The following is a 72,089-nucleotide window of genomic DNA, read 5'->3' on the forward strand; positions in this document are numbered from 1 at the left end:
AGGTTTGGAAATGGTTCCGATATTATTATCTTAATACTCCCTCCATCCTAGTTTAGATGCTAAAATTGATGATTTTTTTTGTCCTAGAATACTTGTTATACTTCATATTTTTCCACCTTTTATCCTGATTTGCCCCTAACTCGGAATCATGCCATAATTTGGAGAATTGTGTATTTCAATTTTCAAGTCACACTCTTAAATACTTCTCTCTATATATTTCTTCTAATTTGATTTTTTCCAACTAAACAACAAAAACCTAGACATCTAAAAAATGGGAATATTAAATACCAACCTAGGGTAATTGTGGGAAAAAAACTTTTCTTTTTGTGTTTCTTAATCTTTGTGCAAAATCCTATTTTGGCATCTAAACTAGGACCGAGAGAGTATCTTTTTTATGCTCTACTTTCTCCTTCCAAGAGTCTTATTCGCTTTAGGATTGGATGTGTACATCTCTTACGAAAATAAAATAAAGTTTGAAAGACTCACCTGCCAGGAACAATGAGGCGAGCATGAAGCAGAAATCCATAATCAATCATAACTGACAAGTCTTGCAAGACTGGCCGGCAAGTATCACGAAACTGCTCATGACAAAAAGCTCAGACTATACCATTTAATTTGCAGAAAGGAAAACAACACAGACATGGTTGGGTGATTTCATCAGCAAAATAGATGAACGAATAAGGAAGCACAGACAGTTCTGAATGAGAATTGATTTCTAAGAACAGAGCTGAATAGGTTTCAATGTGTATTTTCAGAAAAATTATGTATCCGACTTAGACTTACTAACCTACATTCAATGGACTCTGGCATCAATGGACTCTCACAACCCTCTGAAGAACCAGCAATAAACCCTGTGGAAGGAGAACCACAATTAGCATTTGTAAATGACTTTTGTTCCAATGGAACATGACTTCCTTCGCAGCTGCTTACCCTAACGATCTCCTCTTCGATGAATGGATATTCTGTAGTAGCCAGTGAAGATTGTCCATGAATAGATGAACGATCCGACACCACCACCTCCTCCTTTGCTTTCTCGAGAATGGGCTCTGCTGTCTCCTGGATTGAAGTTGTATCTGGCTCTTGTTCTTTCTTAACAAGAACTGCACATGGCTCCATATTCGGGTCGCAAGTTGAAGGTTCCTCTTCCATTATATCCTGAAAAGATGTTGGACCCATCTCCTCTGCCGACTCTGATATTGCCACCTCCAGTTTCTCTTGTTTGGGAGCCAGTACTTGGTCCTCAAGATTCTCCAGATTGAGATTCGGTGTATGTTTCTCAGATTTATCCAGCTTGGGAGTCGGAAGTAGCTCCATCATGTCCTGATCAGAAGCTACACCAGGTTCCAGACTCTCAAAACCGAAAGCTGAACCTGGTTCTTGCATTTCTTCATCAGCCGTACAACTTCCTCTTGGCTGACGTTTCTTTTCTTCGGTAATTGTAACTAGATTAACATTCTCCTCTAGAGAAGCTGAAATTGGCTCTAACATATCATGACCAGTGTTTGGAACCGGCTGGAGTTCCCCATTGTCAATAGTTGGAACAGTCTCGAGTTTCTCCAGCTTCATAAATGGAACAGGTTCAAGTTGTACTTGATCAGTAGTTGAAACCGACTCAGGTACTTTCGCTTCCATGGCCGAAACCAGCTTGAGTTCTTCCTCTTCATTGGTAGGAATATGCTCGAGATTCTCCCCTTCAGCAGTTAGATCTTCCTCCTCATCAGTGGTTGGAATTTGCTCTAGTTTCTCCCTCACATAAGTTGGGTCTTCCAAATCTTTCAATGTGGGGAATGGAGTACATCGCTGTATGACTTTCATCTCATCAGCCTGCTTCCTGTAAAAGCCTATCGCTCTCTGAAAATAAATGATCTCAGTCATCAGCAAGACTACTGTGATTACTTTTGACATCACTGGAATGTGTATAAAACACTACATAAACTTTTACATGGAAAGAATGAGACATGGTAGAAACATTACACGGATGCCGTCTGTAACTCCTTATTTTTCACACCAAGGTTTGCATAAAAAGTTTACTAATCTGTTCTCTAATGAGGAACAAGCCCCTGTTCATTAATTTTCAGAATTTTTGAGTTTGAAATTTGGAATTACATATTTAAGTCTGCCAATCATAGGGGAAACCTGATAAAAAGAATATACCAGCTGAAATGTTTATAAGTAAAATCACTTAACAGCGAATAAGGCTTTATCTGAAGTCCAACTTTGACACGTGAAGCAAAAAAATCAGTCAAAATCCACGTCTTAGATTCAAGTGTCAAGAGACCATAAAATTTCAGCAGTAAAGTTACAGTTAAGCAAACGCTACCTATGTAACCTTTAGGAGTTAAAGACCACTGGCATTGAAAAAAAAAAGATAAAAATAGAATTGTCTATGCAGCTGCCATGAATGCCCTACATTCTAAGAAACACATTAACTAAGAAGTTTATTTAGATTCTGTCCATCAAAGCAAAAAAAACCATCGCAACCTAAACAAAACGATGACTAGCACACATTTTTTATTCTATCAGTAAGTTAAAACTTGAATTGATGTGAATTTAAGCATATTCAAACAAAAATAATTTGGATAAATCATGAATGATAATACCTGAAAGATAGATTCATCGATCTTGGAGAAGAATGAAGCACTCTTAATGGCATTGGAGATCCTCACACCTGATTGAACACGCTCCTGTGACACGAAAAAGAATAAAAGAGAATCAAACTCCCCCCACGTCAATTTCAAAAATAACAGAGGCTAAAGAGAGAATTTTCATATAATATTCTACCTCCATATAATTTCAACAATAAAAGAGGCTAAAGACAGTATAGAGAAAGAGAGAATTTTCATATAATATCCTACCTCCATATAATCATGCCCTTCAGTATCATTACTGACAGAAGCACCTTTGTCCTCCAACAAGCTAATGCAATTATCATACAACTCAGGATGGCAAAGATCTACTGATGTATCAAGCTTACAGAGATAAACACCACAAAACTGAGGAGCACCTTCATCTGCTACATTACGAATTGACCGGGGAACTTCAGGAGAGACATTTTTTGCATGTGCGTTAAATTCATTAACCTCAATGCTTTCCTCCTGAAAAGAACCAGGACGATTACTCTCATTTTGAGGCTGCTGATCTGAAGGTCCGGCAGATGCTTCTGATGAGACTAGTTGTGGATGATCCTCTTTCTGGGATGCTGCTGACGGCAGCTCCATGTTAACGCTGATTTTTTGTCCCTTACCCAGTTCTGCATTTGTCTCCCACCCTCGGCTACCTAATGGGTGCCTATTCTGATCCCAATCTGGCATCCCGTACATCTGAGCCTCATCCCCCAAAACCCTGTTACTTCCATCCCATCCTTGCAGATGAGAAGGGAATGGCCCATCCGGATTCCTCCACACATATGAACGCCCATGGCTGGAAAACCTATCCACATCAGGAATATATGGAAGACCCGAATGGTTTAAATCCATAGCAGGTCTAACCCCAAAGAAATGTGCAGGAAACTGCTGCATCAATGGATGAAACCTTCCAGGAGGTGGGCCATGTGGATATGGAATGAAACCATTTGTTACTGGCGAAGGCCAACTTGGCAACCCTTTCCAAGCGTTTCCCAGTCCCCTCCCAGCATTGGGATCACCATACCTCCTATAGCGGTTATTGAGCTTCCCTCTACTATCTTCCTCCATTACTGAAGGGCTAACAACAACAGTCCTGAGTGAAGGTGGTGGTGGCGGAAGAAGAGAAGATGATGGGTTTCCCAGGAAGTGGCCTGATCTATTAACTGATGATGTATCTCCATCTGGTTGAGAAAAATCATCAACTGATGGTTTCTCTGAAGGCAAATCCCGAATTCTCCTCTCCTCGTTAGCAGAAAGATCCCTAACGTCCTTTGCACCAATACTTCTCCCTCCCGCTTCTTCAACATCCAAGCTCCTCCTCAAAGTAGATTTGTTTGAATATCTACAATCATAACTTGATGATGAGGGAGATTTCTCTATAATAAGCTTGGGCGATGGCAGTGCATCAGATCTTCGAGGCCTCTCATTAGGCATCTGACGCACATAGTTTTCATCCTTCTGAATGGGTTTCTCCAAAGAAATACGCTCAGATGTCCTCTCCAAAGCTCCAGAAGGACCGGTAAGATCTCTTGAAGATGCAACATTTGTACGAAATCTTTCCTCAGATACAGTGTCCCTATACTTTGATTCTGCTTGCTTTGCGTTATATCTAAGGACACAACAATAATAGAAACATTTACAGGGATTGAAACCTTAATAGCCAAATATACCAGAATTACAGTTAATGATGCAGAAAAGAAAACAAAAACTGTACCCGCATAGACGAGTTTCAATACCAGAATTAGAATTAATGATGCAGAAAAGTAAACAAAAACTGTATCCGCATAGACGAGTTTCAAAAAGTACTTTTTTCTGACAACAATAGTAATGTACTGATTTTGAAAACATATGCTACAATAAAGAGAATCAACATTACCTGTATTGATCTTTCACAGCATGAACATTAGAACTGGGGGATGTATTCCATTTACTAGTGCTAACATTAAAATCTACATCAAGATGACGTGATTGAGACCTTCCTCTCTCAGCAACAGATGATAATCTGCTACCACTCGAAGGTTTTTTCTCCATGTCTGCACGACGCTCCACAGAGTTGGGAGATTTGATGCCATGGTGACCCTCGTTTTCCTTCATGATTCTTTTCTTCTCCTTGACATCTTTATATTTGATGCCTACTTCATCGTGATGCGAGCTTCCATCAGGTTCAGGGTCATGTGGCCTAGACCTTTTGATTCGATTTTCTTCAGTCTTACTGTCGTCCCTGAAATGTCTAGTGTCATATCTGTCACTGTGATCCCTTGAGGAGAGGTCATCTCTGTATTTATCATCTCGTCTGTGGTCCCGGTTAACATCTTCTCGATACTTATCTCTATATAGATCATCTTTGGACTTATCCCTGCCAGACCTTTCGTCTTTATCCTGCCCACTCTTAGTGCGATCATCCTTTGAGGAAAAATATTTATTGTTACACTCACTTATATCATCTTGATATTTATCCTTGTCAACAGAGCCATCTCTCCGTCTCCTAACCCGCTTGTCATATTCCTTTTCTAAGTCAGGATTGCGTACATCATCTTGTACTTGCCAGTCTGATTAGAGAACATAACAAAACATATGAACACAATGGCACATATTTAAATAAGAAAACTTAAGGTTCCAAACCATTCCTCAAAAAAAAAATCTATGCTTTTACCACTCTTTTTGACATATAACACGTCAACAAGAGTCAGAGAGACAAAAAGATTTACGAAAACTGGCAAAGAGGTACTATTCCCAACTACCTTTACTACATAACCGCATTTAAAAAAAATGGAGTGCCTACAATTTGTTATGGTCTTTGAGCTAACACATAATGGGCACAACAATAACATTTAAAAGATTGAAGATATCTTAATATAGTATAAGTAAGGTATAATTCACGATCTGCAAAAATGAAATAAAATCAAGAATCTCTTTTCAAAGGCTGCGAGGGGCCAATATACAGACACGCCTCATGTTAAATGATGCACAGAATATAAAAAATCACGAAAAAAGAGCTAGAGTGAAACAAAAACTAGAGTCTATATGAAACCCAATCCATATTTTCAACGGTCCCCACCATGAACTTCATAAGAACTACTAGACCACAAGGGGCTGCCATTAATGTACATAGCTACAATTGCAAACTGATTGATACAGAAATTCTTCTCCAATGAACAGTTCATACTATTGATCTATTGACTGTTCTACAAAAACAGTCCATCTTAATCTTTACTAAAACATTGACTACGGATAAACCAAAATTTGGCCGAAAAAATCTGGGGAATTCTTCTTTCTAAATATTTACACACCCACAAAGCTCAAATAAGATCAACTCATTCAAGTATTTATTGGCTAATCCAACTCTACGCATGATCTGCTTTCCAAACATATACTAAACAAATAAAGCGAGCCATTGTTTTGGGGCGAAAAATTATTCACACACAAGAGACGTACACAATTACTAGTAAAGCGACCAGAAAACTCAAATAAATTTGCATACCTCAAGAACTTCAACAAAATAGTCTCAGATAGACAAAGTGATTTCCAATTCCTAGAGACTAGACTTAACTTCCTTCATTCATGTATGCATTTTCTTATGTGCTGCACAGCTACAGCTCTTAGTCTATCTCAGAGAAGCTGTTTAGTTTGATACATATTACTATAAGTTGAAATGGGTAGATTTTAGATAAATGGTTATGGTCATACTATTTTTATGTATTTAAGGAATGAGCTCTGAGTGTCTTAGCGAATCACTAATTTTTCTGGCTTATTCTAATTACCCATATAGGAGTCCACAATTTTAGGAATATACACATGGCTGTTTAAATCCATGCGAGGGAAAGGAAAGTTCTAAGCAAATTATCCCTCTAATGGTATAGTACATAGCGTAAAAGATGCACTTCACTCTTAATCATGTTATACTAACAAATCCAAATAAAATCAAAGTCCTCTGTAATAAATAATCAGGTTGCATGAAGTAGCCTCAGAAGCAGCACATACCAAATTATCAACTTTAATTAGAATACTTGATTATTTACGGTATGCGCATTCAAGTTACCAGCAACCAATATAATATGTAGCTTTGAATAACCAACGTTGAGAATGTTGCAATCACATCCAAGTCACTTCCTCTTAAGATAGGCATGGAGCTTACAATGAAAAAAGGTTCAGTTATGTACAAAATGACTTAATTTAAGTTCTAGTGTAATTTGTTTTTCTACGTCAAATGATAGTCCATTTACTATGTAACAGCGTACTTACACATGGATGCTAGTAAAAGAAAGCGAGTTACGGCCACTAAAACATACAGGAGTGAGGACATGAATATATTTTAGGTGGGTGCATTGCTACACAAACAATAACAAGGTTCTTGGCAGCTAGAACAAAGACATCTACAGGTGAACGTTTTCAACAGTATATACGAAAAAGTAACAATAATTGGAATGGCACCTAAGCGCATCATAAGTATATATGGTATTGGTATAGTTCACTCGCATAAGGTCAGCTGGGTGGAATCTTTGTGCTTCAGGGAAAATAACAAGTGCACATGTCACAAAAGCAATCAGCTTCAAGCATGCTGTAAACTGGGCTGAGGAGAGGGAAAGCAAGAAGTCCCTATCTCTTGGTGATGGTAAAGGGATCATAGATGCTTTTCATAACAGAAGTAACCGGGTCTCGAGGAGAGCAAAGTCGATTATACAAGACATCTAATCAATTACTTGTTGGTTCCTGGGAACTGATTATTTTTTTTTTTTGTTAATAGATGTAGATATTGCAGATAAGCTTGCAAAATAATTTAGAGAAAATTCTGATCATGATAATCAGAAGAGATACTAAGTTAGTATGTATAGCCAATGTAAACGCTGACTTTTTAATATACTACCAGTTTAATCAAAAAAAAATAAAGAACTATAGGTAATGATTTGCCTAGCCCACCAATTTACCATACAGGATACCTTGGATGTAGATCTCAATGCTGGAAACTTGTATCATCCAACAACTAGAAATTTCCCCTCTATGAATACCCAACTTCAAAATCATTTCAACTCGCACCAGAATTTCTAAATCTCTCTAGAATTTCTTAATCTCTCAATATTCTTCTAATCTAAGACAAACAACCTAACACAATAACAAATGTTACAATGTCCTAACCACTTGAACAACAAATTGGGTATGTGCTAACTGCTAACTTGAGATATAAGTTATGTACAATTCTGTGAGTTTACAACACAATACTCTTACAAAATGGACAATGAACATATCTTCCAAACAAATGCATCTCCATCCGTTCCTACAAGACTGACGGTTTCGTTTTGCTTGCTAAATGATGCATCCTATGTGCGGATCCAATTAACAACAAAAAGTAACCACATAAAGAAAACAACAAGACAATTGAACTTACCATCAGTTTCTACCTCTCGCTTTCTCGATCGTACTTCTTCAACATGCAGTGACTGAGATCCACGTTTCCTTCCCGATTCACCGTCTTCACTGCCTCTTCCTGGTACAGCATCAATTAAAATTTCCTTCTTCGAGTCTCTAACTTTCCTTTCCTTATCTGCCCCTCTTTCTTTTCCTTCTTTATACTCATAAACTTCTTTCCTACGTGAATCCTTTTCCGACTTATACTTGATTTCAGTTTTAATACATCCAATTTTCTGAACTTCATCACTCTCAATTACTGCATTGTTCTCTTTCTTCAAACTCTCATTTCTCCTACTGGACTTGTGACTACTTGAATCTACTAAGGCCTTAATTTTGGTAAATGTTTCTGGATCAATTTTCTCTTTCTTCCGTCTATCTTCTTCAACACCCTTCCACCGATCACTATTATCAGTCAAATCAACCCCTTCCTTTCGTCTCTTTGAAGCAACATAATCTTCAGAAAAATCAACATTACCATCTTGGGAATGTCTTCGTTTTTCTCCTGAGGCCATATCCCTAGAAACCCTAACCATATTATCGTCCCCACCATTCCTACTTTTTAAGTTCACATCTTCTTCAGAATCAGACCTTTCTCTAACATCCTTTGAACTATGTTTCGATTGTTTATGTTGTTTGTGTCGAGAACTTCGCGGCATGATAGCAATTTAACCCAAACCAATTGAAACCCTATACTTAAATACGTTTTTTCAGATTTAATAAAACCCTAGATTGACTTAACTTTGCAATCTGCAAATAAACCGAAGTCAAACAAACAGTACACCGACAATATCACCGGCAAGTTGACGGAATAATGGCCGGAGCAAAAGTACAGACCTCCTTTCTGGATCTTTAATAAAATGGTATTTTGGGTGAATATTTAGATCTGAAATGAACAGGGCTTTTCAAGGAAAACAAGGGAGGAGGGAAAGTGAGATTGAAGATAAAAATACGAAGATTACCGAATTGGTATATAGAAATGAATTAAATAAAAGAATCTGGAAAACTGATTATAGAGAGAGACAGAGAGAGGGGAGGAAAACTACCAAAAAGAAAATAAACTTCCTCGGCTTTTCGAAATCAAAACGAAAAAAAAAAAACAGATAACTTGCTGTTGCATGACCAAAATACCCTCAGACAATATATTTTATTTATTCATGTTCATGTGTACCGGGACTCATGGGCTCAACCGTTGCCTTTGGCGCTGGAAATTCTGGATTTGGCCGCACCGAAGGCTCGTGTGATATTGTCTTATCCAAGGCATATTTCCATGGGCATGTCAAACTCTATAGTTTGCCATTTTAGCACCCAGTATGGATACAACAAAGTGGCAAAAGTATATGTTAAAGTATCAAATATACCACTTAGACATACACGACAATATTTCTTAGACATTCACGATAGAATTCTTATCGAGCGATAGAGAGTCCATCGCTCGATTGTTAGCTAATCGTTCGAAGGTCTGAACAATGCTACCGCCAGTTTTGTTATCGTTCGTCGATTTGATCATCTCTCATCAGTTTCTCATCCAACGACTATAAATTTTATCTCTATAAATACTTGTTGATACATGAAAAATAACGCCCCTTAACGAGCCAGGGGTGCCCCCTAAGAAGGGAGGTAAGCCTAACATGAGGTGTGGGGACTTGGGACTAAACCCAAACCCAAATGAGAAAATACCCATGGGAGAAGAAAGACAAGGAAGGAATTAACGAATAAGGAGAAGGTTATATTAAGGAGTGGCATTAGGAGTAATTAAGAGAGGTTAGGACATGTATCATGATGTCAGAAAAAGAGGGACTTTTTGGAAAGTCTATATAAGGAAGGACAAGGTACAATGGAAAGACAACTCTCTCTCTCTTACTATTCCTAGAAAAATAAGGTCACTTGGTGAGACTAGAGCGGGTAGAACCAAAATTAAAATCACCCCTCAACATTTGGCGACCACACCCGGAGGCTCGTGCCTAGCTCACCATGACACACCTAGGAGGCGTTAGCTCAGGCGCGGTAGAGAACCAACCAAATAACCCGCCACTTAATCCAGAAAGTGAGAGAGTGTGGATAGTGTCGGAACCAATCATACAGGTGAGGAGACCGAACGCTCCACACGAGAAAAGCAAACAGCAGGGAGGCGAGGACACACCACCCATACAGCCCTCTCTGAAAGAGATGCAGAAGGAGTTAGAGGACCACGTCCGCAGAAAGCAAGAACTGAGGAAACTTTTGAGGATAGCCAACGCCAAGCAGAATACCAAAGGAGCAATGGAAGATTCGGGAGAAAAAGAAGAAGAACCTATAACTATGACACAAGAGGAGATGGTCAGGTACTTGGAGGCGAATTACAGAGTCGTAAAGCAAGACAACTATTAGGGGTGTGAAACGGACGGACGGATGCGGATTAGGGGTCACCTGCGTCCAATCCGTCAAAGTTGCGGATTTGGAAAATCAAACCATGTCCGTCCCAATCACCCGCGGATTTAACATCCGCGGATCAGCGGATGATACGGGTCGGATGCGGATTAACCGCGGATTTAGTCGGGTTATTAAAAAAAAGGAAAAAAAATAAGAAAAAACCTAATCTAATCATGATGATTATACGTTACCCTGATGGATGGGCAGTATTATTCCATCTTTAGAATAGATAAAAATTTAATTGTCTAATTGTTAGAAAGTCCGACTCAGTTTCGCGTACCAAATATGTTATTCACTGGACAATGTGATACTAACTGAGAACATTTCCGTGTAAAACTCACAAGTCAGGTATCAGCAAAAAATCAAGAAACTTGCAATTTTATCACTAAGTTATGGTAAACCACCTATTTGTATTAGCATGAATATAGTTATGGATTGAAAATTCCCAAGATAATGTCCTACTGCTATAAAAGTGAAAAATCTATAAGAGTCTCAAATAAAAACGTATTTATCTAGCTAACAGAAGAAAGATGAAGAAAGTTATATAACCCCATAACTACCTTTTAGCATTCAGGGTTTTGGATTTGTTAAGATCAGCAAGCTCTTCGATTAGCCTCCTTTCATTGTTATTCAATTTCTTTGGTATTTCAACTTGTACATGGACCAACTGATCACCCCTCATGTTGTTTTTGCTTAGTAAAGGAACACCTTTCTTTGCCATCACTAGTGTCGTGCCTGGATGCAATCAGTTAATGTAGTTACTGATGCCATTAATGATGTGGTGATTCTCATCCTAAAGGAAATTCCCTTCCATCCATGGACAAAGGAACTCGTTTTGTCGCTGTTACCGGATTATAGCTCTGTATAAGAGGTGGATTTGAGAGATTTAGGCGGTATTCGAAAACTGAATTGCTTTTCAAAGGTTAAATATATCGATTCTTAGTACTAAGATTACATAAGAAGGTCTTCAGTTTTTTCTCCATTCTGCTATGGTCGCAAGTCTCAAACTCACAAGGGTCTGCCTTAGGTATCAGAATAAGAAAGGATACAGGACCTGTCAAAGAAGAATCTTTGATAATCATAATGGTGCGGGTGAATCCGCGGATCTACAAAACCAACCGCAACCAAACCGCTAAACCTTGCGGATTTGAGAACTTACCCGTGTCCGGCCCATAGACTCTTGCAGATTGGTTTTCATCCGCAATTTTACGGACGGTTGCAGATGAAATCCGCGGTTCCGGATTTTATGCACACCCCTGACAACTATGATTTCATGTGTTAGAGCATTGCTCGGTCGAACTCGCAAGCGTTGATACCTCAAGCTTGTTTGTCAAATTTAGTTGTCAAAACTATATGTCTTGATTTCTAGTCTACTTATAGCTAAGTCTCGGACTAGGATAGTTAAGTGTAGTTGAGCTCCAGACTCCACGACGATCATCTTACGAAGACGAAGAACTACTCAAGGAACCAATGGAACTTCATACGCCTAAAAGGTATGTGGATACCTGAACTTGTCTATCACTCAAAAGTCTATATACTCTATCTCCTACTCTTTAGACAAAAGTCATATAAGTATGATAGTTTTCGTACATACACATTTGCTATTTCGAGCCGAGTTTATCTCGCCTATCTATTTATCGAAATATGTGTTGGTAAGCTTTCGCTTTAACCATTTTCATCTTTACCCGTGACGAAAGTCATGATGACGTTTCAATCTCTTGAAAATTGCTTTGATGACGATAGTTGTGAATAACGACTATTATAACATTATAGAAGAATGTTTCAATGATTTAAATGTAGAGTTGAGGTTATGTAACCATCTATGGATATAAGCATATATAGTGTGTTCGCACATTAGTGTATAAATCCATGTACCGGAAACCAAGTGTGTGCATATGTGTGCATACGGAATTGGTAAAGGAGACAGGTTGGGTACGCGTACTGGCGGAACTTTTCCTCTCGGAAAATTCTGCTGAGCTTGTAGTTTACAAACTAGTAAACCAGTCACCTTAGGTACGCGTACCCGTACGCGTACTGGCGGAACTTTTCTACCCGAAAAATTCTGCTGAGTTTGGAAACCTAAACCAACTCAATCTTGTTTCTAAGGTATGCATACCCGTACGCGTACCCAAGCTGGTTATTTTCTCAAATCGGTAGTTCATGAACTTAAACAATAAATTATAAGGAATGGAATCTTTGCAAACCGTGTCTATATTGTTCATGAATTGATTCAAATGAATTAAACCGATTTTGTTTCAATTGTGTCTATGTATAAAGACCTAAGCAATTGAACAAATCTTCAACTAGTTCTTTTGAAGTCATTTGAACTAGTTGTGAAGAAGATAAATATGGTTAATATGAAAGTGCTTTTATGGCTAACCATTGGTTAACTATTTGTGAACCAACTAAGTGTACACTTTTAGGTACGGTTACTCAAACCTAAATGAAATACATTTCATTTGTGTATGACAAGCTAAGTTTCGATACAACAGTTGAAAGATATTAGCTTGTATCTAATCAGGTTTTCATCTAACCGTGAATATTGAATGCTTTGTTACTAAGCTAACATTGATTGCAAACCCTGATTTGAAAACTCACTAGTGGAAAATGAGTTTTTTTAGTCTGCTTGGGCTTTACAAAAACGTCTACCAAGGGTTCTCTTAATGGATTGGGCTTCCATAGGAAGACGTTTCACCTGGAAAAGTGAATCGAGCTGTTGCGGAAGACGTAATATTGGAGGGTATTTTAGTAAAAAATATGGATCTCCTTTTACATGATCATAGAGTTCAATTCGTTCATTTTTATCTCCGCCTCTTCTACCCAAACAATCTTCTGTCTCTCTCAGAGCTCTCTTCTTTAAATTTTATGTTGGAAAAACAAGTTTGGTTTTAAACAATTAAAAATTTAATTTGGTTTAACCCGTAAAACCTTTTGCTCCCTGACTTATGTTTCAAGTGAATGCTTAAAACATTGGTCCTATTTTAACACAAGTTTACAAACACGAAGTACATGTTTTATTGTGTCACACATTCTTTGAGAAAATAATTCTTGATAATAACGAGTCTTCTCGTTTGTGACGACATCTGATTTTTGGAACTTTGCAAAACAAAGTAAAAAATTTGTATTCAATGGAGAAAAAAAAAATACAATAAATCATTCTTCACACATGAATTCTGTTTTGTCAACTGACAAAAACATTGCACACCTTTTCTACTAACTTTATTCGTCTTCTAGTGTTTGAAGCCTCTTTCACATTTTTCTATATCATTGTCTTAAGCATGCATGGACATATGTTCTCGTTTTATGAAACCTCTTGTTTAAAAGAAATAAAACACTAAATAAGTGACTTCTTCTTCAGCTTATTTTTGGTACACAGAGAGAAGTATTGGTAGAAGAGAGAGTAGAGGAGAAAAAGAACTCTTCTTATGTTTTCAGTAGAGAAAGAGAAAAACAAAAAAAAAATGATCTCCTTCAAGTTTTGAGAGAAAAACAGCTCAACATTAACTCTTATGTTTTTGGTGGAAAAAGAGTAGGAGAGGAAAATGAGAAAAACAAGTTTTATTCTTCCATTTTTCTCTATGAGTTTTATTTTGAGTGAAACAAGGTGGTTTCACTGAATCGTTTTTCACTGCCAAGTTCTTAGGGCGTTCTCTTGTATGCTACAAGAAGGAATGTTAACGATAGTTGTATCCTGGAGGCAACTCGCCAATGAAGCTATAGCATCTCTCTGTTAAGATAAGTAGCAGGCGATATTGTCTTTAGGACAGCGTATCACATACGTGCCTCTATCAATTTTTGCTCTGCATGCTACTCGCCATGATGCATACACCAAGTTGCTGCAAATCAAGCTAAGTATCACTTGTGCTTATTCAATTTATTTTCATTATTGTTGTCAATAACCCCAACAATCTAAATACAATATGCTACTCTATATTTTGTAACAACAATAAAGGAAAAATATTGTTGACCAATCAAACTACTAAGTTTAGTGGAAAGAGTAATAAAGAATTTGGCTTCAATAATTTAAATTAATTGGTTTTTTTATAGTTGGTGTTTGACTAACTTTGAAAAACTAAAGATGTTCATCTTTTAGTGAAAAAATAAATAACAATTAAAAGTTTGTTGAGCTAAAGAGTTTTGAGTTTATCTCTTAACTCATAAAGAATTTTGTTAAATCCTTTTACCAAGTTGTAGTATACATTTTGATTGATACCCTCACCAAATTTCGTATTTTTTGGAATTGTAAAAGTATTTTTTAATATTTTACAAAATCTGATAAAGAACAAAAGTTAAAGTTATATTGAGTTGTAGAGTTTTTGGATTTATCTCTTAACTCAAGAAGAGTTTTGTTGAATGATTTTTACAACAATTAGGAGACATATTTATTGTTCACCCCACCAACTCTTATGATTTTTGGAGTTGTAAAAGTATTTTTTACATATTTTACAAGACTGTAAAATGTTTCTGAAATTTCTGACGGGCAGAAAAAACTCCGCTGAAAAATTAATTCTTTCTGGCATAACTATGAGTTTTTGGAAATGTTGATCTAAATAAGATATTTAGTTCTTTATCTTATATTTAAACCTCCTTTTGATTTATCTAATATGGATATGCGATTTGAGAGATAAGATATTTGGAAAATTGTTGTGCATGTCTGTCCAGAAAATGTGAAATGTATGTAATCTCTTGATTATGTCTAGCAACGTTTGATTAGTGATGTGATATCAATTTGAGCATATCATGAGAACCCGTAGTAGTGATTACTTAGAGGATACTTAGTTGAAATTTAATTTTCATGAAAACTTAAGCATGTAGCTAGCAATCGATTCCTATGACATGAGCAATAATCTTTTGTAGAGGTAAATTTGTATTACTTTGTCAAGGAATAATATGATTTTGATAAGTTGTATATCAACTTTTTAATGCTCAAAATTACTTGGATCATATATGTTTTGTGTAACATCAATTTGCATAAATCACATGTTTGCTTAATAATTGTGATGCAAGAAGAAAATTGTGTGTTTAAATTGATTTGCGAATACACAAAGCATTTGGTTTTAATTACCAATATTTTGTGACCTACTAATGATTGCTTGAATCTAATGTTGAGGTACAATAACTTGATCCAACAAGAAGGTTGGTTAATACTGGGAATGCTATAATGCGTACTCCAGAAGAAGCGTGTAAGTCTTGTACCAAAAGTACTAAGGTATGAAAGCATTTATTTGAGAAACTCAACAATCAAAATAGGTAAAAAGATTTCAGGTATGGACATTATCATTCTCCACATGTGTGTTGTGTTTTTAAAAATAATTTCCAATTATTATCTACCTTACTATGCTATGAGATATAATATTTGGAAATAAGTTCATGTAATGCTTTGAACTGTTAGCAGAATATAACATGAGGAATTAATAGATAAAGTGAAACTCGTATGCTACTAATTTTAAAATGAATTCATGAACATGTTAAGTCATAATGTTGGTAGGATACCATAATTTTATTATGCAGCGTATGTTAAATAACACAATATAACAACATGTTGAGAAATCTCGGTAACTGTGGGGGTGTAAAATAAATAAATATTTATTTTAGTGTTCCAAGAAGATTGTGCAAGGTGCATAACCTATATTTGTGTTCTTGACTTGTATGCCTAAAATGTGGGGGGTGTATTGGCTATTTCACTTCCCAAGCAAATCAAAATTTTGACCTAAGATTATGGATTGTGAATTTCTAACCTATCCTAAGCATACTGGTGCATATAGGTTAATGGTCATAAGATTTGACATTGATAACATTGGTATGAACACTGTAGTGCAATATAGATATGCTTTGTTTTTTGAACATATATTTTCTTTGAGAATTGGACCTCGAAAAAGGGTCTATGACAGTCTTTTAAATGTTCCTTCGACTAGTCAACCCCGTCTCAAGATGTTGAGACCGAACTAGTAGAAGTAAGAGAGTTAGAATTGAGACAAAATTTAGCCCCGTCTTTGTGGCTCTTATGGTAGAGTCTGAACACTGAACCTATAAGGAAGATATGTGTTCTCCTAAATAGTCTTCAAAAGTAAACCTTGGTACAGATGAAACTGTAGAGAAACACAAAGCTAGTTATAGCTAAAGGTTATAACCAAAAAGTAAGGAATAAATTTCTTTGACACTAATTCACCTATCACTAGAATCACTTATGTTAGGATGATGATTACTATTGCTTAAATTCATGATTTGAATATATACATCAGATGGATGTTAAGACTGCAATGGTGAATTGAATGTAGAAATTTATATGTACCAACCTAAAGGTTTTTGTTGTGAGAACAAAGTATGCAAATTGATTAAACTTCTATATGGTTTTAAACAAGCACCTAAACATAGGTTTAAGATTAATAAACTTCTATATTTGATCATGTAGTGATATCCAGTGGTTTAAGATTAATAAATTTGATAAATGTGTTTACATTAAATCTGAGCATGATGCTTATGTTACTGTATGCCTGCATGTTGATGATATGCTCATATTAGACAGTAACATTGTTTTTATTAATACCACTAAAAGCATGTTGAATGAGAACCTTGATATAAAAGACTTACCCTATTGATGTAATCTTATGGGTAAAAGTCAGAGACACGTCTGATGAATATAGTCTTAGCCAATCTCATTTTGCTGAAACCATATTAAAGAAATTTAATCACGATGAGGCTAAACCTGCTTCTACTCTTTGTGAACCCACTTTTAACTTGATAAAGAACAAGGGTGACGGTGTTTCTCAAATTTTAAGTACTCTTGAGTAGTTACCAGTCTTATGTAAATTGATTAATTGTATGAGACTTGGTATTGCTTACGTTGTGAGTAGTTTTAGCAGGTACACTTGCAACCCTGAGCAGGATCACATGAATTCTCCCAACAGAGTTTTGCACTACTTGAGAGGCACTTCAGACTTTTTCTTAATTTTTGGGAAGAATCCTGCTGCGACATAAGGGTGATGTGATGCCAACTGGATGTAGAACTCGGATGAGTCAAAATCCACTATGGGGTACATATTCACATTTGGAGGTGCGTCTGTGTCATGAAATATATACAAACAGACAAGTATAGCTCGATCCACTATGGAGTCAGAGTTAGCTTTAGATAAAACACGAGATAGCGAAGCAACTACTTTATACTGGCATTATCTCTCTTGACTTTGTAAGGTCCAAGGATAATATTGCAGTTCCTTTGACGAAAGGTTTATAAAGAAAGGTAGTTATCTCTACATCGAGGGGGATGAGACTTAACCTCATAAAATAAATCACCATGAAGGAAACTCAACCTTGTGAATGGAGCTCCAAAATCAAGGTTCAATGAGACAACTAATTTATGGTGATGTCGAGACAACACTATCTTTGTCCATCCCCATGGTGTAACTGTGTGATAGTGTTACCTGCATGATCTAGGATGATCTGTTCAGATCTTTTATGGGTTCCATGGCTTTGTTTGAAGCGGGGTGTGGCGGGACACTCTTAATGGACTCACCTATGTGGATGTTGGAAGTGGGGCCGCTTCCTATGAGAATTTGAGCTGATTCTCTAGAGACATTCATTAAAATCGGGATTTAGCCCACGGCCAAAACGGGCACAACCGCAAGAGCTTGGCAGCTTTCGGTGGAGACATCAAGTGTGATTCTTATTTCTGAATTGCATTCACTGTTGGCGGTTCAAGACATTGTGTTCACCGTTACAACAAGAAGTTTCGATAACCTCTCACTAAGTTAAGGTTCAATCTTTGGGACACCTTAGCCTAATTTTGATGCCTTCTGTTTTCTCGCGTTTTATCGATATGTTTTATCATTCATGTGGGGGATTGTTGGAAAAACAAGTTTGGTTTTAAAAAATTAAAAATTTAATTTGGTTTGACCCATAAAACCTTTTGCTCCCTGACTTGTTTTCAAGTGAATGCTTAAAACATTGGTCCTATTTTCACACAAGTTTACAAACACGAAGTACATGTTTTATTGTGTCACACATTCTTTGAGAAAAGAATTCTTGATAATAACGAGTCTTCTCGTTTGTGACGACATCTGATTTTTGGAACTTTGCAAAACAAATTGAAAAATTTGTATTCAATGGAGAAAAAAAATACAATAAATCATTCTTCACACATGAATTCTGTTTTGTCAACTGACAAAAACATTGCACACCTTTTCTACTAACTTTATTCTTCTTCTAGTGTTTGAAGCCTCTTTCACATTTTTCTATATCATTGTCTTAAGCATGCATGGACATCTGTTCTCGTTTTATGAAACCTCTTGTTTAAAAGAAATAAAACACTAAATAAGTGACGTCTTCTTCAGCTTATTTTTGGTACACAGAGAGAAGTATTGATAGAAGAGAGAGTAGAGGAGAAAAAGAACTCTTCTTATGTTTTCAGTAGAGAAAAAGAAAAAAAAAACACTCCTTCATGTTTTGGTTTTCATGTTTTGAGAGAAAAACAACTCAACATTAACTCCTCTGTTTTTGGTGGAAAAAGAGTAGGAGAGGAAAATGAGAAAAACAAGTTTTATTCTTCCATTTTTCTCTATGAGTTTTCTTTTGAGTGAAACAAAAGGTGGTTTCACTGAATCATTTTTCACTGCCAAGTTCTTAGGGCGTTCTCTTGTATGCTACAAGAAGGAATGCTAACGATAGTTGTATCCTGGAGGCAACTCGCCAATGAAGCTATAACATCTCTCTGTTAAGAGAAGTAGCAGGTGATATTGTCTTTAGAACAACGTATCACATACGTGCCTCTATCAATTTTTGCTCTGCATGCTACTCGTCATGATGCATACACCAAGTTGCTGCAAATCAAGCTAAGTATCACTTGTGCTTATTCAATTTATTTTCATTATTGTTGTCAATAACCCCAACATTTTATTCATGCTATGAAATCATAAATCATCCAGATGAATCGCGAGCTTATATCAAAATCATCCCAATCAACCCAATCTTTCAGCAGAAATCAAAAATCCGATCTCAAAATCAAAACCTTATTCATGCTATGAAATCATAAATCATCCAGATGAATCGCAAGCTTATTTCAAAATCATCCCAATCAACCCAATCTTTCAGCAGAAATCAAAAATCCGATCTCAAAATCAAAACCCATGTATTAGCAGCAGAAATCAAAAGCAAACATTGTAACTCAAGATATGCTGACTTTGCTCCTGAAATCATCAGGGTAATATCAATATTGTTCTTGTGTCATAAATTTGATAGACTTTTAATATTATTAACAAATTTAATTTCTTCTCTCGTTTATGCGGCAAGGTGTTTCGTTTTCTATTTTCCCGTACAAGAGAAATCCTCAAGTGAAATCAAAACCCCTAAATCTAATTTGAAGATCTCTTCTCCTAGTGTAAGAAACAAAATCCCTAAATCTAAATCTAACTCTGAAAATAACTATAATTATATCTTGATATTTAACTCTATTTTTTGTTTTTTTTTTCTTTCAGGTTGAGGAAATCACCTGCAACTTCATAAAAAAGAGTTTAACTGCATCATAAATTGGTATTAGTTTCATGATTATCATCGTACTTCTCAAATTAATAGTGTTCTCTTGGTGTTTTTTGTGTTTTTTCGATCGATTAGTATGTGTTGGTCTGATCTGGTTTTGTTTTGGTTTTAATGTTGGTTTGATATGCAGGGTTCGGAAGATTGGTTTCTAGAGTCTACCTATAGACATACGATATTGAGATGATACTGAACTTGCTGTTGTTAAACGATACATTCATTACTACTGATTACATGGTATACTTGTGTTTACTCTTGTTTAGTCAATGAATTATATATATGTTTGGTTTACATATTTACATAAGAGACTTTTCAGTCCATATGCTTCGTAGATCTATTTTGTGTTTATGTTTGATTGGAATATAGAAAAAATGGAAAATTTAGATTTTTGTTAATGCGTGTTGCTGATTTGGGGTTCGGTTGCTGATTGAATTTCCTGTGTTATTATTTGAAGATTAATTTATTTTTTCGAATATGTTTGATCTAGAACTTTAGATGTTTTGTGTATCTGAGTTAGCACTTAGTGGTGTTGAAGTTTTTTTTTTATTCAAGTGGAAGCTACCCATACTGGTGAAGGGGTTTATATGTATAGTAATCACGAAGTATGTGATGGTGCTTATTTTTATTACGGTAGTAAATATGACTTGGCTATTTGAGCAGACACCTTTAATGAGAATAACTTTTTATTTTTACATGTTGCAGATGGGTGTAGTTGCAGAGTTGTTAATGGGGATGTGGTTACTTAAGGGTGTCAATTCCTTAAAGGATATCGAGGTGTTGGTTGGTGAAGCTGATCTGGATGCAGTAAGTTTTGATTTTCACATTTCTTAAAACATGTCGATCTAATAATATGGATTAATCTACCTTCTGTATCCAAATGATAGCAAAGAGTTTGAAAAGAGATAATTCTATGGATATAGAGTTGCATCAAAATGTAATGTAATTGTAAATCTTGTCAAAGATAACCACTTGGTAAGTATTGTCTTGCAGACGTTGCTACTATTGTTAGTACTGAGATGCATTAATCTATAAGTTGGTTGAACTAGACACTTTATTAATTGTCTAACTAAACAACATTGTGTGACTTTGGAAGTTAGTTGGAATTCTGCAATGTGAATAAGCACAAATTTGCGAGATTTATTTTGTACGGGTTTTCTTTTATTCTTATGGGGAAGTGTCGTCAGCTGCATGCCTGTATCCCAACCAATGTAATTTCTAATTCCTCATACCTAGTGCAGCTTGAATATAGAACAATACGATGGTTTACAGAATTCCTTTCATATGATTCTTGTTCAGATATTCTACATTGTATAAGTAGAACTACATACAAGAACTTTTAGATGATATTGAACTGGGACCTAATCTCAACAGGGGTGGTTGGGGGTAAAGCAAAGTTGGATCGATTGAAGAGTAAAACCGGCCGAAGAAGTCAGTTGTCCCTGCATGAACAACCAAAACCAGGTTGGTCACTTCTCTTTACGTTTTCACAATGTGAAATGCATACTTATTCGTCCATAATGAATTCATGTTGTTTCTGTTATCTAGATACCTAATGAAGAAATACTTCTTCGATGCAGAAAAGGAAGCTAGCTGAAATGAGGAAATATGGAACTTGAGTGATTTTTCCAACTGGTGGAGAAAGGAAGATATTAGAGGCTCTTATGAAGCATATCGATTGTATGGGAAATCCATTGTTATTGTTTTTTCTTGTATTTGCTTTGTTTTCTTATCTTAATAACAAGAAGATTAAACAAATATGGAACTTGAGTGATTTTTGTTTGTTGAAGTAGTATACACCGAATTGGGTTTCTTAATATAATCAGTATTCAAATTCTTGTTCTTCATTATTATATTTGATTCTAGTTGAAGATTCAGCTGAATCAGCTGAATCTATTTATTTATTTATTTTAATAATTAAATCCAGCAAAACAACTAAGCTTGTCTGTATTTATTGCCAGTCTGTTGAAGGCAGTCATAACTGAAAGGATTAAAGGAATCCCAGGCACAGTCTTTTTGAGAAATAAGACTCCAATATTATAGCACTTGGCAACTTTTTTATTGCATTTTCCACTAGTGACTATATAAAGGAGAACTCTGGCAACTGGAAAAACTAATCCCCACACCTCCTGTGTGATACTAGTTGGTTTAGCTAGAGTAGATTCTCCTTTAACCTTAGGTTTCTTCTCGAGACCCTGTAGGTTAACGACTTAAAGACTTCATTGGGATTGTGAAGCCAGACGAAACTACTTCTCTTGTAGTTGAGCGATCTGATCTTGCCATTTTCTATTGTACGAGTTAAATTGAAAGAATTGACTTGATATTATATCTCCAATAGGGCAAGATAAAAAGAAATCACAAACATCTTCGTCTCATCGTTTGTGATTCCGCAATATCTTGTTTCGCTACCATACGATTAAGATTATTGTGATGTGATTGATAATTCCTGGCTGCTCTTCGGGAATATAAGTCCGGGTTATCGATTAGTTCCTGTTCACCTTGATTTTATCAAAAAACGGAACAAAAATCGTAGGTTTATCTGTGGGAGACAAATTTATCTATTACCGTAGACTTTTCTGTGTGATACAGATTTGTTTATTCAAGTCTTCGACTTTGGGTCGTAGCAACTCTTGGTTGTGGGTGAGATCAGCTAAGGGAATAAAGTGCGTAGCATCCTACTGGGATCAGAGACGTAAGGAGCGCAACTATACCTTGAATCAGTGTGAGATTGATTGGGGTTCAACTACAGTCCAGGCCGATTTTAGTTTGTAGTAGGCTAATGTCTGTAGCGGCTTAATACAGTATGGTGTTCAATCTGGACTAGGTCCCGGGGTTTTTCTGCATATGCGGTTTCTTCGTTAACAAAACTTCTGGTGTTTGTGTTATTTCTATTCCGCATTATATTTTGTTATATAATTGAAATATCACAGGTTGTGCGTTGTATCGATCAATTGTGAAATCCAACCTTTGGTTGTTGATTGGAAATTGATTAATCCTTGGATATTGGTCTTTGGTACCATCCAAGTTTATATCTCTTGTATTTAATAAAGACTCGCAGATTTCTATTTGCTTGAGTATAGATTAAATCAAGAGATCGAGATATTAACTCCTTGATATACTTTTTATTAAGATTGAGTCTGACTGTCTAGTTGATTCTCTTAAAAGTATATTAGAGTTAGTCCATACAGATTGCTAATCGAAATATTGGGTGAGGTTGTTAGACCCCCGCATTTTCAATTGGTATCAAAGCAGGCAAACACGTTCAAGACCTTAAAAGTTTGTGTTTGTAGCGATCTGACTCTATGGACAATAATGATATCTCTAACGTCACAAAACCATATCAGCATCCTTTTGATACAGTTCATAGTATTGATACCTCCAAGAAATCTCTCATGTCTTCCCATCCGTCAGAAATCATTGTCAACTGGGAAAATCGCCTAGATGAACAAATGGATGAACTTCCAGATGAAAGTGACTCAGACGAGGGACCAAGTATTGATGAGGAAGTCTCGCAGTATATCATACTCTTTGACGATATCATAGAAAAAAGGGATCAACTGCCTACCTGGCAGAATATTTGTTTCCTCTCTGTCGTGAAAACAAGAAACTCAAAAAACTCTTTAAAGGATATGATAGTGGTTATAAACTCTTACAATCCATCCTTAAAGATCGTGATGAAGAAGTCCATTCAAAGATTACTGAATGTGAAAAACTTCAGAAGAGTTTCTGTGTGTTGAAAGAAAGACTTGCTGAATCTGAGGCAAAGTATGGCTCTCAATAGAAATACTATAATGACAGAGAATGTTTTTTTCTCGCCAAAGAAAAACAATTGAAGAATGATCTATCTACAGTTGTCGACAAGGTAAAATCACTAGAGGAGAATCTGAAAAGATTCAACACTAGCTCTACAAAATTATCTTCCATGTTAGGAGCGTGTAAAGAACATCGTGATACACGTGGTCTGGGCTATAAAGGAATAGATGCTCCAAGCACTGGAAAGATCAATTTTGCCTGTGCTAATGACAACTCGCTATGTGAAAAATCACCTACTACATCTGATGTTCCTGTAAACAAAGATTGTCATACTTCAAAGACAGGGCGTAGGAGAGCTGTTAAAAATGTTACCTTCAACTGCTACTATTGTGGAAACAAAGGTCACGTTGAACGAAAATGTCGTTTTCGGATAAGGAATGAAAAACTTCATAACATTCTCATATGGATGTCAAAATAAGTAATCAAGCTTGTTTCTCTCCGTGCTAAGAACATCATGGTCCCAAATCCGGAAGAGTATTGTGATAAGTCCTCTCTTAGTTATATGTATGATATTAATTCTATCTACAATCGTAGAGGAAAGAATTGTCATATGGACAACTAAGTCGTTTGATGTCCTAGTAAAGCATAAAAGACGTCAAAGGAAGAAGGACGGTCCAATATCCTCATCTATTGGCAAGAATCACACTGTGTCAAAAGTATCTCCCTATGATTATATACACATCAACAATCATGCTTCAGATCTAAGGACCAGTATAAATAGTCTCAAGCGGAAAATCAAAAACATTAAGGAAGACAACACATCCAGGTACGTCTTGTTCTTCTTATGAAAGTTCTATTGGGACTAATCGTGTGAATTCTATTAATGATTCGTATGAGAAGAAGAAGGAAAACGTTGATGATCTATATGCTCAGAGTACAACATAACCAGCCATTATTGTGTATCCTTTCTTCAATCATGTGAGGATGCACATGTGTCTTAAGAAGCATCCCTTCTTGACAAAAATGGTTGTTGTAGTATACGTTTAGTTAATAAAATAATCTTTCATGTCTAAAACCTTCTCTAGCTTCCTTATCATAATAAAGCATAATTGATCAATAAAAACTCTTGAGAAACTCTCACTCTATAGTATCTCTAAGGTTTTACCTTCAACACTTCTTCCATTGACAGTTAAGTTGTTAAAGACTCTTGTCAATTTACGTCTGTCAAAACCTTTTAATTAAGGTTCCACTGCTTAGATGGTTTGAAACATGTTTCACAACCTGAGCATTTGTATACCCGACCCATTACCTTAAAAGAGTAACCCTACGGTTTCCTTATATGTATATCTCATACATGTACATATATATTCATATCATGAAGTTCTTCTTTGATATATACTCGTTCGTAACGACAATAGTCTCCCTTGAGATAATGGTGCAAACTATGGACGGAAGCAAGAAGGAAGTCAAGAAGGAAGAAATCAACATTGCTGACTTTTACGAGAACCTTGTTCTTATAAACTGATATCATGCAATTGATTATGAAAACAGACAACCAGTCCAGATATCATCAGAACTGGTAGGAAATCTTCTTAAAGATTTTGAAGTCGTACGTAATCAATTTGCAATTGCAATATAAAATCTCAAGTTTATAAAGATCAAAATAAAGGAAGCCAATGAGGAACTTGATTGTGTTCGAGCTCTTATTGCACGTCTTGGGTAGATAGACTTATTTTTTTCTAGGAAACTTCTTAAAAGAATTTTTATTCTTGTTTTCGTTTAAGAAGGATAACTAGGGTTTGGAATAGCCATTATTGTGAGTACACATAGCTATGTCCAACATTTTCATCTTGCAATGTTTTTAGATTTATTTATTTAAATTCTAAAGGTTATTTGGAAGATGATTTTGCAGTATTAATCTTTATGGTTTTATATATTGCAATATATTATGAGATATGTGTATTTGCGTCTGTGAACTATGATTGTCCCATACGATGTCAAAAGTTATCTCCTTCATATGTCGATATGCATGTATTGATAAAAGATCGATAAACTTTTGACAAAACAAAAATTGAACCTATTATGTCGTTATGCAAATAATTGATGGAAGATAGGATGAATTTTTGTCTACAAAGATTATGTCTATTATATGTCGTTATGCAAATAGTGATGAAAATATAATGAATCTTTGTCCATTCCGCAGTATTGATCTTCCCTGATCCATATTTTATGTATATACTGTGCGGCTCCGTAAGTCTTCTTATGTGATCATTTCCAACTAAACTAATCATGAATTTGTTTGTAGTTAACTTGGTTGAGTATTCCGATTAAATTAATCATGGGTTCTCTTGTGATTAATTTAATTGAGAATTTTGGATACAAAATCATTTCCTTTGTGGTTTTTGATGTCCAAAGAAATCCTTCCTTTCCTGTGAAAGTAAGGTCGCTCTTGTTGTTCTTTCGGGAATGACATCGAATGGGGGAGAGTTCTTTTGAACTTGCACTTAATTTCCATATCTTTGTGGGTAGTGCGGCTGTTGTCTTGTATCTTTATAAACTCCTTGATGAATGCATTTAGCTTAGGCTATATGATTGCATCTAAAAAAAGTTGATATGTACGTTTCTTTGGTCTTGAAGCATCTCCGTGGAAATTTCATTAGGATCCCGTTTTCGTACCTTTGCCAATTTTATTGACAAAAAGGGGGAGAATTAATGTGTAGTTCACACTACAAATACATATGGTTTTCGGATCGTTATGTAAGGGGGAGTGGTATTCATGTTGAGATGAAAGTATTGACTAAGGGGGAGTGATACATATCAGCATAGTATTTGAAAAAGCGGGGGTCTAACAACCACACCCAATATTTCGATTGGCAATCTGTATGGACTAACTCCAATATACTTTTAAGAGAATCAACTAGACAGTCAGACTCAATCTTTATGAAAGTATATCAAAGAGTTATATCTCTCTTTCTCGATTCAATACTTACTCAAGCAAATAGAAATCTGCGAGTCTAATTGAATACGAGAGAAATCACTTGAACGGTACCAAAGACCAATGTTCAAGTATCAATCAATTTCAATCAACAACCAAAGGTTGGATTTCCCAATTGATTGATTCAAACCCACAACCTGTGATATTTCAATTATATAACAAAATAAATGCGGAAAAAAAATAACACAGACACCAGAAGTTTTGTTAACGAGGAAACCGCAAATGCAGAAAAACCCCGGGACGTAGTCCAAATTGAACACACACTGCATTAATCCGCTACAGACACTTGCCTACTACAAATTAACTTCGGTCTGGACTGTAGTTGAACCCCAATCAATCTCACACTGATCCAAGATACAGTTACGCTCCTACGTCTTTGATCCCAGCAGGATACTACGCACTTGATTCCCTTAGCTGATCTCACCCACAAATAAGAGTTGTTACGACCCAAAGTCGAAGACTTTAATAAACAAATCTGTATCACACAGAAAAGTCTACGGTAATAGATAAATATGTCTCCCACAGAAATACCTACGAGTTTTTGTTCCGTCATTTGATAAATCAAGGTGAACAAGAACCAATTGATAAACCGGACTTATATTCCCGAAGAACAACCTAGTATTATCAATCACCTCACAATAATCTAAATCGTATGATGGATATTGATGGTGGATTTTAGTTCAAGGCTAAAATTATGAAACCAGTATTTAATGCGCTGACATCCTGCAAAGGGTACAGTTGTTTGATAAGTGATGAGTGCCTCTTCACTTTATTTATTCGAAGCAATTCAATAAATACACAAAATTCATCCAGAATGGTGCATGTAGCAACAATCCCAAATATTCTGTGAGTTTTAACATTATTAATTAATGCATGGTTAGCCTAGTGTTTCCTGTGATGTTCCTAGCCGAGCTCTCATTATTAGCATGACATGACGACTGAGTGTTTACTCTCAGCAGAGTAACATGAATCTCCAAGTGCGAATTTTGAGACATGCACGAAATACCCGTACAATCTACTCTCTGACAAAGAGAATTTCGAGTCGATCCACTTTCAGCTCGATCGAACACATTTAATTTCCTTAAGGAAAATCTGGACTGTCCATATCAGTCTCAAAAACGATTACGGCCACACAAGTTGGCCGCGCAATTTAACAAGCCTAGCCAAACCCTGGCAAGAGTAGGCGATCATCGTGATGACCACCGGCGGGCCCGTTTATGCCCTAGCCGGTCGAACATCACACGAACTCCTCCCAGCACGTTAAACGCCATCCCTAAAATAGGGTGGTTGCGCTGCTTTGGAAGCTCGACGAGCTTAGACTGTTCAAGGCAGTCTTAAAATCATCACGACCGTCTAACTTCACCAGCCTGGTTGGACGGCTTAGATCATCCCGCGAATGATCATTGAAGCGCCAATGCACACATTGGCGGGCCCACTCTGTCCCTACCTGATCGGCTTGCTCACGACATGGCCATAGAGCCATGAAAGTTTGCCCAAAACATGATAGGCATGAGGCTTTTCGAGGGTCATCACACTAGCGTCTTAAATTGATCTCAACCATACAACTTAGCCAGCTATTTGGATGGCTTAGATCGCGCCTAGGACCATCGGACAGGTACACATGTGTTCACCGTCGGCCCAACGTGGCCCCCACATGGTCGGTCTCCCCAAAGGAGGAGCATAGCCTGCCAAACCTCTTAGCGAAAGTCACGCGTGTGTGACCGTTTTAAAACCCTAATTAGTTTTTTTTTGTTTGCGACACTGCATAACTGTCGCAGTTCGATCGCGTCCATCCATCTTCGCCAGCCTAAACGGAGGGTGTAGATATAGACTTAAGAGGTACCAAGAGTATCAATGTGATCACCATGGGCCCACCTATGCGTGTGACCGATCGGCCTAGGCCTACCATGGTCGAGCGCCTCGAAACGCACGCCCAAATGAGGCATGTCAGGCGGTTCCCAAATCCTTTGTGACAAAGGATTTCTATTGTAAATCGATCACGGCCACTCATCTTTGCCAGTCGACTTGAGTGGCCTAGATCGCACCTTCATGAGACAAAGTGGTACGGACATACACACCGGCAGGTCGTCTACATGCATGCCCGGTCGGTCCCACCAAAAACGTTGTCCATGCTTGATTTCGGTCAAGCTAAAGAGTGATGTTTCTGCACCTCTTTAAAACCCTAAAAATCCATCAACGGTCGCAAATATGTATCGTAGATCATCTCGTCCGTCCAACTTTGCCAGCTTGGTCAGACAGTCTAAGCTAAGAGTTAAACATCCAATGTCGATCACCGTACGACACTCTACCATAGGGAGTGATCGATCAAGGGATGGCCCGCCCATGCGGCCTTCAGACGATCCCTTGAAGATGTTTGAACATGCTGCTATTTTAAGACGTTTAATCCTCGACTTACTCCATTAAGCTTTAAAACAGCGATGCTTCATACATATTAATTGTTTTCAATGCATTACATGCATCGAGCATACACGATATTTCATGAATATCAATTTCTTAAATAGCTTAGTTATTTAACTTAGCACCGTATGCTATTTTCTTTGGGTCCCACGATCCACTTATTCGAGACATCAAGCATTTCACAAACTGGGGGATACTTACTGGGGTCTTGGTCTGGCGGTTCACAGCGTGCGGCGTGCAACACACCCATTTATAGGGCTTAACATGGTGTCGGTTAACCGTTGGAAACCGACCGAACCAGACCAATAAACAAGAAACCGAACCAAACCATTTAGATTTGGATTGGTTTGGTAAAAAAAGTTGAAAAACCGACATTACTGGTTTGGTTTTGGTTTGACCTGAAAACCGAACCAAAAACCGCCGATTAATTTTTAAACTTAGTTTCTACCATCGATTTAAAAGTATTAGATTCTACCCATTGATTTAGAGGATAAATAGAAACCCTAAATCTAATATTTCATTATGATACTCTCCCTCTTTCTCTTTCTCCTTCTCTCAGCCGCCTCCCTTCTCCACCCCTAACTACAGCTGCTGCTACTCGACTTTTTTCTTCCCGTCTTCCTTCTTTTTTATTTTTCAATAACTAAATTAAGATATATTATATATATTCTTTTGATCTCTAGAATTAGAGTAATCTTTAATTATTCTTGATTTTTTTTTTGTCTGTATATTTGTGTAAACCAATACTATCGGCAACTACGATTTTTTTATCTGTAAATTTGTGTATTTTTTTTTTTGGTTTGACATAATTATTGGTTAACCAAAAACCACTGGGAAAAACCGAAACCAACTGGAACCATTTGGAAACCGAACCAATGGTTAATGGATTGGTTTGGTTTAGATTTTTAGAAACCAATAGTATTGGTTTCGGTTTTGGTTTGGATAGAAACCGACCATGAACAGCCCTACCCATTTACAAGAACGTGTCAGGAGGCATGGACGGTTAAGGTGATGAGGGAAGTGGGCCAAGACGTGATCATGTAATAACCTACACGACCCCACTACTCCATCACTCAACTTCCTCCACTTCCTACGAGATGAGGGTTTGCGCTCAATGACTTGTATAAATAGGTTCTTCACCTATTTCCAAACAACACAGACGGGAAAAAACCAAGTGTTGTCATAGTATTCAGAAATCACCCAGAACTGATAGCTTACATTTGTGCAAGCCAGTTCATCATTCTGATACAAGTCACCATCAGCCAACACATTCACAATCTCAACACCTTCTTCGCTTTCCTTCCTAAGATCAACCCCATCTCCTTCACTTTGTGACCGAAGCAAGTCTGGAACGACAATTTCTTGGTTTAGGCCAGAATTGTATATATTGATGTCTCTAATCAAAAGTACTCCCGTGCAGTGCATTTGTTTAGGGTTTAGATTCGTTTCTCATCCACACACACCCAAATTTACCAAAACCAGTAGAAACAGTTTTCACCCATAAACAATGGCGAAACTAGATATTGTGGAATCACAAACGATGAGACGAAGATGTTTGTGACTACTTTTATATCTTTCCTATCGGAGAAATCAATCTCAAGTCAATCCTTACGATTGTACTTAGTACGATAGAAACAACAAGATCAGATCACACAACTACGAGAAAAGTAGTATCGGTCTGGCTTCACAATCCCAATGAAGTCTTCAAGCCGTTAACCTACAGGGTCTCGATAGAAACCTAAGGTTAAAGGAGAATCGACTCTAGATAATACAACTAGTATCACACAGGAGGTGTGTGTATTAGGTTTCCCAGTTGCTAGAGTTCTCCCTTATATAGTCTTTCAAATCAGGGTTTGCAATCAATGTTAGCCTAGTAACAAAGCATTCAATATCCACCGTTAGATGAAAACCCGATTATATTCAAGCTAATATCTTTCAACCGTTAGATCGAAACTTAGCTTGTTACACACAAATGAAATGCACGTTTGTGTAACCGTACCCAAACTTGTACATCTAGTTGGTTCAACAATAGTTAACCAAATGGTTAGCCATATGAGCACTTTCATATCAACCATATTATTCTTTACCACAACTAGTTCAAATGACTCAAATATACTAGTTAGAGAGTTGTTCAATTGCTTAGATCTTTATAATAGATACAATTGAAGCAAAAACGATTTGATTCACTCAAATCGATTCATGAACTTTATAGCTACGGTTTGCAAACTTGCATTCCTTAGTTTATATAAGTTTAAGTTCACGAATAATCGTTTTTAGAAAATAGCCAACTTAAGTACGCGGACTTAAGTACTCGGAATAAGTTTGTAAATAGTTCACAAACTCCAGCAGATTTTCTCGGGAAGAGAACTTCCGACAGTACACGGACTGGGTACGCGGACTACGTTCCGAATTTCCTGATCAACAAAGTACGCATACTTTGGTTCAAGGAATAAGGATTTATACATGTATGAGTTATCACACAATGCTAATATCCAAAAATGGTTATATAATCTAAACTCTCATTTCAATCACTGAAACATTCTTAGAGGACGTTATATAGTTGTTGTTCACAAACCATTTTTCGTCAAATCCATTTTCAAGTGATTGAAACTTAACATGACTTTCTCACTAGTAAAGATGAACTTGGCCAAGGCGAAAGCTTACCAACACATATTTCGAGAAATAGATAAGCGAGATAAACTCAGCTCGAAGTAGCAAATGTGTATAATCAAAGTCTATATAGAAAAACGACTTTTATCTCAAGATGGGAAATAAAGTAGATGGACTTTTGAGTGATAGATAAGTTCAAGTCTCCACATACCTTTTAGTCGATGAAGTTCCACCAGTTCCTTGAGTAGTTCTTCGTCTTTGTATGATGATCGCCATGGAGTCTTGAGCTCAACTACACTTTTTTTTATCCTAGTCCGAGATTTAGCTAATAGTAGACTAGAAATCAAGACTTATAGTTTTGATCACTAACATTGACAAACATGCTTGAGATAGCAACGCATGCGAGTTCGACCGAGCAGTGCTCTAACAACCTCCCCCTTTGTCAATTTTAGTGACAAAACTATCAATACATATGGAATACAAAAATAGATAAACAAACTTTTGTAGCTCCTCTTCCACATGCCTGATCTTCTTGGTTCTTCAACATTACTCGAAATCTTCGTCACTTCCAGGTACTCCAATGATCCCAAAGGTTGTAAGTTTAGTATCACCGTTGTTGAAAATCCGTAGTCATAACAACGAGAAAACAAGAATTCTCAATCATTGTTATACAATGTCATAGTATTATTATACAACATCAAAGTTCAATTGTAACATGATAGGTGTCTAAAACACCTTAATATTTATCTATTGTTTATGCTTTCTTCGCTATGTTTTCTTGTAAAATATGTATCTTATGTTTGCTTTTGAGTATTTAGGTATTTTGGAGTCATTTGGAACAAAAGAAGAAGAAACGTCGCTTACAAGGAAAAAAGGTGCAACTGCTGTTGGAGGCGAATTATTTCTCAGTATTTGCTTTTATTTCTTCATCTCTGTCTGAAAAGTATGTCGGCTTTAGTGATGCAAATTTCTGTCTGAAAAGCACGACAACTTTAGCGATGAAGAGACATTGAAGAGAAGAAGTGAATCTGAGAAGTAAGAGACAGATGTTGTTGGTGAAAGAATTCAAAGAAGAGCGAAAGCGTAATTTCTGGAGCAAATGCTATTGGGAGCTCGACCAAGGATAAAGGGGCTACTGTGGAGTCACTAAATGTTGTCAGTTGGTGGCTTGTATTTTGCTGGGTGCCTATAGCACTTCTTATCATTACTCAGCCCTAAAATTCAGAAGGGAATTGATTTCTCAATCATTTTCTTCTAGTATTCAGAAAAGAGAAATGAGGAAATGGCGGCACAGAGAGTTTACAGATCCAGTGAAGAATCGAAGAGGAATCTGAGAAATTCAGAGGTAGGGTTTCTGTTCAAAGCTGAAGGGTTGTGGTGTGTTACTGTTGGTGATTTGCTCTGGAATTGAGAGAAGAATTGAGGGAAATTTGAGCTGCAACAATGAGAGATGGAGGAACAGACAAGGAAGAAGAAGCTGTGTTGCTGATTGATTTACAACTGCTTATCGAGAAACATATGAACTAGATTCAGGCGCTACAGAGAATTGGAGATGAATTTGTGCTTCTGTGACGAGATGTGAAAGAGAAGATTAAATGGGGGTTTTCCGCTGGTGATTGAATTACAGAAATTAGGGTTTGGTGGAACTGAAGATTTTGGAATTGTCAGTAAGATGATGCAAGAGTTTTGATGAATTCTGAAGCTGATGATGATTGATTGAAGCTGTGAGAAAATGGGTTTGCTGACTTGTTGTTGGTGGTTCAGAGCATATGGGTATTTGAAGTGTGTTCAGTGGTGATTGTGAAGACTACGAAGATGGGTTTGTTCTAGACTTGTCGCTGTTGTTATGAGCTGATGGATGACTGCAATGAGCAGTTGATGGTGGTACTGAGGTGGTGCAACTATGAGCAGGCTAGACCTAGAAGCAGAGGATGATGAACTGCTGGTAGTGTTGATCTTGTTGGTGGTTATGACCTACAGGAATTGCAGGTGATGGTACTGGCTGACTTGAGATGGCATTGAAGCTGGTGCTGTGTTACTGCCATTGCTGATGATAAGTGCCAGGGTTCTTAAAATGGAAAGCTTGCAGCTTAGGTGGTGTTGACAACATGGTTCATTGGTGGAGGTCTGCACTGTTGGTGGATGTCTGAGAGTAAAAAGGAAAAGCTGAAGGGTTTGAGCCGAGCAACACAATAACAAGGTTTATGAGTTGTTGGTGATGCTAGTTTGAAGGCTGAAATGGGTCTGAATTGCGGGTGTTGGCCATGAACTGATGATGTTCTGTTGCTACCAAGAGTTGTAATCAGGTTGTTGTTGAAGCTGCAGAATGGAGTTGGCCCTGAAATGACAAGGAATTGAAGTTGTTGTAATGGAGATGCTAGAAGTGGACTAGAGGGAAGCTGAGTATTGCAGCAGTTAACTATTTTGTAGTTGGCCTGTGATGACACGAAGGCACTGGTGTTAACTGAAGTGGTGATTGTATTGCAATGGAATGGAGTTGTGTTGGTTTATAGTTAATTGAGCTAATGGGAATGATTTCAGCTGAAATTGCAGGCATATTGCAGATGTAGGAATTTATATTAGAAGGCAATGGTTGTGTGTTGCAGTGAAGTGTGATGCTGTCTAGATGAATGTCTAGGACAGGTACAAATTACAGCATCAGATGGTTATGAAGCTACAAAAATGGAACGGTGCAGCTGAAATGGAATCGTAGGTGCAGTTGCAATCGGAGGCTGTGGTTGAATGACAGAACTAAATAATGAGGCAGTGAAATTGGTTGAGCTGGTGAAGTCTTGCAGTTACTGGTGCTTGTTATGGTGTTTACTGACTGGATTTGGGAAGATAATTTGTTGAACTGAAGGTGGTGAAGTTCTGGCCTAATGATAGTGGTAGCTGCAGTTCAGAATGGTAGTGCAGAACAAGTTCAGGCCAGGCAAATGTTTTGGCCTGGCAACTAAGTCCAGTCAGCCTAGTTAGCTGGACTCAGAACCTGACTCAGTTAACGTCGTTAGTGACCGTTGAGATTGACTGGTATATGTAACGGTCTGCCAGCCTAGTTAGCTGGACTCAGAACCTGACTCAGTTAACGTCGTTAGTGACCGTTAAGATTGACTGGTATATGTAACGGTCTGCCGTTAAATTTGACCGGTGACCGAGTGGACTTTGCCGGTCACCTGAGCTACTTTCTGGTGACGTTCCCGGCGACTTCTCCGGCCAATTCCGGCCAATCTCTGGGGCTTTAACAACATATTTTTGGGTGTATTTTCCACATGGGTTTTTCTCACACATGGGTTTGGTGGACTCTTATCTATTTGACCTTTGAAGACTTGACCTAAGAAGAAACATAAAAGGGAGGATTTTTACAACTTTGGGGGATCACGTATTCTACTTGGAGTTTTGAAAGAAGAGCTGCAAGTAGGGTTTGCTTTCGTATTTATTTTCCATCTTCTTTTCATTATTATTAGTGTGATTATGATGAACTCCATAGTTATGAGTAACTAAAAGTAAGTTTGATTAAGGGTGATTTCAAAGACCGAAATATGAACTCATGATTGATATGCAATAGCTCGTTTTCTCGCAAGTTTAGTTATTGTTTGATTTCTACCATGCTAATAATACTTATGGATTGTTCCTTAATTGTTTAAGTTCGAAATTAAATAGTTATGTCACAATCTTATTGCTAGTTTAGATTTTCTTCGACCTGTAATTGTAAACACAAGTAGCAATATGTGGGTATTGATGATGGGATTTTGTTAAGTACCCATATGTAGAACTTGACACTAGTAGGTGATTCATGCTTTTGAGTTCATCACTAGGAGCAACCTTATCTCACAAAACTTAGAGCATTTGTTTAAGTCACACCTAGAGAGCGTACTTCTAGGAAACTTGGCAAGTAGAATCCGGCAGTCGAGCGCTTCCGTATCCGGTGATCTTAGGAGATAATAACGGGATAGTTGAGCGTACTAACTATCCTAGGGTTGTTAGTAACAAGATAATGCGAAAAACGTGCTATATATCGATTTGGTTTATGTTTCGTGGTCGAGAATGATTCCTTAATCAATTCCATCTTATATTTGAACACAACTTTGTAATTTTCAGACTTTCTACAACAAAAATAATCTTGCTAAGAGTAATTCTATAACAACTTTTTGCTCAAATACCTCCCTTGGGACGAATCTGTTTTCGTTATATTACTTGCTAGTGTAAAGAAAAGTAGAAAATATTATTTGCGAGTCTGACACCTTGTCATATCACAACTTCGACAATAGTACTATGGTAATATGTATCACTCCCCCTTAGTCAATACTCCATCTCACATGGGAACCACTCCCCCTTACATAATGATCCGAAAACCATATATATTTGTAGTGTGAACTACACATTAATTCTCCCCCTTTTTGTCAATAAAATTGGCAAAGGTACGAAAACTAGTTGGATCCTAATGAAATTTCCATAGAGACATTTCATGACCAAAAGCAAGCACATATCAACTTTTTAGATGTCATCATATAGCCGAAGCTAAATGCATTCATCAAGGAGTTTATAAAGATACAAGATAACGCCTATAGTATTCCACAACCGCACTCCCCACAAAGATTTGGCAATTAAGCACAAAATTCAATTAAGAACTCTCCCCCATAAAATGTCATTCCCGAAAGAACAACAAGAGCGACCTTACTTTCACAAGAAAAAAGGGATTTCTTTGGACATAACAAATCACATACGAATATGAATTTGAATCCAAAAATACTCAATTAAATTAACCACATGAAAACCCATGATTAATTTAATCGGAATACACAACTAAATTACCACAAAAGTGTGATCAATTCAATTGGTCATGCTCGACATAAGAGAACTTACGGAGCCACACAATATATACATAAAATATGGATCAGGGAAGATCAATACTGTGGAATAGATAAGGATTCATTCTATTTCCCATCATTATTTGCACAATAGACATAATCCTTGTAAACAAAAGTTCATCCTATCTTCCATCAATATTTGCATAATGACATAATAGGCTTAAAACTTTTGTAATGTCAAAAGCTCATTCATTCTTTTATCAATACATGCATATCGACATATGAAAGACTTAACTTTTGACAAAGTATGGGACAATCATAGTTCACGGACGCACACATACATATCCCATAACAAGTTTGCAATACATAAAACCATAAAGATTAATACCGCAAAAAAATTTCCTAAACAATTTTTTTAGAATTTAAACAAATAAATCTAAAAACAATAAAGATGAAAACGCTGGACATAGCTATGTGTACTCACAATAATGGCTATTCCAAACTCTAGTTATTCTTCCTCAAAATACAAGAATAAAATTCTCATAAGAAGATTTACTAGACAAAATAAAAATGCAATTTATTTATCATATTCATCATCGGAAACACTCCAAGATGCTTGAATCATGTTCAATCCTTCCTTGAGCTCGGGAAACTTAGTTGCAACCAACGACAATTGTTCTTGTTAGAGCACGTTCGGTCAAACTCGCATGCGTTTCTATCTCAAGCATGTTTGTCAATGTTAGTGATCAAAACTATAAGTCTTGATTTCTAATCTCTTATAGCTAAGTCACGGACTAGGATATTAAGTGTAGTTGAGATCAAGGACTTCATGGCGATTCATCATACAAGAAGAAGATCTACTCAAGGAACCGGTGGAACTTCTCGAAAAAAAGGTATGTGGAGACTTGAACTTATCCGTCACTCAAAAGTCTATCTATTCTATCTCCTACTCTTTGAGACAAAAGTCGTATGCTATCTATATAGACTAAATCATACACATCTGGTATTTTGAGCCGAGTATACCTCGCCTATCTATATCTCGAAATATGTGTTGGTAAGTTTTTCGCTTCGACCAAGTTTATCTTTACCTAGTGACGAAAGTCATGAATGTTTCAATCACTTTGAAAATTGCTTTGACGAGAAATAGTGTAACAACTATATAACGTCCTCTAAGAATGTTCAATGATTGGAATGAGAGTTTAGATTACATAACCAATGGTTTCCTTGAACCGAAGTTTTCGAACTTTGTTGATCAAGAGAACCGGAAGTATGGCAAGTGCCAAGTCCGCGAACTCAGTCCGCGAACTGCCGAAGTTCTCAAACCCGAGAATTTCTGCTGGAGTTGACAAACTACTTGCGTGAGCCAAGTCCGCGAACCCAGTCCGCGAACCGGCGTAGTTCTCGAACCCGAGAATTTCTGCTGGGGTTTGTAAACTCTATCCGGTGTCTTAAGTCCGCGAACCTAGTCTGCGAACTTGAGAAGGTTATATATCTAAAGATGGTTTCTGAACTTAATCTTAAAAGACTAAGGAATGCATTTGCAAACCGTGGCTATTAAAGTTCATGAACTGATTCGAGTGAGTCAAATCATCTTTGCTTCAATTGTGTCTTGTGTAGTTACATAAGATTTCCTTGCAATTGAACAACTCTCTTAACTAGTTCATTTGAGTCAATTGAACTAGTTATGGTGAAGAATAACATGGTTGGTATGAAACGTTATATGGTTAACTTCTTTGGGTAGACTATTGTTGAACCAACAATGTACACGTTTGGGTGCGGTTAACAAACCTAGAAGCGTACAGTCATTTGTGTATGACAAGCTAAGTTTTCGATCTAACGGTTGAAAAATATTAGTTTGAATCTAAATCAGGTTTTCATCTGACGGTGAATATTGATTGCTTTGTAACTAAGGCAAAACCCTGATTTGAAAGGCTATATAAAGGAGACATCTAGTATTGTGCAAAACTAATCCCCACACCTTACGAGTGATACTAGTTTGCGTGCTAGAGTCGTTTCTCCATTAACCTTTGGTTTTCTTCTTCTAAAACCAGGTTAACGACTTAAAGACTTCATTGGGATTGTGAAGCCAGACCGATACTACTTTTATCGTAGTTGTGTGATCTGATCTTGCATCTTCTATCGTAACAGTATAATCATATTGATTGGCTTGAGATCGTGAGAGTTCTCCGATAGGCAAGATATAAAAAGTAATCACAAACACCTTCGTATCATCGTTTGTGATTCCACGATATCTTGTTTCGCTACCATACGATTAAGATTGTTGTGAGGTCATTGATTAATCTAGGCTGTTCTTCGGGAATATAAGACCGAATTATCAATTGGTTCCTGTTCACCTTAATTATTATCAAAAGACGGAACAAAAACTTTGAGGGTTTTTCTGTGGGAGACAGATTGATCCTTTGATAGACTTGTTTGTGTGAGACAAATTTTTTTATTGTTAAAGCCTGCGATTTTGGGTCGTAGAAACTCTTAGTTGTGGGTGAGATCAGCTAAGGGAATCAAGTGCGCAGTATCCTGCTGGGATCAGAGGCGTAGGGAGTACAACTGTACCTTGGATCAGTGGGAGACTGATTGGGGTTCAACTATAGTCCAGTCCGAAGTTAGCTTGGAGTAGTCTAGTGTCTGTAGCGGCTTAATACAGTGTGTATTTAATCTGGACTATGTACCGAGGTTTTTCTGCATTTGCGGTTTCCTCGTTAACAAAATTTCTGGTGTCTGTGTTATTTCAGTTTCCACATTATATTGTTTATCTTTATAATTGAAATAATACAGGTTGTGCGTGTAGATCATCAATTGGTATAATCCAACCTTTGGTTGTTTGATTGTCATTGATTGATCCTTGGACATTGGTCTTTGGTACCGTCCATGTTATCTCTCTTTGATAAAGACTCACAAATTTCTATTTGCTTGAGTAAAGATCAAATCGAGAGATTGAGATATAAAATCTTTGATATACTTTTATCTGGATTGATTCTGACTGTCTAGTTGATTATCTAGAAAGTATGTTGGAGTTTGTCCATACATATTGCTAATCGAATTGTTGGGTGTGGTTGTTAGACCCCCGCTTTTTCAATTGGTATCAGAGCAGGCAAACACGTTTAAGACCTCATAAGTTTGTGTTTGTGGCGATCTGATTATGGATGAGTCTATCTCTAATAACGTACATGTTCATAAATTACCAGATGATTTTAAGATCTTGGATTCACCAGAGAGGACTGTCACATCTAGGTCAGTATCTAAACATTCTCTTAATGTAAAACCTGTTGAAGTCTGGGAAACACGCCTAGAAGAACAGTTGGATGAACTTTCTGATGAAGGTGATTCAGATATTGATAGATATGTTGATGAGGAAGTCTCCGAGTATGTGATGGTTTTGAATTCGTTAGAAAAGAAGAAGATGACAACTTCTCATGTCACTCCTCTTCTGACTCCTCTCTGTCGAGAAAACAAGAAATTGAGAAGATGTTACGCAGGTGTTTATGTTTCGAATCGTTCTAACTAATCGAGCCTCAAGGATTCTGAGGAAAACCTACGTATGAAGTCACTTGAATGTGATAATCTTTATCAAAAGTACTTTTTGTTGGAAAAGAAACTTGCAGAATCTAAAGCAAGGTTTAACTCTCAACAAATTAGTTTTGATGACAGAGAAAGTACTTGTCTCGCTCGAGAAAAACCCTTGAGGCTGATTTAGCTGCTGCTCTTGATAAAATCAAGATGTTGGAAGATGACTTGAAAAAGTTCAATACTAGTTCAAGCAAACTAACCACTATGCTAGGAGCAAGTAAAAATCATCGTGATACACGAGGATTGGGCTATAAGGGAATAGATGCTCCAAGTATTAGCAAAGAGGTAAAATTTGTCAAGGCCAGTGACTCTTCTCAACAAAAGGTTTCCACTGATAGCAAAAGTGAAATACCTTCACCGGAAATTAAGGTTCGAAAGAGCAAAGTATATCAACCTCCAAAATCTGCACATACAGATCGATAGGGGTGTAAATTTTGCCCGGCAGCCCGAGGGCCAGTACCGTCCGCCCTGTCCCATGACAGCCCATGGGTGACCGTGGCCCTTTACGGGTTGGCCCGACCTAGCCCATTTAAATAAGAGGGTGGGCACAGACCACAATTCAAATTTTCTTGCCCGGCCCAATACCCTCCCTATTATCCCGTCAATGCTACCCGCCATGTTAGCCCGCCAGTGTTATCCATTTACCTAGCCTAAGTGACTGTTCTCATTTGTTTTATCCTAGAATATACTTGGTACATATACTTAATACAGTCAACCCTCATAGTTTTCATATGTATTTCTTAACTTTTATTCCATTGGAGTCTAATTTTGTTAACCATATAGAGAAAATATTGAGCAAAATCTAAGGAAGTTTCCTTTTCTGATGATTCAATTCAGGAAAAATTATAGGAAGTTTGGTTTATCTTATTCCCATCTCAATTCTCGTATTTGATTATTAATTTTAAGTAAAACTTGTGTATTATTACTACTTTCTTTTTATTTTTAACAATATATATGTATAATATATATATTTGTTTGTAATATTCAAGGCCCTGCTGGCCCTACCCGCCCGAGCCCAAATTACAAAACAGGCTTGGGTAGGCCATGGGTACTAACTGTAGATGAATAACCCTGCCCCGCCCGGACCTTTTAATTTCATGGATAAGAAATGTTCCGGCCCGCCCTATACCGTCCCATTTAATAAATAGGTCGGGCTGCCCGACCCGGCCCAATTTACACCCCTACAGATCGAGGTAAGAACATTCCTTATGTTTGCCACTTTTGCGGAAATAAAGGTCACCTGGAAAGGAGATGTCGTTTCCGTATAAGGAATGAGAAACTTCATGATATTCTTTTTTGGGCATCACAAGAAGTTGTGAAACCAAGATCATACGTTAAGACTAATCCTCTTAACGTTACAGGTTGTAACTGTCCAACCTTTAGGCAAAGGAATTAGTGCTGTGATAAGCCTACATTTGCCTATAAACGTCATACGAATCCTTTTCATAATCGTAATGGTTATCAAAAGGATAACTTCGTAAAGACGAAGACAAGATCTGATGCTCCTGATTGGAGAAAGATTAACTTGCAAAAGAATAGTCAATCCAATTATCTTTCGGAAAATCTTGAAGAGAGTAATGGGAAAAAGGTTTCCGTCGTTCCTAAACGCACTCAAAAGTGGATACCAAATAAAGTCAATGATGTTTTGAGTGTGAAAAGGAATGATCTCCCAGAAAGTTCCATGACTATGGAGAAAGCAGTATCCATGATGCTGGAACTTAAAGAGTTCTTTGGGAAGATGGATTTGGATGTGAAAGGTTCTAAAAGCGATCTCTTTCATGATAATCCAAAAGTCACTCGTGGTGAGCAAGAAATTGTTCATCTCAACACAACTTGAGTGTGTTGTAAGTGTATCCTCACCAAGGAATGCCATGTTATGTATACGGTGAGGGAAGCACGAAAATTGGGGCGCACATATTATGTTTGGTAAGGCTGTAGAATTCAACTGGATTCATCGAAAAAGGTATGTCTATAAACTTGAGAAAGATTTGTGGGTCAAATCTTACCCACAACGTCGACCCAATCTTCTTCTGACTTCACTGCTTCATTCCCACACCTCAATTTCTTCTTTAGCTTCACCTAATTCATCAATCTCTAACCTAGGGTTTCAGAGATAGGAAAGGTGCGAGATTGATGAAGTAGGCGGCTAGAAAGATGGGGGAAATGATGGGTTTCGCTTTTAGGGTGGAGTAGAGTGGTTTGGTGGTGTCAGGGAATGGTGGTGATGATGGAGAAGGTGGTGACAGTGGAGTAGTTGCAGAGGGAGTGGGAGGAAGAAGATGGGTTCGATGGAAAGAAGGAGGGGAGTGTTTGGCGATGGGTATAGGTGTAGGTTATTACAGTGTGAAGCGGGTGTAGCCAATTCGATGTCCAGCGAAGCTGAGCCGTGGGATGCGGAAATGATAGATAAATCTAACGGCTACAAGTGAAGAGGCTGGTATCGACCGTCGGATGCGTGATACAACGAAACTAACGGCTCAAGATGGAGTTAGGTGTTGTAGTGTTAGACAGGAGCTTCAGACTTTGATGTAATGGCGATGCTGCGACCATAGGATGCTGAGATGATCCAATCTGACGGCTAGAAAAGGAAACGGGTATGGATATATGAAATGGATTTGGGTGAGGGTTTTGGGCCTTGGGTATGCCAAGCCCGTATCTTCTTTAAGAACAATTCTTCCTCTTCAAGCCCACTTCTAGCCTTTTGGTCTTGTGCACAACATTCTTCGCGGCTTCCTTGTGTAATTCCTCCCGGCTTTTCACTACTTTTCTGCTCTTTTCGCTCCGCTATTCATCCAAACTTTATTTATTACTAAAAATGCAAAATTAGTTAATAAAAATATTTATTCTTGAAAACAAAGAAAATACATAATATGGGGTAAAATGTAGAATTAATGCACAAAAGATGAGTTAAATGCCAAGAAAAATATATAGAAATATGCACTTTTTAGCACTCATCAGTTTGCGAACTTAAACCCCTGGATTTAAATTATGTTATGCATACTTGGTAAGTTTACCATGAAGTCCAAACATCCCGAGCTATTATTTTCAAACCTAAACATTTAAGAACCTTAAACACAGATCAAGTTAGGTAGAAAAGAACGATAGGAAAGGTATGTGAATCATTATAAGTTCTCTAAGCAAATAAAAGATTTCTGTCCCAGCTATGCACCTCAATAGATCACCTCCGAAGCTCTTGCGGTATAAGATCCCTGCGTGGAATATGAACTGCTTGGACTTTTGCTTTATCTTGACAGCATCCTTTTGACTAGCAGGAGTTGCCCCATCGCGGATATAGCTAATGTACGGCTCTCTCCAGTCCCCAGTGTGGTCCACACTAAAAACCTCCAATTGGTGTGGTGGTGCTTGACAATTTGAGCAGGACTTCTGAAGCAGTCGGGATTGAGCCTCCATCTCTGGCCAGTAATAGCCCAGGCGTTGAAGTCGTCGGTAAAGCGTTACCACCAGTGATTGTCCACAAATTTCATTGTGAACGCGGTTAAGCTGTAGTTGTGCTTCATCATCCCCAAGACATCTCGATAGGGAACCATGCAGGTTTCAATGATATAACATACCATGAAGCATGAAGAAGTTCTGCAGGGTTTTGAGATTGACCTTTCCTTGGGAAAGTGAGCTGCTGAGCTCCTGAATGATCGGAGTTCGCCAATCGCAAATCTCGGTGTCTTTGTATTGTGACAGCCATGTTGATTCTATGGTTCTCCTCTTTAATGTCAGGGTTTCTTCTAAACCTTTGAACTTCAATTTGGACGCCAGCGTGGCTAGACAATCGGCGTGTTTTTAGTTGCTGCGACCAACATGGATTATGGTTGCATCGACAAAGTAGTTTAGTAACCTTTGTGCTTCTGACCGGTATGGATCTATTGTTACTTCCTTCAACGCGTATACTCCATTCATATGGTTCAACAGTAACTTGGAGTCACCTCTTATCTCCAGACGTGTGACTCCTGCTTGCTTGGCTATTGACAGCCCTATGAGGAAGGCTTCATACTCCGCTGAGTTGTTGGTGCATTGGAAGTCCAGCTTGAAAGAGTGTGAGAATACTTCCCCAGTTGGGGATACTAAGACCACGCCCGCTCCTACGATGTTATTGCTAGGGGTAGCGGAGCCGTCAAAATACAACAACCACATTTCTTCCTCGAAAACAGAGATGTCTGGAAATTCTCCAAGAAGATCCTCGTGTAGCCCTGTGGTGCCTTCTTCAGGGAATGCTGCTAATAAGTCTGCGAATGATTGCCCCTTGATAGCTCTAGGAGATGCACATGTTATGTCCAGCTCTGACATTTGGAGAAGCCACTTGGATATCCTTCCCGTCAGGACTGGTTTTGAAAGTAAAAACTTTGCAGGATCAGATTTAGGTACGAGTACCACCTTGTTGGACAGTAGGTAATGCCTAAAATTCTGTATGGAATGGATTAGAGCTAAACATGCTTTCTCTGCCTTGGGATATGTGAGTTCAACATCTCTTAATATTCGGCTGAAGTAGTATATGGGACGTTCGATTCCCTCGTCGTCCTCTTGAACGAGCAAAGCCCCGACGGCAGTATCACTGAAGGCGGTGTAGAGACACAACGGCTTCCCTTGGACGGGAGACTTCATGATGGATGGAGATGACAGTATTCGTTGAATCTTTCGAAACGCTTCCTGTTGGGTTGCGGTCCAGGCGAAGCTGGCTCCTTTCTTCAGCAAGGGGGTGAATGAGGCAATAAGTTGGGCCAGACCAGGTATAAAAAGTCGAATGTAGTTCACCTTTCCCATGAAGCTTTGGAGTTCCTTCACAGTTCGTGGAGGCGGCATCGTGAGGATGGCTTGAGTCTTGGACGGGTCTACCTTAATCCCTTATGCAGTTACTTGGAATCCTAGAAATTTGCCTGAAGAGACACCGAAAGCGCATTTCAAAGGGTTCATCTTCAATTTGTATTCTCGACACCTCTCGAACACTTGTCGTAAGACTCCGGTGTGGTCTGCTCGAGCTCTTGACTTGACCACAATATCATCTACGTAGTCTTATACTTGTTTATGCATCATGTCGTGGAAGATTGCCTTCATAGCACGTTGATATGTTGCACCGGCGTTCTTTAAACCGAATGGCATCACGGTATAGTAGAAATTTCCAAGGGGGGTTCGAAAGGCTATCTTACTTTCGTCATGCTCGTATATCCTTATCTGGTTGTAGCCGCTACATCCATCCATGGAGGAGAACATTTCGTGTCCGCTGGTTGCATCTGCTAACATGTCGATGTTAGGTAGAGGAGAATCGTTTTAGGGGAGGCATCTATTCAAGTCTCTGAAATCCATGCAACACCTGATCTGTCCATTTTCCTCGTGTCTGAACTGCAACCGGCTTGGATCCGGGTATGACATGTAGATGATGGGTGACCAATCTAAATCTGGCATTTTTTCATACGTCCAGGAAAATAAGTCCTGGTATTCCTTGAGAAGCTGCACAAGTATCGTGTGTTCCTCCGCAGACAAGGTCGAACTGATGGAGATAGGCCTAGGATATTCCTCATCCCCGATGTTGACCACTTCAAGCTCATCAGTTGTGGAATTGGTACCGTCCTGCAGCTGTCGTGGAGCATTGATGAGTGCCAAATATTGTATATATTTATCCCTTTTTGTTGGCATTTTAACTCATCTTTTGTGCATTAATTCTACATTTTATCCCATATTCTGTATTTTCATTGTTTTCAAGAATAAATATTTTTATTAATTAATTCTGCATTTTTAGGTAATAAATAAAGTTCGGATGAGTCGCGGAGCGAAAAGAGCAGAAAAGTAGTGAAAATCCGGGAGAAATTACGCAAGGAAACCGCGAAGAATGGTGCGCACAACCTCATTTTCTACACACAAAAGCGCCTCCGTTCTCAGCCATCAGATCATTTCTCAGAAGCATCCGACGGTCGCTCCTTCATAGAGCATCAAAATCTGAAGTCTCTGCCAAGCACCACAGCGCTGAAATTCCAAGCCTTCAGATTAGATGGTAGTTGAATCCAACGGTCGCTCCCTTGCTGTGCATCAAAGTTTGATACTTCCGCTTAACACTACAGTACCTAACATCATCTGAAACCGTTGACTTCGTTGTGTTTCAAAATCCAACGGTTGCATCGATTCATCTCTTATCTTACCGTTAGATCTACCAGCCATCTTCGCATCCAGCGGCTTACCTTCGCTGGACATCGAACCTTGATATCTCGCATAACACCCTAGCAACCGAACCATTTAACCTCAACCAAACATCTCCTCCTTCCTCTCCATCGACCTCACCCCCTCTGCAGAGCCATACCCTGCCGCACCATCACCACCACCTTCTTCCCTGTCGTCACCACCCCTCCTGCAACAGCCACCAAACCACCAACTCTCCACAACACCCGCAACCCATCACTACTATCATCACCCCTATCACCTATTAAGCTATTTCAACAACTCCACCATCCTCTTCACTGTTAGGATTGGATTTGGTGAATTAGATTGATAGATGAAGCAATTGGAGGCGTGGATAGCATGAGGGGAGTCAGAGGAAGAATGGGTCGTCGCACATGGGAGGAATTGTGCCATAAAATTAGGTAATTTGCAAAACCTAATTTCACTGATTTTGGGGGAAAATTGGGGGAAAGCCCTAATGATGTAATTGGGTATAAATATGTGGTGAGGGATGTGTGTAAAAACTATGTTGGGATTAGCCCACATCCAGGACTTTCATGTCCTGTTAATTTTCAGTTTCAACTGTTAATTTCTTGCCATTGTTAATGTTGCTTTGTTACTTTCTTGTTACTGTTAAATGTGCTTATGTTATTCACTGTTAATGTTAATGTGTTAAGTATCATGTTAGGTTCAATTAATTCCTGTTAGTATTTCAGTTTTGTTCATTGTTAGTCAGTTAGTCCTGTTAACTTGTGTTGTTGCTCACTGTTAGTATCAATGTTCCTGTCATGTTTGTTTTACTGTCATTTGAAGGAATGCTAGGCTAGATTTCTTAGAAGCTTTGTGCTGATTGTGTAATGGAAGAAATCAGTGCTTAAAGCAAGCTGATTTTCTTGCCATTCTTGTTGTATGCTTAGGTTGTAGTGTTGATTGTGCATTGGGGGAAATTAGTGCTCACTAGTGACAATGAGCAAGCTAATTTTCCTCCCATTCTTTTAGTTTGCCTGTATCCTGCCTTAGCTTTGCTTCATTTCAGTTTCTTATTCATCCCTGCCCTTGGCTTAGGCCTTGGTTCATCTTGTTTTGTTTTGTTTTGTTTTTGTTCTCCCTGTTGTTGCTGTTTAGTTTTTCCATTGCTTTTTTTTTTCTGTTGCTTCTCTTATTCCATCTGCCCTGCAACTCTCTTGTTTTGCTTTCCTTTCCATTGCTTGTACATTCTGTTACTTGTGCTACATTGCCTTCTCTGTCACTTGTGCTGCTGCTGTTGCTGCTGCCAAGCAGCTGCTGTTGCTATTGCTGCTGCTAGGCCTGCTACCTGGTGCTGCTTCTTTCTCCTGCAGCTGCTGTTGCTGTTGCCTTCCTGCAGTTCCTGCTGCATTGCTCTCTTCCTCTGCCAAGCTGCTGCTGCTGCAGTGCAGCACTTGTGCTGCTGCTGCTGTTGTTGCTGCTGCTTCCTGCAGCCAAGCAAAGGTCCATCAAACTGAAACCACAGCTCAGGTTAAGACCCAAAGGCCTAGCTAAGTCAAAGCTCAAGTTCAGTCCACCAAAGCCCAAATTTCATTAAGGTCAAAAGCCTAAATTTAAGGCCCAAAGCCCATTTGCACTTCAAAGACCAAACTGAGCCCAAGCTCAGTTCTTTTTATTTTGAACAAACCCATTAGTACATTAAGCCCAATAGTTCCAAAGGGGTATTCTAAGCCCAAAGCAAATCTAGGAACCCAAATAGCTAAAACACTTCCGAAACACACCCGATCTCTGTGGATCGACCCGTACTTGCACGAGCTACAACTGACGACCGTGCACTTGCGGTATTACTGTAGGCCCCCGTTTTCATTGCGCTTAATTTATACACATCTCCGGGCCCACTAAGTTTTTGGCCGGGGATAATTTATACCCTTTTAGAAGCCTACCAAGTTTTTGGCGCCGTTGCCGGGGATTGGTGCTGTGTTTTATCTGTGTTTGTCTTAGCTATTTTGCATTTCATTTCATAGCATTTGCATCTGCATCTGCTTCACTTCATTTGCTGTTGGACCTGCTGTTCTGAACCTGTTCTTCCTCTGCTGGGACGCCACCAAGGAAAAGAACCAAAACCCAACTGGGTTTTTGCAACAATATCAGAGCAGCTGGGCTGTGCTAAAAAGGTAAGCCTAAACCCATTCATTGAGAGAACCCAACCTGTGGGCTTCCAAATTTATTTAATTGTGGGCTTGTAATAATTAACCCAATTTTTTGGGCTTTTTATTTTTCTATTTTGGGTTTGTAATAATTTATTTGTGGGCTTGTATTTATTTTTTGTGGGCTTGTTTAAATTCTTTCATTGGACTTGTATTTTGAACTCTGGGTTTAAACCCAGCTGAGCTTGTAAGCATCAATTGGACTTGTATTCCACTCGAAAGTGGACCTCGAAACCAAAGTTTTAAAACAAACGTCGGGCCTTAACCAACTGGGCCAAATTAAACTTTCAAAATTAAAACTTGGATTTTCGTAGGCCGCAGCCTTCATTCCATTCCATTAGAGGACAACAGTGGGCGTGCTCCCAATTCAAAAACCAAATTTCTACTTTGCTCCCATTTTTAAACCAAATTTTCTTGTAGATAATGTGTTAGTTAAATTTCATTTTGTATATATTTTTCTAATCCAATATGACCTCGGCTGAAATATGTTGGATTTTTGCCTTGAATAACGGAGTTTTAATTCTGCTTTCGCCGAAATCGGGTATTCTCTCTCCTTTTACTCTACTCAGCATGTCCCTTTCCATATGTTGCATTTTAATTCTTTCCATATTTTGAAACATTGAGGACAATGTTTAGTTTAGGTTTGGGGGTATAGAGTAGATACCACGATAATATGCTATAATTGAAAACGAACTCCTTCTTCTTTTTGAAAAAATTGAAAAATTCCAAAAAAAAATTGAAAAATCAAAATTCAAAAAAATTAAAAAATTAAAAAAAATCATAAAAATGGAGCTCATTTACCTTGAAATGTTGACTCTTGTGCAAATATGTATTTTTATTAGGAGTCTTAGTCTAGATATTTAGGCACCCTGATTCTAGCACAATTCACATAGTGATAAGAAATTTGCACGCGCACGATCTACCAATACATGTATGGCCTCGATCTTCAAGGTGTCTGATAGGAAGTTACGATTGCCAATCACTTTAGAATACTGAACGAAACTTGACTAGCTTGTTCTTTGGTTGGTTGGGATAGAAGGTGGAGGTTACATTAAGAAAGACAACCATCGAATTTAACTGGGTGCATCAAAAAGGGCTACCTCTTGCAAAGTGTCATGTAATTTTTTGTTTCTTCTTGTTATGTATCAAAAGTGTTTCCTTGTTCAAAAAAAAAAAAAAAAAAAAAAAAAAAAAAAAAAAAAAAAAAAAAAAAAAAAAAAAAAAAAAAAAAAAAAAAAAAAAAAAAAAAAAAAAAAAAAAAAAAAAAAAAAAAAAAAAAAAAAAAAAAAAAAAGAAAAAAATCAGAAAAAAAGAAAAAAAATAAAAATAAAAAAATCAAGTATTTATTTATTCCATGTTTTGTCATGTTAAAGACAATAGTTCTCTCTTGTTCCAAAAATAAAAGAGAGTAATCAATGTAAATAAGAGTCATGTAAAGAGTTATCTTTTTGTTGTAAATAGTCTTGTAATAAGCAAGGAGGGTGCAGCCATCGATGTATAACGCGGGTAAACTGAAATATCACCAACTCATTGGGTGAACATTCACAATTCTCGTAAAGCCGGACAGCTAGCTTGGCTTAGAATTCGGTTCTTAGCCTAAAAACTATCTCTTGGTGATTAGTAGTCATGACTTCAGATCTTTCTTTACACATGTGTAGATACACTTTACACTCTTATCACATGTCTTTTTTTGTTATCAGTGCTAGGATTGTGCCTTCGATAGCTAGATTGACATCTCCATTTTGCTGTGAGCTTAAACTGTTTTGCACATGTCACGTTTGATGGAATCTGAGCTTATATTTTGTCCTTAGGTTTTGTAGGCACACCTCTGGTAAACCTTCACGAGACTTCACTCGTCCACTAGGGACACTTAGTGGTTTAAAAGGCTTAGTGCATACGCTAAATGCATTCGAGAGACCAGCGACAGTGGTATAGTTAGGATTTCCTTAGTTTTGTTTTACTTGAGGACAAGTAAAATTCAGGTTTGGGGGTATTTGATGAGTGCCAAATATTGTATATATTTATCCCTTTTTGTTGGCATTTTAACTCATCTTTTGTGCATTAATTCTACATTTTATCCCATATTCTGTATTTTCATTGTTTTCAAGAATAAATATTTTTATTAATTAATTCTGCATTTTTAGGTAATAAATAAAGTTCGGATGAGTCGCGGAGCGAAAAGAGCAGAAAAGTAGTGAAAAGCCGGGAGAAATTACGCAAGGAAACCGCGAAGAATGGTGCGCACAACCTCATTTTCTACACACAAAAGCGTCTCCGTTCTCAGCCATCAGATCATTTCTCAGAAGCATCCGACGGTCGCTCCTTCATAGAGCATCAAAATCTGAAGTCTCTGCCAAGCACCACAGCGCTGAAATTCCAAGCCTTCAGATTAGATGGTAGTTGAATCCAACGGTCGCTCCCTTGCTGTGCATCAAAGTTTGATACTTCCGCTTAACACTACAGTACCTAACATCATCTGAAACCGTTGACTTCGTTGTGTTTCAAAATCCAACGGTTGCATCGATTCATCTCTTATCTTACCGTTAGATCTACCAACCATCTTCGCATCCAGCGGCTTACCTTCGCTGGACATCGAACCTTGATATCTCGCATAACACCCTAGCAACCGAACCATTTAACCTCAACCAAACATCTCCTCCTTCCTCTCCATCGACCTCACCCCCTCTGCAGAGCCATACCCTGCCGCACCATCACCACCACCTTCTTCCCTGTCGTCACCACCCCTCCTGCAACAGCCACCAAACCACCAACTCTCCACAACAACCACAACCCATCACTACTATCATCACCCCTATCACCTATTAAGCTATTTCAACAACTCCACCATCCTCTTCACTGTTAGGATTGGATTTGGTGAATTAGATTGATAGATGAAGCAATTGGAGGCGTGGATAGCATGAGGGGAGTCAGAGGAAGAATGGGTCGTCGCACATGGGAGGAATTGTGCCATAAAATTAGGTAATTTGCAAAACCTAATTTCACTGATTTTGGGGGAAAATTGGGGGAAAGCCCTAATGATGTAATTGGGTATAAATATGTGGTGAGGGATGTGTGTAAAAACTATGTTGGGATTAGCCCACATCCAGGACTCTCATGTCCTGTTAACTGTTAACTTTAGTTCAATTTTCAATTTTCAGTCACTGCTTAATTTCAGTTCACAGTTGTGTTGTTCTTGTTCATTGTTCCATGTTTTAAATCTTTGTTTGTTAATTTTCCTGTTAATGTGTTATGCTTATGTTCATATTCCTGTTATGCTTATGCCCAAGTTCTGTTAATGTGTTAGCCTGTATCATTTCTTGTTTTCAATTCCTGTTAGTGTTGTTTACTGTTAAATGTTCACTGTCAGTTAAATGTTCCTGTTGTGTTTAATGTATTGTTACATTTGAAGGAATGCTAGGCTAGGTATCTGTGAAGCAATGTGCTGATTGTGCAATGGCAAGAAATCAGTGCTCATAGCAAGCTGATGTTCTTGCCATTCTCCTTGTATGCTTAGGTTGTAGTGTTGATTGTGCATTGGGGGAAATTAGTGCTCACTAGTGACAATGAGCAAGCTAATTTTCCTCCCATTCTTTTAGTTTGCCTGTATCCTGCCTTAGCTTTGCTTCATTTCAGTTTCTTATTCATCCCTGCCCTTGGCTTAGGCCTTGGTTCATCTTGTTTTGTTTTGTTTTGTTTTTGTTCACCCTGTTGTTACTGTTTAGTTTTTCCATTGCTTTTTTTTTCTGTTGCTTCTCTTATTCCATCTGCCATGCAACTCTCTTGTTTTGCTTTCCTTTCCATTGCTTGTACATTATGTTACTTGTGCTACATTGCCTTCTCTGTCACTTGTGCTGCTGCTGTTGCTGCTGCCAAGCAGCTGCTGTTGCTGTTGCTGCTGCTAGGCCTGCTACCTGGTGCTGCTTCTTTCTCCTGCAGCTGCTGTTGCTGTTGCCTTCCTGCAGTTCCTGCTGCATTGCTCTCTTCCTCTGCCAAGCTGCTGCTGCTGCAGTGCAGCACTTGTGCTGCTGCTGCTGTTGTTGCTGCTGCTTCCTGCAGCCAAGCAAAGGTCCATCAAACTGAAACCACAGCTCAGGTTAAGACCCAAAGGCCTAGCTAAATCAAAGCTCAAGTTCAGTCCACCAAAGCCCAAATTTCATTAAGGTCAAAAGCCTAAATTTAAGGCCCAAAGCCCATTTGCACTTCAAAGACCAAACTGAGCCCAAGCTCAGTTCTTTTTATTTTGAACAAACCCATTAGTACATTAAGCCCAATAGTTCCAAAGGGGTATTCTAAGCCCAAAGCAAATCTAGGAACCCAAATAGCTAAAACACTTCCGAAACACACCCGATCTCTGTGGATCGACCCGTACTTGCACGAGCTACAACTGACGACCGTGCACTTGCGGTATTACTGTAGGCCCCCGTTTTCATTGCGCTTAATTTATACACATCTCCGGGCCCACTAAGTTTTTGGCCGGGGATAATTTATACCCTTTTAGAAGCCTACCAAGTTTTTGGCGCCGCTGCCGGGGATTGGTGTTGTGTTTTATCTGTGTTTTCTTAGCTATTTTGTATTTCACTGCATAGCATTTGCATCTGCATCTGCTTCATTTCATTTGCTGTTGGACCTGCTGATTCTGAACCTGTTTTTCCTCTGCTGGGACGCCACCAAGGAAAAGAACCAAAACCCAACTGGGTTTTTGCAACAATATCAGAGCAGCTGGGCTGTGCTAAAACGGTAAGCCTAAACCCATTCATTGAGAGAACCCAACCTGTGGGCTTCCAATTTTTAATTGTGGGCTTGTAATAATTAACCCAATTTTTTTGGGCTTTTTATTTTTCTATTTTGGGTTTGTAATAATTTATTTGTGGGCTTGTATTTATTTTTTGTGGGCTTGTTTAAATTCTTTCATTGGACTTGTATTTTGAACTCTGGGTTTAAACCCAGCTGAGCTTGTAAGCATCAATTGGACTTGTATTCCACTCGAAAGTGGACCTCGAAACCAAAGTTTTAAAACAAACGTCGGGCCTTAACCAACTGGGCCAAATTAAACTTTCAAAATTAAAACTTAGTGTTTCGTGGGCCGCAGCCTTCCATCCATTTCATTAGAGGCTTGCACAGTGGGCTTGCTCCCATACAAAAACCAAATTTTATTTTATTTAAAAAAAAAAAAAAAAAAAAAAAACCTTTTGTTCCTTTTGTATATATTTTGCTAATCCAATTTGATCTCGGCTAAAATATGTTGGATTTTTGCCTTGAATAACGGAGTTTTAATTCTGCTTTCGCCGAAATCGGGTATTCTCTCTCCTTTTACTCTACTCAGCATGTCCCTTTCCATATGTTGCATTTTAATTCTTTCCATATTTTGAAACATTGAGGACAATGTTTAGTTTAGGTTTGGGGGTATAGAGTAGATACCATGATAATTTGCTATAATTGAAAACGAACTCCTTCTTCTTTTTGAAAAAATTGAAAAATTCCAAAAAAATTAAAAAATCAAAATTCAAAAAAATTAAAAAATGAAAAATCATAAAAAATGGAGCTCATTTACCTTGAAATGTTGACTCTTGTGCAAATATGTATTTTTATTAGGAGTCTTAGTCTAGATATTTAGGCACCCTGATTCTAGCACAATTCACATAGTGATAAGAAATTTGCACGCGCACGATCTATCAATACATGTATGGCCTCGATCTTCAAGGTGTTTGATATGAAGTTACGATTGCCAATCACTTTAGAATACTGAACGAAACTTGACTAGCTTGTTCTTTGGTTGGTTGGGATAGAAGGTGGAGGTTACATTAAGAAAGACAACCATCGAATTTAACTGGGTGCATCAAAAAGGGCTACCTCTTGCAAAGTGTCATGTAATCTTTTGTTTCCTTTTGTAATTATATCAAAAGTGTTTCCTTCTTCCAAAAAAAAAAAAAAAAAAAAAAAAAAAAAAAAAAAAAAAAAAAAAAAAAAAAAAAAAAAAAAAAAAAAAAAAAAAAAAAAAAAAAAAAAAAAAAAAAAAAAAAAAAAAAAAAAAAAAAAAAAAAAAAATCAAGTATTTATCAATTCCATCATCTCTTGTTCCAAAAATAAAAAGAGAATAGTCAATGTAAATAAGAGTCATGTAAAGAGTTATTTTTGTTGTTTCGTTGTAATAAGCAAGGAGGGTGTATGCCATTGATGTACAACGCGAGTAATTGTGAAATACCTCCAACTCATTCACAATTCTCGTAAAGTCCGGACAGCTAGCTAGATTTCGACCTCAGTTCTTAGCCTGAGAAACTATCTCTTGGTGATTAGTAGTCATGACTTCAGATCTTTCTTTACACATGTGTAGATACACTTTACACTCTTATCACATGTCCTTATTTGTTATCAGTGCTAGGATTGTGCCTTCGATAGCTAGATTGACATCTCCATTTTGCTGTGAGCTAAACTGTTTTGCACATGTCACGTTTGATGGAATCTGAGCTTATATTTTGTCCTTAGGTTTTGTAGGCACACCTCTGGTAAACCTTCACGAGACTTCACTCGTCCACTAGGGACACTTAGTGGTTTAAAAGGCTTAGTGCATACGCTAAATGCATTCGAGAGACCAGCGACAGTGGTATAGTTAGGATTTCCTTAGTTTTGTTTTACTTGAGGACAAGTAAAATTCAGGTTTGGGGGTATTTGATGAGTGCCAAATATTGTATATATTTATCCCTTTTTGTTGGCATTTTAACTCATCTTTTGTGCATTAATTCTACATTTTATCCCATATTCTGTATTTTCATTGTTTTCAAGAATAAATATTTTTATTAATTAATTCTGCATTTTTAGGTAATAAATAAAGTTCGGATGAGTCGCGGAGCGAAAAGAGCAGAAAAGTAGTGAAAAGCCGGGAGAAATTACGCAAGGAAACCGCGAAGAATGGTGCGCACAACCTCATTTTCTACACACAAAAGCGCCTCCGTTCTCAGCCATCAGATCATTTCTCAGAAGCATCCGACGGTCGCTCCTTCATAGAGCATCAAAATCTGAAGTCTCTGCCAAGCACCACAGCGCTGAAATTCCAAGCCTTCAGATTAGATGGTAGTTGAATCCAACGGTCGCTCCCTTGCTGTGCATCAAAGTTTGATACTTCCGCTTAACACTACAGTACCTAACATCATCTAACACCGTTGACTTCGTTGTGTTTCAAAATCCAACGGTTGCATCGATTCATCTCTCATCTCATCGTTAGATCTACCAACCATCTCCGCATCCCGCAGCTCAGAATCACAGAACATCAAGACTCGATGGATTCGCTCAACACTCTAGCAACCTATACCTATACCCTAAACTCGACCCATTCTTCTCTTCTTTCTTCTTCTTTCTCTCGACCTCCTCTGCAACAGCCATCTTCTCCACCGTACACCACCACCTTCTCCACCTCTGTCACCACCATCTCTACCACCTAACCTCCACCTAATCACTACCAAACACCACATCATCACTCCCTACCTATCTAGACCCCTATTCCCTCCATCTCTCACGTTTCATCCATGAAACCCTAGGCGTGAGAGGTTGATGAAATAGGTGACCTAGAGAGAAATTGAAGCTATGGAGAGGTAGAGGAGTACAAATGGAAGCATGGGTCGAGAAGAATTGGGAGTTATCACATCAAATTAGGTAAAAAAAAAATCAAACCCTGATTTCAGTTAATTTGGGTATTTTCGAGTAAGCTCTAATTTCTGTTAGGGAGAGCATAGGGAAGCTAGAGTAGGGATATGGGTCTGATTTGTACTGTCAATTTAGGTAGAAATAATTTACCTAATTTCTGTTTGATTTTGGGATTTAGGTGAAGAACCCTAATTTTGTATTTTGGGGGAAATTGTGTCTGTGGGTATAAATAGCCCTGTGGGTGTGATGTAAAAACTTTATGTTGGGATTAGCCCACATCCAGGACTCTCATGTCCTGTTAACTGTTAACTTTAGTTCAATTTTCAATTTTCAGTCACTGCTTAATTTCAGTTCACAGTTGTGTTGTTCTTGTTCATTGTTCCATGTTTTAAATCTTTGTTTGTTAATTTTCCTGTTAATGTGTTATGCTTATGTTCATATTCCTGTTATGCTTATGCCCAAGTTCTGTTAATGTGTTAGCCTGTATCATTTCTTGTTTTCAATTCCTGTTAGTGTTGTTTACTGTTAAATGTTCACTGTCAGTTAAATGTTCCTGTTGTGTTTAATGTATTGTTACATTTGAAGGAATGCTAGGCTAGGTATCTGTGAAGCAATGTGCTGATTGTGCAATGGCAAGAAATCAGTGCTCATAGCAAGCTGATGTTCTTGCCATTCTCCTTGTATGCTTAGGTTGTAGTGTTGATTGTGCATTGGGGGAAATTAGTGCTCACTAGTGACAATGAGCAAGCTAATTTTCCTCCCATTCTTTTAGTTTGCCTGTATCCTGCCTTAGCTTTGCTTCATTTCAGTTTCTTATTCATCCCTGCCCTTGGCTTAGGCCTTGGTTCATCTTGTTTTGTTTTGTTTTGTTTTTGTTCACCCTGTTGTTACTGTTTAGTTTTTCCATTGCTTTTTTTTTCTGTTGCTTCTCTTATTCCATCTGCCATGCAACTCTCTTGTTTTGCTTTCCTTTCCATTGCTTGTACATTCTGTTACTTGTGCTACATTGCCTTCTCTGTCACTTGTGCTGCTGCTGTTGCTGCTGCCAAGCAGCTGCTGTTGCTGCTGCTAGGCCTGCTACCTGGTGCTGCTTCTTTCTCCTGCAGCTGCTGTTGCTGTTGCCTTCCTGCAGTTCCTGCTGCATTGCTCTCTTCCTCTGCCAAGCTGCTGCTGCTGCAGTGCAGCACTTGTGCTGCTGCTGCTGTTGTTGCTGCTGCTTCCTGCAGCCAAGCAAAGGTCCATCAAACTGAAACCACAGCTCAGGTTAAGACCCAAAGGCCTAGCTAAATCAAAGCTCAAGTTCAGTCCACCAAAGCCCAAATTTCATTAAGGTCAAAAGCCTAAATTTAAGGCCCAAAGCCCATTTGCACTTCAAAGACCAAACTGAGCCCAAGCTCAGTTCTTTTTATTTTGAACAAACCCATTAGTACATTAAGCCCAATAGTTCCAAAGGGGTATTCTAAGCCCAAAGCAAATCTAGGAACCCAAATAGCTAAAACACTTCCGAAACACACCCGATCTCTGTGGATCGACCCGTACTTGCACGAGCTACAACTGACGACCGTGCACTTGCGGTATTACTGTAGGCCCCCGTTTTCATTGCGCTTAATTTATACACATCTCCGGGCCCACTAAGTTTTTGGCCGGGGATAATTTATACCCTTTTAGAAGCCTACCAAGCATCCGGTACTTCCTCTCGTGGCTCGTCGTTGTAGTAGGCTTTCGTACGACCTTTCCTTTGAGAACCTTGGATGTTCTGAGAGTCTTGAGAGTAATCACATTCGAAGACGCTCCTGTGTTGATAAGGGCCCTCTTGAACTCTAAATCCATGATGCGTGCGGTGACATGTAGGGAACGGTTGTGACCTTCCTCTAGTTGATTGCAGCAAAACGTCTCCACCCGCTGATTCTTCGAGAGGTGTAAAAGTTTGCATAAACTTTCCTAGAGAAACTGCTTCCTGATCCGGCCTCTGGTTCATAGTGAAATTATTGACTTGAGGAGGATCGTTGTGAGGATCAATCCCCGGTGTAGGAGTCTCCATGACAAGACCGCTCATATCTGATGTTGCTTCTTTGATCGGGTCCATGAAAGCCTGCGCCGCTGAAGTACCTTCTCTGGGTGCGTTGAATGCGTTCCTTGTTGGCTCCAGGGGTCGTCGCGGCTCTTGTGGCAATCAATCAGTTAATGTTTTAAGAAAAGTGAGTACCTCTTTCTGAGTTGTAGCCATATCCGTTTGAGTCTTAGCAAGAACTTCCTTCCTCTCCATCAAGTATGCGATGGTAATGGGGGATGGTCCTCCTCTCGTCCCTCCGGCTCCTCGTCCTGACGAATGAGTGGAAGCTGTTTCTCTGGTGACCATCGGAGGCGTTACACTTGAGGAGATGCCAGGATTCGCGGATGCTCTGTATCTGGTGATGGGAGGCGTTACACTTACTGGAACATCTCCTGCTCCGCTGGCGTTGGTGGTAGAAGTGACGGCTCCACGAGATGTATTTGCCACAGTAGCTCCACTGACAGGTACATCAATACCGAGAGTGTTATCCATACTAGCTCCATCAGAATTGATTGCTGATCCAGACCTGAGTTCTACCATCTTGAAATTGATTGATGATTGAATTGGTCCTAAGATCTACCCTTTTCGAAATTGATAAAGTTGAATCAGATTTTGAAGAAATTGACTTGACGACCGAGAGATTAACCTCCCACTGTGGTCACCAATTGTTTATGGGTGAAAACTATTTCTGCCGGTTTTGGTAATTTGGGGTGTGTGAATGAGAAATGAATCTAAACCCTAAACAAATGCACTGCACGGGAGTGCTTGTGATTCGAGAAATCAATCTGTACAATTCTGACCTAAACCAAGAAATGGTCGTTCCAGACTTGCTTCGGTCACAAAGTGAAGGAGATGGGGTTGATCTTAGGAAAGGAAGCGAAGAAGGTGTTGAGATTGTGAATGTGTTGGATGTGTATGCCTTGTATCAGAAAGCTGAACTGGCTTGCAGAATGTAAGCTATCAGTTCTGGTGTTTGGATACGATTGTATCAACACTTGGTTTCTGTTGTCTTGTTCTGTCTTGGAAATAGGGAGGAGAACCTATTTATACAAGTCATTGAGCCTAACCCGCGTCTCTCATAGGAAGGGGAGAAAGTTGAGTGATGGAGTAGTGGAGTTGCGTGTGTTAGTGTCACACGATCAGTCTTGCCCACTTCTCCCATCATCAATAACCGTCCATGTCTTCCTGACACGTTCTTGTGATGGCGCGTTGTGTGCTGCACGCTGTAAACCGCTAGAACAATATCCCAGTAAGTATCCCCCAGTTTGTGACATGTTTGATGTCTCGAATGTGTGGATCGTGGGACCCACAAAAATTAGCATCTGATGCTAGATTAAATAACTAAGTTATTTAGGAAGTCGATACTTGTGAAGTATCGTGTGTATTTTATGCAGGTAATGCATCGAATATATTCAGCATGTGTGAAGCATCGCTGTTTTAAGGCTTAACGGAGTAAGTCGCGGATTAAGCATCTTAAAATAGCATCACGTCCAGCCATCTTCGAGTGATCGTTTGGAGGTTTTACAGGTAAGTCCTGACTTGGCCGATCACTTTGTGTGGAAGAGTGGTGGACGGTGATCGTGGTGATGCCTCACTGGTCGCCTAACTCCTGTCTTAGGCTGTCCGTCCAAGCTGGTGAAGTTGGACGGACGAGATGGATTTTGACCCACATCTGCGACCGTCGGATTAGGGTTTAGGAGGTGCTCGAACACCAACCTTTAGCTTGGTCGAATCCAAGCATGGGACACGTTTTTGGCAGGGACGATTGGGCATGCGTGTAGACGACATGCTGGTGTAGGTGTTTGTACATCACTGTCCCGTGAAGATGTGATCTAAGCCACTCAATTTGTCCAACAAAGTTGAGTGGTCGAGATCGAGTTGTAGTTGAAAACGCGTGGCCATGCCTAGTTTGGGCGCACGAATCGAGACTACCAACCATAGTTGGTCTTGACCGATTAATCATGTATGTAGGCGGGCCCATGGTGATTGTGTTGACATGCTCTGGGTCCTTTGAATCTACATCTACACCCTCCATCTATGCCTGCGAAGATGGATGGTTGAGACTGATTTGTGACACATGTGATGTGCCGCAAACCCTAATTAGGGTTTCACGTCCACGCTGTTTTGGCTGGACGAATTGGCAAGCCACACTTCTCTTTTGGGGAGGCCGACCATGTGGGGCCACGTTGGGCCGGTGGTGAACACGCCAATACTTGCCTGGTGGCTATGGGTCCGATCTAAGCCATCCAGTCATGCCGGTGAAATTGGATGGTCGTGATCAATTTGGGACCTTTAGTGGAATTTCCTGCGACCCTCAATTCTTCACGCTGACACAACTTCGGACAAACGTATATTGCAATCTGGTCAGGTTAAGGAAGAGTCGGTCATGCAGGTAGGAAGAAGGTCCACCGGTGTACACCACGGTACTTGTTCGACCGGCTTTGGGCTGATCCACGCCGTCAAACCACGCCGGTGAAGTTGGACGAACGTGATGAACTTGAGACTTCCATAGGCGGCCTTTGTTTGTACGATTCCTCCAACATGCTCCATACCAGTCTGGATATCCAACTTTAGGCTGGTGTTCGGTGGTAGTTTGGGAGGCATGGTAGGTATTCGACCGACCAGGGCATAAGTGGGCCTGCTGGTGATCATTAGTGCAGTAGCCTGCTCCTGCTGAGGATCGTTTAGGCTGGTTAAATCGTGCGGCCAACTTGTGTGGTCGTGATTGTTTCTGAGACTGATATGGACAGTCCAGATTCAAATATGTTTAATAGGGCTAGTATAACACACCGAGAGATGTAGCCTGTACGAGTATTTCGTGCATACCTCATTATCAACGTTTGGAGATTCATGTTACTCTGCTGAGAGCAACACTCAGTCGTCATGCCGCACTAATAATGAGAGTTCAACGGAACAGGAAATACAAAGCTAGTCATGTATTGATTGATAACGCTATAAATTCACAGGGTATAAGAGATTGTTGCTACATGCTCCAACCTTGATGAATTAGTAAAGTGGAGAAGTATTCATCACTTATCAGTGGATCTATCCTTTGCAGGATGTCAGCGCATAATTTTTTAACTTTTTACAATTTTAGCCTTAAATGAAAATCCACCATCAACAGTCAATTAAACGTTTTTCTCTAATTGTCCCTTCTTTAACAGTATTCTCAAGGAAACTAATCTTCTCTTGTTGAAGCATATTTTCCTTAGTGAGTTTTTTAATATTGTTAGAGAAGGACTCAATTATTTTGTAGAGTTCACGTTCTCGACTAAAAGACTTTTCAAATTCATCCAAGAGTTGAGCATGATTGTGAAAGTCAATCGTCTCAATTGGCTTTTCTTTATTTCTGGTGACCTTTGTTTCTACTTCTGACATTCTGTCAACTGTCTCGTTTCTTTCTCGAGATTCGGAAGAATCAACTAAGGAGTTATCCTTTGAGGAAGGACCAAGACATTTGACATAGTTAGAAGTATTGGAAGACATAGACTATGTGAAGATAGGACATACTACTTTTTCCACAGAATCAGATTGCTACAAACACAGACTTTTGAGGTCTTGAACGTGTTTTCCTGCTCTGATACCAATTGAAAAAGCGGGGGTCTAACAACCTCACCCAATATTTCGATTAACAATCTGTATGGACTAACTCCAATATACTTTCTAGAGATTCAACTAGATAGTCAGACTCAATCTAGATAAAAGTATATCAAAGAGTTAATATCTCAATCTCTCGATTTGATCTATACTCAAGCAAATGGAAATCTGCGAGTCTTTATCGAATACTATAGAGGTAAACTTGGATGGTACCAAAGACCAATATCCAAGTGTCAATCAATTTAAATAAACAACCAAAGGTTGGATATTCTAATTGATTGATCTTAATGCACAACCTGTGATATTTTAATTATATAACAAAATATAATGCGGAATAGAAATAACACAGACACCAGAAATTTTGTTAACGAGGACACCGCAAATGTAGAAAAACCCCGGGACCTAGTCCATATTGAACACCACACTGTATTAAGCCGCTACAGACACTAGACTACTACAAACTAACTTCGGTCTGGACTGTAGTTGAACCCTAATCAATATCACACTGATTCAAGGTACAGTTGCTCTCCATACGTCTCTGATCCCATCAGAATACTACGCACTTGATTCCCTTAATTGATCTCACCCACAACCAAGAGTTGCTACGACCCAAAGTCGAAGACTTTAATAAACAAATTTGTATCACACAGAAAAATCTACGATGGTAGATAAATCTGTCTCCCACAGATAAACCTAAGAGTTTTGTTCCGTCTTTTGATAAATCAAGGTGAACAGGAAACAATTGATAACCCGGACTTATATTCCTGAAAAACAACCTAGAATTATCAATCACCTCACAATAATCTAAATTGTATGGTAGCGAAACTAGATATTGTGGAATCACAAACGATGAGGCGAAGATGTTTGTGATTTCTTTTTATCTTGCCCTATCGGAGATATAATCTCAAGCCAATTATTCAAGTGAACTCGTACGATAGAAAATGGCAAGATCAGATCGCTCAACTACAAGAGAAGTAGTTTCGTCTGGTTTCACAATCCCAATGAAGTCTTTCAGTCGTTAACCTGCAGGGTCTCGAGAAGAAACCTAAGGTTAAATGAGAATCGACTCTAGCAAAGCCAACTAGTATCACACATGAGGTGTGGGGATTAGTTTTTCAAGTTGCTAGATGCCGCCTTTATATAGTTTTCAAATCAGGGTTTGTAATCCAAGTTACTTGGTAACAAACCATTCAATATTCACCGTTAGATGAAAAATCTGATTTAACCAAGCTAATATCTTTCAATCGTTAGATCGAAACTTAGCTTGTCACACACAAATGAAATGTATTTCATTTAGGTTTGAGTAATCGTACCTAAATGTGTACACTTAGTTGGTTCACAAATAGTTAACCGATGGTTAGCCATATGAGCACTTCCATATTAACCATATTCATCTTCTTCACATAACTAGTTCAAATGACTCATAAGAACTAGTTGAAGAGTTGTTCAATTGCTTAGGTCTTTGTGAATAGATACAATTGAAACAAAATCGGTTTTATTCACTTGAATCAATTCATGAACAATATAGCCACGGTTTGCAAAGATTGCATTCCTTATTGATTTATTGTTTAAGTTCATGATCTTCCGATTTGAGAAATATAACCAGCTTGGGTACGCGTATGGGTACGTGTACCATAGCTACCAGATTTGAGTTTAGAAACTCAGCAGAAATTTTCAGTCAAAAACTTATGTGGGTACGCGTACGGGTATGCATACCTAAGGTGACTAGTTTAATAGTTTGCAAACTTACATACTCAGCAGAAATCTTGGTTTCGAAAACTTCCGCTGGTACGCGTACCCAACCTGTCTCCTTCACCAATACCGTATGCACACATATGCACACACTTGGTTTCCGGAACATGGACTTATACACTAATGAGCGAACACACTATATATACTTATATCCATAGTTGGTTACGTATCATCAACTCTACATTTCAATCATTGAAACATTCTTCTATAATGTTATAACAGTCGTTATTCACAACTATCGTCATCAAAGCTATTTTCAAGATTGAAACGTCATCATGACTTTCGTCACGGGTTAAAATAAAAAGTGGTTAAAGCGAAAGCTTACCAACACATATTTCGAGAAAAAGATAGGCGAGTAAACTCAGCTCGAAATAGCAAATGTGTACGTATGAAAACTATCATACTTATACGACTTTGTCTCAAGAGTAGGAGATAGAGTAGATATACTTTTGAGTGATAGATAAGTTCAAGTCTCCACATACCTGGTCTGATGAAGTTCCAATGGTTCCTTGAGTAGTTCTTCGTCTTCGTAAGATGATCGCCGTGGAGTCTGGAGCTCAACTACACTAAACTGTCCTAAACCGAGACTTAGCTATAAGTAGTCTAGAAATCAAGACATATAGTTTTGACAACTAAACTTGACAAACATGCTTGAGATTGCAACGCATGCGAGTTCGACCGAGCAATGCTCTAACAGAGGTCCTGGGTTTTTTCTGCCAGTGCAATATTCCTCGGTAACAAACTTCTGGTGTATTGTATTTTTTCATTTTCCGTATTATGTTGTTTATCTTTATAATAGGAATAGTACAAGTAGTACGTAATCATTCTAGTTAGTTTAAGTCCTTATTATTATTCTTGTTCTTGTTGAATTCACATCTTGAGAGATAAATTACAAGTTTCATACTTGTTAGAATTGGGATATCGATAATTCAGATACAACTAGATTGATCTTGGATAATGATTTTTGAGATCAGTCAAGAACTCTTCTACACAATTAGGTCCACGGAATTTTGGTATATACATAATGATTGTGTAAGATAAAGAGAAAAAATTTGTATACAATCTGATTCAAGGTCTTTACTTTTGACTTACTTGCGATTGTATTAGGTTTTGTCCTTTTACTGTTTGGAATATGAACCAATGGAATTATTCTAGTATGTGCACTTATCGAATGTCGGAAGCGCAGGGATACTGAAGAAACTAGGTGAACTATAAGTTTAGTTGCTTGGTCTCAACTATACGAAGTTGGTTTAGATTTTGTATAACGGCTTAATTGTGAGAGTATTCATTTCTGGACTAGGTCCCAGGGTTTTTCTGCATTTGCGGTTTCCTCGTTAACAAAATCTTGTTGTGTCATTTACTTTTGTTTTCCCAATTATAATTGTTTATATTATAACTTAAAGTAAATTACACAAACGTTAATTCCGTAATTACTTGATAGAAATCCTATATAGTTTGGTTAAGTCTGAACCTATTATCAAGTAGTCACACTTTCGTTATTGTATTGTCTCGATCTTGTATCCATAGTCAATCATACAAGCTATCTTGTTGTCGTATTGCCTCGATGTCGTATCCATAGACGATCACACGAAGTGTGAACCGATTCGTTGTATTGTCTCGACTCAGTTCATAGACAATCACTTTCGGTAAGAGGACTTATAGGTGGAAAAGTTTTAGATTGAGGTATATTTGGGTACCCTCGTCTTTTCATTTGGTACAATCCAAGTTATTTCTCATATTAATCCGGCTCATAGATTTCTACCTGTTTGATTGCAGATTGATTTGAGAAATTGAGAGACAACTCTTGGACATATTTCCATTGACTGAGTCTGACTGTCTAGTTGATTCTCTTGGAATTATATTGGAGACTGTCCATACAAATTGCCTAAACTAAATATTGGGTGAGGTTGTTAGACCCCCGCTTTTTCAATTGGTATCAGAGCAGGCAAACACGTTTAAGACCTCATAAGTCTGTGTTTGTGGCAATCTGATTTGTGTGGATAGTTGTTTATCTCAAACTCGCGCATATAGAAATGAGTTCCAAGATTTTTGATTATGCTAAATGTCTTGGCCTTACCTCCAAGGATAACTCCTTTGCTGATTCTTCCGAATCCCGAGGTAAGAACTTTTTGCTATCAGATTCTAATAACATTCCTACTGATGTGACATTTAATACCATGTCTGAAGCTGAAATGGAACTCACCAGAACTCTAAAAAAATCTGTTGATATTATTGATTCTCAAGGATCTAAGATAAAGTCTCTTGAAGAAAAACATGATCAGCTCATTGATGAGCTCGAGAAGTCTCTTGGTCGAGAACGGGAACTCTATGGCATCATTGAGTCCTTCTCTAACAATATCAAAAAACTTGTTCAAGAAACTACTCTACAGCGTGAAAAGATTAGTACTCTTGAGGATATTGTAAAAGAAGATTCAATTATATAAAAACGTTTGATTGAGACTCACTCATCAGATCTAAACAGCCTTCGTATGGAGAAAGAGAAACTTGATGCATCTCTTCTTCTAACCCAGGAACAGTGCAAATCCTTGAAAAAGGAGAACCATGTTTTAATGAGAAAATATTTTGTGTCAATCACTAATTCTCAAGTGGAATTGCCGTTCATGAAGAAAAGTACTCAAAAAGAAGTTCCTGCTAAGAAATGTTTACATTACTTGCAGTCTTCTAATATGGCTATGAACTTAAAACATGTTCCTTCAAATGCTTCTCTTCCACGAACCCGTTCTTTATGTGGGAAAAAGAATCACCATGTTCTACATTGTTTTGCTAGAAAGAAATAGATCTCTGACCTTCGAAATCTACTTATTTTTACAGTCGACAGAGTAAATTGTCTAACGACATCTATAATGGATTTCATTCATGCAGAAAACCATAACTCTCATAAAAAGGATTTCAATGGTCACTCATCTCGAAATATTTTCTGGAATAGTGTTCCTTCTCATGGTGCAAATTCTTACACCACAAATACACACATTCCCAGTAGTTATGAGAATAAAACTGGTAGGTCTAAGTTTAGGAGGTGAAAATCTCACAATTCTGATCTTCTGGAACCAATTTACAGAGGTCCTAGACTTAATCCTCAGAAAAATCTCTCTTATGGATTTATTAAAAGGGTTATGACTATTTCCTCTGGAAAGATAAATAACCAAAGGAAGGCAAGGAATACAAGGATCAATCCTTCAGATGGTATTTACAATCCATTTCTCAATTTTCATGATGGGATTACATCTCACTCTGCCACCTAACTCTAGGTAACTTCATCCTTGTATCTAACTTGAGAGTTGCAAGGATGATTTTTGAGAGTTTCTCAAGTCTACTGTAGGATACCATTAGTCTTGTGTCTGATTTACTTTTTTTTGTGAAGGTTGAGCCAATTCTTGACTCCCACTAACTAATGTATGATGTATCTTTTCTTTATGCTCTAATTGATTCTTTTGATTATTGAGCTATGAAAGTAAGAAATATCAAAAAAGTGTTTTGGATCCCTTTGATCCATTAACCTGCATTTTCCGGTCCACGAACGTCCGTGTCCTTGCTTGGGAGTTTTTAAGGTTTCCATAACAAGGGTATTCTCCTCTTGTTTATAAACATATATATTTTATATACTGTTTTTCCATCCCTAATAAAAAAAATGGAGAACTCTTCAAGACCCCAGGAAGTGGTGAATCTTGAGATGGATGAAGACGTTAAAGGATGTGATTTAGTTCAAGAACTTGACTTGAAAAAGATGATTGCAAGGAAAGAGTACAACTCCTGGATTGGTGAATCCGTCAAGGATTTAATTTTTTTCAGAATGACTTGAAGGTCGAATTTGCAAATCTTCAACTGCAAATGAATCACCTCATTGATGGTCAGACCAAAATCCTTGAAAATCAAAATATCTTGATTCAGAATCAGAAGAAACTCATCGTGGACTGTGTCAAAGCTAGGCATCTTGCCCGGATTATTGATCGGAAAGTTAATGTTCTAACTCATGAACAGGAGTCTCTACGGTCAAAAGAATCAAGGATATCAGCGATACTTTTTATGATGGACCCTTTCAAAGGTATGATGTTATCAAATAAACTTGATTTCTTGTTTTTGTCTATGAAACTTCTTATGAGAATTTATTCTTGTGTTTTAAGAAGGATAACCAGGGTTTGGAATAACAATTATTATGAGTACACATAGTTATTGCCAACAATTTTCATCTTGCAACGTTTTTATATTTTATTTATTTAAATTCTAAAGTTATTTGGAAGATGATTTTGTAGTATTAATCATTATTGGTTTCATATATTGCAAAAATTATTATGGCATATGTGTGTTTGCGTCCTTGAACTATGATTGTCCCATATAAGTCAAAAGTCAAGCCTATTGTGTCGTTATGTAAATATTGATGGAAGATAGGATGAACTTTTGATTACAAAGATCAAGTCTATGATATCATTATGCAAATATTGATAAAAAATAGAATGAATCTTTGAATATTCCATAGTATTGATCTTTCCCTGATCCACTTCTATGTGAAAGTACTGTGCGGCTCCATAAGTTCTCTTATGTTGAGCATTTCCGATTAATTAATCATGGGTTATCTTGTGGTTAATTTAATTGAGTTTTCTAGATACAAATTCATGTTTCATGTGATTTTTTAATGTCCAAAGAAATCCTTCTTTTCTTGTGAAAGTAATGTCGCTCTTGTTGTTCTTTCGGGAATGACATTTTATGGGGGAGAGTTCTTAATTGAACTTGTGCTTAAATGCCAAATCTTTTTGGGGAGTGCGGCTGTGGAATATTGTAGGAGTTTTCTTGTATGTTTATAGACTCCTTGATGAATGCATTTAGTTTCGACTATATGATTGTATCTAAATAAAGTTGATATATTTTGTTTTAGTCATGAAGAGTCTCTATGAGAATTTCATTATAATCCCACCAGTTTTCGTACCTTTGCCAATTTATATTGACAAAAAGGGGGAGAATTAATGTGTAGTTCACACTACAAATAAATATGGTTTACGGATCATTATGTAAGGGGAGTGGTTTTCATATAAGATGAAGTATTGACTAAGGGGGAGTGATATATATCACCATAGTATTGTTGTCAAAGTTTTGATACAATTGGAGTTTGATGCTGTGTAATAATACTATGACACTGTATAACAATACGAAAACATCTTGTTTTTATATATTTTTATAGCTATGGATATTCAACAACTATGATGCTGAGTTGAACACGTTCAAAATCACTGAATTACTTGGAAGTAACGAAGATTTCGAGTAATGTTGAAGAACCAAGGAAATAAAGCATTTGGATGAGAGGCTACAAAGTTTATTTATTTTGTAAACCATATGTATTGATAGTTTTGTCACTAAAATTGACAAAGAGGGAGATTGTTAGAGCACTGCTCGGTCGAACTCGCAAGCGTTACTATCTCAAGCTTTTTGTCAAGTTTAGTTTCCAAAATATAAGTCTTGATTTCTAGTCTACTTATAGCTAAGTCTAGGATTAGGATAGTAAGTGTAGTTGAGCATTAGACTTCACTGCGTTCATCGATTGAAGACGAAGAACTACTAAGGGGAGCTTGTGGAACTCCATCAACAAAATGTATATGGAGACTTGAACTCATCTATCACTGAAAAGTCTATCTACTCTATCTCCTATTTGAGACAAAAGTCGTATAGCTATATAGACTTCGATTATACACATTTGATATTTTGAGTTGAGTTTAACTCGCTTACATATTTCTTGAAATATGTGTTGGCAAGCTTTCGCTTTAACCAAGTTCATTTTATATTCTTGACGAAAATCAAAAGATGATCATGTGAAAATCGCCTAGTAACATCTTACATGATTTGTGTGAGACAATCATTTGATGTAAACTCAGAATGTTTCGTATTGATCATTATGAAAAAGTGGGGGTACAACAACCACACCCAATATTTCGCTTAGTAATCTGTATGGACAAAGTCCAATATACTTTCTAGAGAATCAACTAGACAGTCAGATTCAATCTAAATAAAAAGTATATCAAAGAGTTTGTATCTCAATCTTTCGATTTGATTTTTACTCAAGCTAAAAACAATAGCGAGTCTTTATCAAATACAAGGAATAACTTGGACGGTACCAAAGACCAATGTCCAAGTGTTAATCAATGAAATCAACAACCACAAGGTCGGATCTCTAATCGATTAAACTTTAACGCACAACCTGTATATTTCAATTATAAAGATAAACAATATAATGCGGAAAATGAAATAACACAGACACCAGAAATTTTGTTAACGAGGAAACCGCAAATGCAGAAAAATCCCGGGACCTAGTCCAGATTGAATACACACTGAAATAAGCCGCTACAGACACTAGCCTACTCCAAGCTAACTTCGGACTGGACTATAGTTGAACCCCAATCAGTCTCCAACTAATTCAAGGTACAGTTGTACTCCTACACCTCTGATCCCAGCAGGATACTGCGCACTTGATTCCCTTAGCTGATCTCACCCACAACCAAGAGTTGCTGCAACCCAAAATCGCAGACTTGATAATAAACAAATTTGTCTCACACAGAAAAGTCTATCAAAGGATAAAGCTGTCTCTCACATAAAAACCCTAGGTTTTTGTTCCGTCTTAAGATATGAAATCAAGGTTAACAGGAACCAATTGATAATCCGGTCTTATATTCCCGAAGAACAGCCTAAATTAATCAATCACCTCTCAATAGTCTTACTTGAATACACAAGAGGACGTCGAGGAATCACAAACAGTGAGACGAAGATGTTTGTGACTTCTTTATCTTGCCTATCGGAGAACTCTCACGATCTCAAGCCAATCAAAGATTGTACTCGTACGATAGAAGATGTAAGATCAGATCACACAACTACGATAAAAGTAGTATCGGTCTGGCTTCACAATCCCCATGAAGTCTTTAAGTCGTTAACCTGGTTTTAGAGAAGAAAACCAAAGGTTACAGGAGAATCGACTCTAGCGAGCGCACTAGTATCACACAGACGTGTGGGGATTAGTTTTTCCCAATGCTAGATGTCTCCTATATATAGTCTTCAAATCAGGGTTTTGCCTTAGTTGCAAAGCAATCAATATTCACCGTTAGATGAAAACCTGATTTAGATTCAAGATCATATTTCTCAACCGTTAGATCAAAAACTTAGATTGTCACACACACTTGAGATATACGTTTACTGGGTTTGTGAAAACCGTGCCCAAACGTGTACGTGTATGTTGGTTCAACATAGTAACCCAAAAGGTCAACCATATGAGCATCTAATATTAACCTTGTTTTTCTTCACCATAACTAGTTCAATTGACTCAAATGAACTAGTTAGAGAGTTGTTCAATTGCTATGAGATCTTATGTAACTACACAAGACACAATTTAAACAAAGATGATTCGATTCGATTGAATCGGCTCATGAACTTTATAGCCACGGTTTGCATACTGCATTCCTTAATAATTTAAGTTTCATGTTCAGAGCACATCTTTAGATCATAACCCACTCAAGTACGCAAACAATTTCGTGGACTTAAGACAACCGGCAGAGTTTTCCAAACTCAGCAGAAAATCTCGGCAAGGAGACTTCCGCCAGTTCGCGGACTGAGTTCGCGGATTAAACACGCAAACGAGTTTTTGGAAACTCCCAGCAGAAATTCTCGGCAAGAGAACTTCCGTCAGTTCGCGGACTGAGTTCGCAAACTGAGTTCACGAACTGAGTTCGCAAACTGAGTTCGCGGACTTGGCAAAGCCAATTCCTTCGGTTTCTCTCAATCAACAAAGTTCGCAAACTTCGGATTAAAGAATATGACTTATGCACATATGTGTTTCCACATAATGCTTATATCCATCATTGGTTATATATACCTAAGCTCTCATTCCAACAATTGAAACATTCTTAGAGGACATTATATAATTGTTACACTATTTCTCGTCAAAGCGATTTTCAAAGTGATTGAAATATTATGACTTTCGTCACTAGGTGAAGATAAACCCGATCAAAGGAAACGCTTTACCAACACATGATTTCGAGGTATAGATAGGCGAGATATACTCGGCTCGAAATATCAAATGTGTATGATCCAGTCTATATAGCATACGACTTTTGTCTCATAAGAAGTAGGAGATAGAAGAGATAGACTTTTGAGTGATAGATAAGTTCAAGTCTCCACATTCCTTTTTGTTGATGAAGTTCCACGGTTCCTTGAGTAGATCTTCATCGTTGTATGATGAACCGCCATGAAGTCCTTGAGCTCAACTACACTTTTTTATCCTAGTCCGAGACTTAGCTATGTAGACTAGAAATCAAGACTCATAGTTTTGATCACTAACATTGACAAACATGCTTGAGATATCAACGCATGCAGAATCGACCGAGCTATGCTCTAACAATCTCCCCCTTTGTCAATTTTAGTGACAAAACTATTAATACATATGGAATACAAAAAATATAAACTTTAGTGGCTCCTATTCCATAGACTAATCTTCAACGTTCCCTGAAATCTTCGTCCTTCCAAGTACTCCAATGATCCCAAAGGTTGTAAGTTTAGCATCACTATTGTTGAAGATCCATAGATATAACA

General features: G+C 38.1%; 1 protein-coding gene across 2 annotated transcripts; it reads right to left on the reverse strand.

The window, feature by feature from the left end:
• Positions 1-585: 585 nt before the first annotated feature.
• LOC113299215 lies at positions 586-9,083 on the reverse strand. 2 transcript variants are annotated; one of them, XM_026548198.1, is made up of 6 exons: positions 8,008-9,083; positions 4,501-5,173; positions 2,856-4,233; positions 2,601-2,684; positions 931-1,851; positions 679-851 (listed from the first exon to the last, which is right to left on the reverse strand). In XM_026548198.1, the coding sequence occupies exons 1-6, from the start codon at positions 8,684-8,686 to the stop codon at positions 810-812; spliced, it is 3,777 nt and encodes a 1,258-aa protein (XP_026403983.1). In that variant the 5' UTR covers positions 8,687-9,083; the 3' UTR covers positions 679-809. The 2 variants fall into 2 exon arrangements, with proteins under 2 accessions (XP_026403982.1, XP_026403983.1); XM_026548197.1 differs by having other exon boundaries at positions 586-1,851.
• Between the last annotated feature and the right edge of the window lie 63,006 nt (positions 9,084-72,089).

The sequence above is a fragment of the Papaver somniferum genome, chromosome 7 (assembly GCF_003573695.1).
Source record: "Papaver somniferum cultivar HN1 chromosome 7, ASM357369v1, whole genome shotgun sequence".
In the NCBI taxonomy this organism is placed as follows: Eukaryota; Viridiplantae; Streptophyta; class Magnoliopsida; order Ranunculales; family Papaveraceae; genus Papaver; species Papaver somniferum.

Bases quoted from the DNA above. Each gene is read 5' to 3' on its own strand.
- LOC113299215 (XM_026548197.1), bottom strand. From the start codon at position 8,686: ATGCCGCGAAGTTCTCGACACAAACAACATAAACAATCGAAACATAGT. The intron at 4,234-4,500 runs GTAATGTTGATT...TTGTGTCCTTAG, and splicing joins GCTGTGAAAGATCAATACAG to ATATAACGCAAAGCAAGCAG. The intron at 2,685-2,855 runs GTAGGATATTAT...TTCGTGTCACAG, and splicing joins AAGGGCATGATTATATGGAG to GAGCGTGTTCAATCAGGTGT.